The sequence below is a fragment of the Chrysemys picta genome, chromosome 3 (genome assembly GCF_011386835.1).
Source record: "Chrysemys picta bellii isolate R12L10 chromosome 3, ASM1138683v2, whole genome shotgun sequence".
Lineage (NCBI taxonomy): Eukaryota > Metazoa > Chordata > Testudines > Emydidae > Chrysemys > Chrysemys picta.
Window position 1 is genome coordinate 71,896,594 of NC_088793.1, and position 72,089 is coordinate 71,968,682.

At 40.6% G+C, this 72,089-nt stretch overlaps 1 long non-coding RNA gene across 2 annotated transcripts; it reads right to left on the reverse strand.

Annotated features, from left to right (window-relative positions):
- Positions 1 to 9,585: 9,585 nt before the first annotated feature.
- LOC122174419 (uncharacterized) lies at positions 9,586 to 36,747 on the reverse strand. 2 transcript variants are annotated; one of them, XR_010599538.1, is made up of 6 exons: positions 36,550 to 36,747; positions 20,993 to 21,173; positions 20,839 to 20,906; positions 17,533 to 17,792; positions 12,965 to 13,162; positions 9,586 to 12,280 (listed from the first exon to the last, which is right to left on the reverse strand). It is a non-coding gene; the product is annotated as an uncharacterized LOC122174419 (long non-coding RNA). The 2 variants fall into 2 exon arrangements; XR_006176186.2 differs by lacking the exons at positions 17,533 to 17,792; positions 20,839 to 20,906.
- Between the last annotated feature and the right edge of the window lie 35,342 nt (positions 36,748 to 72,089).

Genomic DNA, 72,089 nt, shown 5'->3' on the forward strand with positions numbered 1-72,089 from the left:
GTTACCCTGAGATATCTGTTAATTGGCACTCCTGTTTTGTTCCATGTAAGATTGTGTTGGACTGGATCTTTTACTCTAGCCAGTGGCATCCAAGTTATATTAGCAGTGGTCAGGGGAATGGGTGTGAAGGGGAGTTCCTGTTTTGCATTTACTGGAAATTGAGTACATACCCAGCAATTACTTCTATTTTCTAAAATACGAGTTTTAACCTTATGGGAATATCTAATAAAACCATTATTTTTATAAGCAGAAAATAAACTAAAAAGGCATAATAAAAAGCATACAGTTGTCAGAATAAAAGGTCCTCTCATTTTTTCCGAGTCAATTTAAGTCTGATGTCTGAAAGAGGTAAGCTGGTTCACTGGTCGGAGGCAGTGTCCTCAGTGGTGGCAAGAGCTGCTGGTCCGTCACTGTGGTCCACTACGGCTGGCTTGACGTGGGAGTGGTGGATCCAGGATTTGCGTCCTTTCAGGAACACTGCAGTCTGGGTTGTTAAAAGAACCTGGTGGGGTCCAGTAAACCTCGGCTGGAGGGTGTCGCCACGAACGAACTTTTTGGCCCAGACGAAGTCCCCTGGTTGGAACGGGTGGATCTGTTCTTCCAGCGGCACGGTCTGGGAAAACTGCGAGGCTTTCCAAAGGGTACGGAGGCGAGCCTGTAGGGAGAGAAACTGGCACGCGGTTATATGATCCCCTCCCAATAGTGAAACATCAGCACGTGGTAGCGCCCCGCCTTTGAAAGGGGGGTGTCCATAGAGCAGTTCAAAGGGGGATAATTCCAATACACGGGTTGGGCGAGTACGAAGGTGAAACAGGACCAAGGGAAGTACCTGAGGCCACTTTAATCCTGTTTCCTGACAGTATTTAGCCAATGTAAACTTAAGCTCCCTATTCATACGCTTAACTTTTTCGCTAGACTGAGGGTGGTAGGGTGTATGAAAGGAGTGTGAAATGCCCAGTTTTTGTTCTAAACGGCCAAGGACATGACCAGTAAAGTGAGGTCCGCGATCTGAGTCAAGCACGAGAGGGATGCCAAAACGGGGTACAATGTCTTTAAGGAGAATTTTCGCCACTGTGGCAGCAGTACAATTAGCAGTAGGAAAAGCTTTGACCCAGGAAGTCAGAGGGCAAACCAAAACAAGGAGGTGCTTTTTCCCAAAAGCCTTTGGCATATTTGCAAAGTTAATTTGAAGATGTTGAAATGGAGCAGCAGGCGGAGGTCTTCCACCCTTAATTTTTTTAAGAGGCGGAGCAGGTCCATTACGCTGACATGTGCTGCATGCTTTTACTATTGACAGGCAGTAGGGTTGAATGCCTGGAGCATACCAAAAGCGAGCGATGGTGTCCACAAGGGCGTGCGTGCCGTAGTGACCCCCCTTATCATGGTGCCAGCGAACTGCCACAGGGTATGTGGAGCGAGGGAGGCAGGCTCGGCCATCCGGCATAAGCCAGGTCCCTTTGACCAGAGTGGCTCCGAGGCTCTCCCACGACTGTAGTTCAGCAGCGGGTACTGGTACGGGGTACGGTGGAGTAAAGGAGGAGGCTGCAATAGCCAACATGGGCATGGCTAAGGGTAAGACGGCAGCCGTCTTGGCGGAGGTGTCAGCCAGGGCATTCCCACGGGTGACGGGGCTATCATCTTTAGTATGGGCCCGGCAGTGAACTACAGCCAGGACCGAGGGTTCTTGGAGGGCGTCCAAAAGCTTGTGGATGAGGGGGAGGTGCTGAATGGGTTTACCGGCAGCTGTCTGGAAACCTCGAAACTTTCAGAGGTGGATGTGACAATGCACAACTCCAAAAGCATACTTGCTATCAGTAAAAATGGTAACGGTCTTACCAGCGGCCAACTGGCAAGCTCGGGCCAGGGCATAGAGTTCGGCGGCTTGGGCTTCCCAGTTGCCTGGCAGTGAGGCGGCCTCTTGAATGTCCCATTCAGAGGTGACTGCATAACCGGTGAAACGCTTGCCATTAACATAGAAGGAGCTTCCGTCCGAGAAGAGGATGCAATCAGGGTTGTCCAGTGGCACGTCAAACAGGTTGTCCCTTATCTGTAAGATGCTATAAACTACTTCCACACAGTCGTGCTGATCCTGGAGGACTGGCAGGTCAGGAAGCAAGGTAGCTGGATTAAGGGGCCCACACCTTTTAAAAATTAGGTTAGTGTCTTTCAAGAGTTCGGCCTCTAGCTGTTGCTGGCGATGGGCCGAAAAGACTTGGTTGTGCCCCTACGCAGAAGGGCTGACAAGGCATGAGAGGTCCAAACTGTGGTAAAATGACCCAGGGTCAGGCTCTTTGCCTTTGTGATCAGCAGGGCAGCTGCTGCCAGAGTCCGGGTGCAGGATGGGGTTCCCTGAGCGACAGGGTCGATCTGCTGAGAGTAAAAAGCAAGCGGGAAATGGTGGGGCCCGCTCAGCTGGGTAAGGACGCCACTAGCAATTCCGCCCCTCTCGTGGACAAAAAGGTGAAAGGGTTTGCTGTAATTGGGGGGGCGGAGAGACATGGAGGAGGCCACACTGTCCTTGAGTAACTGAAAGGCTTGGATTGTGTCCGGGGACCACTGCAAAGGGTCAGGAGCAAGGTTAGCAGTGAGTCGGTGGAGCGGCTTGCTTAACTCCCCGCAGGACGGTAACCAGGGGCGACAGAAGCCAATTAATCCTAAGAAACCTCGAAGTTGTTTCTTGGTGTTTGGCAGAGGGCAGTTTTGGATAGTCTTTATGCGGACTGGGTCCATTTGTCTTCCCTCTGGGGTTAATAGGAAGCCCAGATATCGGACCTTCTGTGAGACCCACTGAATCTTGTTAGGGTCTACCTTGTGGCCTCTGGTGTGTAGGTATAATAAAAGTGCCTTACCATCGATGCGGAGGGCAGCTTCTTCGCGATTACCTAATAGGATGTTATCTACGTATAGGACTAACGTGGATCCCTGCGGACTGGTGAAGCCTTCCAAGTCGTGGCGGAGGCATTGGCTGAAAATCGTGGGGCTGTCTCTGTAGCCTTGAGGAAGTCGTTGCCAGACATAACTTTATCCCTTCCAGGTGAAACCAAAGAGATACTGAGAGTCTGGGTGCACAGGAATGCTGAAAAAAGCTGATTTTAAGTCAATAACAGTGAACCACTCAGCATCCCAGGGGATTTGACTGATGATAGTAGCTGGATCAGGAACTACTGCATGAAGAGGGACCACATACTGATTAACAACCCGTAGATCCTGTACAAAGCGCCAACGAATAGGGTCTCCGTCCTTTTTAGGAGGCTTTTTGACAGGCAGTATAGGGGTGTTACAGGGAGTGCGCTGAGGGCGGACTAGCTTTTGTGCAATGAATCCCTCGATAATGGGGCGGATGCCCTCCCGGGCTTCCAACGACAGGGGGTATTGAGGGACTGACGGGGGGGTTAAGGAGGGCTTCACTTGAATCCTTACTGGCTCTGCTGAAAGGAGCAGGCCAACATCAGTGTCAGAAATTCCCCAGAGGGTTAAAGGCAAGTCAGTGAGGTCAGGGGAGAGAGAGGGGGGGGTTTCCCAATTACCCTGAGTTGGGGCCGAATCTCCTAACACTGTCATCAATAATCCTACCCCTTCAGGAGTGCAGGTTAAAGTAGCCTCAAGCTTACAGAGTAAATCCCGGCCCATCAAAGGGATCGGACAAGCTGGGGAAAAAAGAAAACGGTGAGAAAAACATTTATCAGCATAAATAACATTTAGAGGCAAAGTGAGTCCCAGAGACTGTGGGTTGCCCTCCACCCCAGTTGCAGTTTTAACCTCAGAGGATAGCCAGGGAGAGGGGGCATGATTTAAAAGAGAGAAAGTAGCTCCAGTATCAATGAGGAAGGAGACAGGCAGTCCCTGGACTGAAAGGGTTAGACGAGGCTCTTTGCTGGGAGGGGAGAAAGTGAGGAAGGAGCCAGCTAAAGACATTAAGGAAATAAGACCATCACATTGTTTGCCTTCGCCCCCGGGGTACCGTCATTGAGGAGGCTGAGTTTGCTGCAGCTGCTGCTGTTGCCCGTAGTTGATCCAGGCCTGGGGAACGGGCTGAGCTGGTGGTGCAGGGGTGTATTCGTCCCTGGTGTAAGTATCTGCGGATGCAACCAGACCCTCTGGGCGTCCCCAGGGGCATTCACGTTTAAAGTGACCGGGCTGTCCGCACTGAAAACAATTTCCTGGTGGCTGGGGTTGCCAGGACCCTCTTCCCCGAGCACCCTGAAATCCCCTGCCACGGCCACGGCCTCTGCCTTGAACACCGCCGTGAAAAGCTAAAGCCATCAACTTATAGTCTTCCTTTTTCTCTTTCTTTTTACTACTTTCCCTTTCTTTTTTCCATGCAAAATCAGCTACGTCCAACACTGAAGTGACTGACTTACCTCCCCAACCAGGGCGAAACTTTAAGAAATAATCCCTTACAGGGGGCACTGACTGATTCACAAAAAACGAAATAAGAGTAGGGTGGTCTGCTTCTCTTTCAGGATCCATCTGAGTGAACATTCGGGCCCCCTCCAATAGCCTCGACCAGAACTTTCTGGGTGGCTCATCAGATTCCTGCCGAATCTGCATGAACTTAGCCTGATTAGGCGAGCGGCGAGCCATTTCTTTGAGTCTCTTTAACAATCGCTCTCGATCTATTCGCAGCTGAGTCAGCCTTGGCTGACTCCAGTCTAGGGGATTCCAGACAGCAGCCCATCCAAGTAATATTAACCGCATTGCTATCCCCCCATGTCCTTTTTGCCATCCACAATCTACTACGTTCCTCTCCGGTTAAAACTCTACTTAACAACTGATCTACATCCATATAAGTAGGATTATGACTTGAAAACAATCTTTCTAAAAGTTCTGTGATCTTTCGGGGATTTTCCCCAAAGGACCCTGACAACCATCCCCATTCTTTCAAGTCCCATTCTAGCCATCCTTTATATTCCACAATATTAGTATGTTGTAACTGGCCATTATTGCCCACAAAAGGTTGGTCGTGCACCTGTAAAGGCAGTACTTTACTTTCACCTTTATCACTCACAAAAGGTTTGGCAGAGGCAGCCTCTGGGCTATTCTCAGGGGAGGGGTATGCAACCTGCTGCATCTGCTTGATCATTTGCCTAGTAATTATTCCTCCCGAGGTGTGCCCTTTCATTTCCCCCTTATCCCTCTGCAGAGATTCCGACCTGGAGTCCTGCAGATTCCCCTCTGCGCCCTGGAGAGAGTCCCCCTGCGGAGGAATAGGGGCAGGGGCAGTGGGGACCAACTGACGAGTCAAAACACGCCGTGGTTTACACCCTTCATCGAAATAACATGGAGGGGGTTCACTCTCGGGAGAATACCTGACTGCCATAATTTTTAAAGATTTCCACAGCTCTGCTGCTGTGTCCCAACAAAACCAGTAACATAACTGTCCCGGATGGTCTTTTTCGATCTGGCTCCTTACTCCTCTTAAGGCAGCCTGTTCGAAAGAGCCATACGAAGGCCACCTCATCTCCGGGTCGGCCAATACCGCGGTATACCCAGTCCAATTCCTTACACACAGTGTGTACAACTTTCTTCTAGACATTCCTGTCTGTACTGGGAGTTTCCCTTCGTTCCATAACTTATTTACAATCCCCAACGGACTCTCAAGAGGCACGCTAGTCCCTTGACCCATGGTGTCTGACAGGAGCCCTCCAACTGGCGTTTACCCTGCTGTCCAGTACACGACCCCTCAATATTGAATTGGCTGGGAGAAATCTCCCGTGGCGCCTGCCAATTCGTATATGAGTGGTCTGACCACTGGACAGAGGCACCGCACCAGAAGGATATCCCGGACGAGCCCCCAAATTGTTAGGTAAAAAAGCAAGTCCTTACTCACCTCTCCAGCACCCGAGTTCGTGCGGAGTTGGTATGGGCTCACAATCTGTCAGAGACCAGACACCAATTCGTTGATCAACGGGCTCACACTATCCTTAGCTTGAAAGGCTTCAGAGTAAGTGTGGCAAGTTTATTAGGGGTGAGCAGCAATATTTATACACAGAAGTAAACAAAGTGATTAACAGATCATAATGGTCATGCATAATCAAACAAGATTTTACAGGATAAAACGGGTTAAAATGTACATTTAGAAAGAGATAAGGGGAGATGGCTACTTAAGGGGAGGGGGGGTGTCATGAGTAGTTCGCAGGTCAGAGCTTTGATTAAAAGTTCAGACAGAGACATCAAGTCTGGGTTAAGTTTAAGCTCATCAAAAGTTCAGACTCAACAGAGTCAATAGCTGGACAAGTCCTAGTCACACGCTCGCCTGGAAAAATAATGCTTGAGTGCAGCTGTATAAATATGTACCAAATCTGCTTATCAGATTTCGGATAGCAGGGCATTTTACAAAGTGGATGTAGTAGAGGAGATATTCTAGCAGCCATGAAATTTCAGTGTAATGTCCTGTTTCAGCAAAGCACTTAAATAGGTGCTTAGCTTTAAATATGTGCCCAAGTCCCACTGATAGTGCTTAAAGTTAAACATATACTTAAGTGATGTGCTGAATACACACCACAATGAGGAAATAGCTAGCAAGAACTCTTTATCAGGATATCTCAAGACACGTTTATGTGTGTGAGAAGGGAAGGTACATGAGAAAGGAGAGCATGTCTCTGTGTTGCTGATTTTTTAAGCTTAGAAAAGAAAACAAACTCTCTAGTAATCATTTGTATTTTAAAGAAACCCTACCCATCCAGACAAAATAGTTGATTTTAAATTTTTATGAATTGTCGTAAAGTAATTATTAATTCTTTAGAGGTGATCTAAATTAGAATTTCTTCCCACAGAAAATTCTGATATTTTGACATGTGTATTCATCCCAAATCATGATAAAAATTAAAAATATCATATTTTGTGCTGAACAAAATTTTGAAAGATTTCAATTCAGAACTGTCAGAATGTTTAAATTGGGCTCCATTTAATTTTGAACTGTCACTAAGCTGCCATGGTGCCTTATGGGAGTTGTAGTTTGTGTGCATCATGATGTATGGGCCAGGTTCTCTATTTGGACTACATCTCCCATAATGCTCTCTCGTTATGGATTTTCATGGCACACTGTCACCGTTCAATCAGAGGAGACACTATCGTGCACCATGGGAGATATAATCTGGCAAGAGCTCCTGGGCAATAGGAGAGAATAGGGGCATGCAGCACCTGAACTACAAATTCTATTTGGCTTTAGGACATTTAGGCAGATACAGATTAATTTTGAACTGACCTAAAATGAAAAGCCAACCAACATGTTTTGATGTGGAATGATGCAATTTGAAACTATTTTTTTCTGTTAAACACATTCTGATGGAAAATTCCTGACCAGTGCTATGATCCATACATATAAAATGCAAGGGTCAGTTTTCATCTCATGGATTTGTACATGCATGTCCATGTACTCACACGTACAAACATGCAATATACAATCAAATACAAATGCAGAGGTGAAAGTAAGCTGGTCTGGTCCGGCGTACCGGCAAGAAAGTGCAAACCGTACTGGCAGGGCCATTGATGAGGGCGGGGGGCAAAAGGGGCAGCTGCCCCGGGGCCCAGCAATTTAAAAGGGCCCTGGATTCCTGGCAGCAGCTGGAGCCCCAGGGCTCCTGGCCCATGCTGCCACTACCCCAGGGCTCTGGTGCTGATTTAAAGGGCCCGGGACTCCCGGCCGCCGCTGCCTCTACCACACCAGTGGCTGGAGCCCTGGGCCCTTTAAATTTCTGCTGGATTCCCCACGGTTCCCAGCTGATGCCGCTGCTATCCTGGGGCTACAGCGGCCATTTAAAGGGCCTATGGTTCTGGCTGCCATTGCTGCTAACGCACCTGTGCTGCTATATTGCTATATCCTATATTGCTGCTAACGCACCTGTGGCCGGAGCCCCAGTGCCTTTAAATCACTTCCAAAGCCCCGGGCGGCACAGGCTGGGCAGCGCTGAAGAGCTGACTGTGGGACTTTGTCCCCACCCCCGCCCCTTCCAGGAGCCTAGAACTCCCCTCCCCTCCCCCCCGCCTTGCCTAGGACCCCTGCTGCCCTGTGTACCGGTAAGTCATTTAAGTTACTTTCACTCCTGTACAAATGTAATTATAACTGAGTGCAGAATAAAAAGTCTGCAACGGTCTCTGACTGCGAATCACACTGAATGTGCATTAATCCATTAGAAAACCCATAACTTTTTAAGTTGACATTTTTCCGTTAAAAAAAAGAGGCAGAGGAATTATGCTCTACTAATGCTAATGATCTGAAACATGTTTTTCAAATCCAAGTCTTTGTTTCCTGAATCCCCTTTTCTCAGAGGCCCTGCTTCATTCAGGCACACAAGTCTGCATGTAACTGCATTTTGCATCTGAAGAAGTGGGTTTTTTACCCACGAAAGCTTATGCCCAAATAAATCTGTTAGTCTTTAAGGTGCCACCGGATTCCTTGCTATTTTTGTGAATACAGACTAACACGGCTACCCCTCTGATACTTTGTAACTAGTTTAAACATTTGACTAGCTCCGTAGACTTCAATGGCCAAACTCATCACATGCTTAAAGTTACCTATTTGCTTAAGTACTGTGCTGAATCAGGGCCATGTTCCATTCTTCTCTGTTCATTTGCACTTTTTGCATTCTCCTTGCCTCTCTTCTGCCTTCTGTCTTTGTTTTCTTTATTTCTCACCTTGTTCTCTTTTCTGTTTGATCTTTCCTCTCCTCTCCCTTCCTCAATTCCATGGCTTATTTTAAACATGTCTGACGGCCAGACCATTCCTCCTTCTCTGCCCCCAAATTAATATCTGCTTTGTGGTAGCAGGAAAGAGCATTTTACTGAGGGGACTAATCCAAAACCCACTGAAGTCAATGGGTTGTCTACACTGCAATAAAAGATCTGCAGCATGTCCCTGGCTGGCTCAGGCTCACGGGCTCAGGCAGTGGGGTTATAAAATTGCAGTGTAGGTGTTTGGGCTTGGCCTGGAGCCTGGGCTTGGAGAGGTTGTCTACACTGCATTTTTATAACCCCACTGCCTGAGCCCGTGAGCCTGAGCCAGCCACGGACATGCTGCAGATCTTTTACTGCAGTGTAGACAACCCATTGGCTTCAGTGGGTTTTGGATTAGTCCCCTCAGTAAAATGCTTTTTCCTTTTTTTATAGCTCCACAGCCTGAGCCTCATGAACCCACGTCAACTGACCTGTGCTCTGAGACTCAGTGCCACAGGCTTTCAGTGTAGACATACTCAGTGAGAGTCTTCCCACTGACTTCAGTGGGTTTTGAATCGGGCCCTAGATGGAGAGTTTTCTGACATGCCTGCTTAGTCTGGGAAAAGAGTGCTGTTGTTCCCGGTGTGCATTCTAACAGTGACACTCCAACTGCATAGAAAAAATGGGAAAGAACAAAAATATTGCAATCTACAAGTTTACAGAGCCCATAATTTTGCACTAGCTGTTATCATACAGCTTCCAAGGCAGAGAGATTACTCATACCTACCTTCCTTCCTTCAGACATCTGGTTTTTCCTCAATTAGCTATACAATTTAATGGACATTTTTTTAAAATCATGATACAATGCTGAGTAAACAGTTCCATGAAAGCCATGCTTTGTTTCTAGTTGCAAAAACATTCTAACACCTTTCCATCACCTTTATTCAAAAATTTTAGTAACCACCGGTAGATGTTAATATATCATATTGACCCTTCATAGAAAGTTAATCTCTGTGTGTTTATTTTGATCTATCTGGTTACTTTTACTGCTGTATTCTGCACACAAGTATATACCAGGTCAGCCTAGGGCGCCATTGATAATGCTTGCCAACTACTTTATACTTGAGAACTTTGACCCTTTTATAATATGTGTCTTCAAAGGAATACACCACAAAGTGCTGTTAGTTACAATCAATGGAAAATTGGCAAATCTGTGGTGTTTTTCATAAGCAAGTGTTTTGGGGGATTCTTTGTTAAGATCCACTTTCAACACAAGTAAAAAATAAATCGATCACATTTTAAATTTGATTCCATGAGGATTTTTTTGTGTTATGTAAATGAAATGATTGGGATTCAGGGGAAATACTAAAACATCCCAGAATGTAAAGCTTAACAGTTTTTCATAATTTTTACCAACTTCTTCATTGACCCTTGAACAACACACATTTGTTCTTTTTCTTAGATACAATATTTTCAAAGTATTGCCATTGTCGAAAACATCATTTTTTGCTAAAAACACAGCTTCAAGGATCTGAGTAAGATCATGTGCAAATAATAGACTTTTCAGCCATTATAATAATCAATGCAATATAAGCAAATCAACAGATGTTAGCATCTTACATTTGAGCTATCAATATACATGGTTCAGAGAGGGAAAAACAACTCTAAAGGTGAATACAAAGCAGACAGCATAAATCACGGCAAAAACTTAATCTAGCATGCTTTAAAGCCAATTATATTTTTAATACACTTTATCCTCAGTAGGCCCTCAAGAGGCATACACATAATGTTGGAACTTTCATTAGGATTCAAAAAATGACTTTAAATCTTTCAGTGGCAAATATTTCTAATCATTTGTAAATTTAATTAGTGAGCACCCATGTTTGATTAGCATATTTCTGAATATGATCATACACTAAAACCAGCACCTCAACACTTTGTCAGATGAACTCTAACCTCTCTTTGGTTCTCAACATGGCATGCCTGTAAATGAAAATTCATATATGGAACATCACAGTATATTTCTCTCTATATTACTGGAAATGCATATGCTTTAGATTTTCTTTGTTTTATTTCCTGCCTGTTCACATTCTGACACGCTTCTGCATATAAAAGATGTGACTAGTCACAAATCATATCATTTAATCATATAATCACGTATCTGAAAAAACACTGATTTAGTAAATGGTGCTCCATACTTATTTCATGGTGTCCATCTAATTGTACAGCAGCTTTATCTCATTAATTACAAGCTCGTCAAAACACTTATTGATTGCTGTTGAAGTAAATATCAAGATTTATTGATTCAAAGGGTAAAAAGACTGACCAAGGTGATGAGACAATAGGCACAATAACAAGTGTGACATCAGTATATGTATAAATTCAGAATGCTTTTATCTAAGCTATTTGGAAATCTCTTCATCTAAAGTCATTTAACGTATTCAGTTTCCATCAATTCTCCCTTTAAATTAACATTCTAAAGAGATGAAGATGAAGATCCAGAAAAAGCTGATATTCACCTCTAGTGAGTCTGTCAAGAAGCAAAAATGTGTATAAGCTATCTGATTGGCTCATCAGAATTAAATAGTAGTTTTCAAGGAGTGCAGAGACAGGTAATCAGGATAAACTCATTTGCCTATATTGTTCAGTTCCTTGGGAAGAAGTGAAGGATAAAAACATGATTACACATCAGATGACTGTTTTTGGCCCATCATGAGCCTAGATTTTTTTCTCCTGCATGTAATAATTTTCAATGGTACTTTTTGATATATCAATCTTGTGTATTGTTCATAACAAAATGTGAACACAACCAAGATAGATATTCTTTAAAATAAATGCATAAGTAGTGAAGTAGGATTTATTAGTGACAGCTAATAATTAAAAAACATAAACCTAGATTATTTTAATTTTAATAGATTATAACTATTATATCACTAAATGTCTTGTACTATCCACTTAATTTTGTTCTAGTCTCATCCAGGATACACTTGGATATCATAAACAAATTGTTGACATTGAAGACCATGACATCTCACAACTGCTTCAGGTTGTATCACATAAATATAAGCAAAAGGGAAAACAGGGTATATCCTTTTGGGACTTTTGAGATGCAAGATGTTGGCAGATGTCACATGTTGGCACATGTTGTTAGAGCTGATTTGTCCGCTATTTTCTCAATGGCTTTGCCTTTGGATGGGAAACTGGAGACAAGGCAGTAGCTGGAGAGATTTTTTGCACTACATGTTGGATTTCTGAGGATTGCCTGGACTATTACACTCTTCAGTGAGGATAGCAGGTTCATTTCTCTGAATTAGACCTTCATCATTGGCTTTCAGCCAGTTAAAGGATCATGGATCTGTTTCAAAATTAGTGCCTTAAATATTCCTCAGTTTCAGCCTTCAGTTTATGTGATAGGGCCAAACTAAGTCAGGATGGCAGGGAAATTAGTGCCATGTGATCTGGCTTAGAGTATTCTGCATAGAGTTCAACTCATGTTCAGTTGATCTTTTGTGCCAAGCAGATGAGAGCTCTTTGAGCATAAAGAACATAAGAATGGCCATTCTGGGTCAGGTCAGGGGTCCATCTAGTCCTGCATCTTGTCTTCTGAAGTGGCTGGTGCCAGATGCTTTAGAGGGAATGAACAGAACAGGGCAATTACTGAATGATCCACCTCCTGTCTTCTAGTCCCAGCTTCTGGCATTCAGAGATTTAGGGACAGCCAGACATCCAGACATCTTGGCTAATAGACATCAATGGGCCTACTATGACAGGTTGGATCACAGAAACCCCTTTGGGGCTGCCAACTGATGTGCCAAGACTACTTTTGCCCCTGCTTTCCCTGCCTGCTTGGGACTCTAGCACCCTGTCTTGTTGAGCCGGACATGCCAGTCTGCTCCAACACAGACCCAGGGTCTGAACCATGTGCCCCCAAAGCTACAGACTTAACTGAAAGCAACTTAAGAAGTGTTCCTGTCTTTAACACTCAGATGCTCAACTCCCAATGGGGTCCAAACCTCAAATAAATCTGTTTTACCCTGTATAAAGTTTATACAGGGTAAACTCATAAATTGTTCGCCCTCTATAACACTGATAGAGAGATATGCACGGCTGTTTGCCCCCTCTCCAGGTATTAATACATACTCTGGGTTAATTAATAAGTAAAAAGTGATTTTATTAAATACAGAAAGTAAGATTTAACTGGTTCCAAGTAATAGCAGACAAAACAAAGTGAATTACCAAGCAAAATAAAATAAAACATGCAACTCTAAACCTCATACAGTAAGAAAACTGAATACAGATAAAATCTCACCTTCAGAGATGTTTCAATAAGCTTCTATCACAGACTGGACACCTTCCTACTCTGGGCACAATCCTTTCCCCTGGTACAGTCCTTGTTCCAGCTCAGGTGGTAGCTCATGATTGCAGCCTCTTTTGTTCCGTTCCACCCACTTATATATCTTTTGCATAAGGCGGGAGTCCTTTGTCCCTCTCTGGGTTCCCGTCCCTCCTTCTCAATGGAAAAGCACCAGGTTAAAGATGGATTCCAGTTCAGGTGACATGATCACATGTCACTGTAAGACTTCATTACCCACTTGCCATCACACACGTATACAGGAAGACTTACAAGTAAAACAGAGCCATCTATAGTCAATTGTCCTGGTTAATGGGAGCCATCAAGATTCCAAACCACCATTAATAGCCCACACTTTGCATAATTATAATAGGCCCTCAGAGTTATATTTCATATTTCTAGTTTCAGCTACAAGAGTGACCACACTCAGTAGATTATAAGCTTTGTAACGATACCTTACAAGAGACCTTTTGCATGATGCATATTTTAGTTATATTATGTTAACACTCATCAGCATACTTTCATAAAATCATATAGAGTGCAACGTCACACCTACCCTCCATGAATTTACCTAATTCTTTTTTGTACCCGGTTATACTTTTGGCTTTCACAACATCCCCTGGCAATGAGCTCCACAGATTGAGTGTGCATTATGTGACGATGTACTTCCCTATGTTGGTTTTAAACCTACTGCCTATTAACTTAATTGGGTTAACCCAGGTTCTTATGTTATAGGAAGAGGCAAATAACACTTCCCTATTTACTCTCTTCACACCTTCATGATTGTATAGACCCCCTTAGTCAGCTCTTTTCTAAGATGAACAGTCCCCCTCTTTTTAATCTCTCCACACATGGAACCTGTTCCACAACCCTAATATTTTTATTGCCCTTCTCTGTACTTTTACCAATTCTAATATATTTTTTTGAGATGAGGCAACCAGAAATTCTTGTAGAACTCAAGGGGTGGGAATACCATGGATTTAGATAGAAGCACTAGTATATTTTCTGTCTTATTATCTATCCCTTATCTAATGGTTCCTAACATTCTATTAGCTTTTTTGAAGGCTGCTATACATTGAGTGGATATTTTCAGAAAATTATCCAAAATGACTCCAGAATAATTGGAATTATGTTTTCCAATGTGCATTATTTTACATTTATCAACATTGAATTTCATCTGCCATTTTCCTTGTCCAGTCACACAGTTTTGTGAGATCCTTTTGTAACTCTTCACAGTCAGCTTTGGACTTGACTACCTTGAATAATTTTGTATCATCTGCAGATTTTGCCCCATCATCGTTTACCCCCTTTTCCAGATCATTTATGAACGTGTTGAACAGCACTGGTCCCAGTACAGGTCTTTGGGGGACCCCAGTATTTACTTCTCTCCATTGTGAAAACTGAACATTTATTCCTTCCATTTGTCTCCTATTTTTTAAACAGTTACTGAACCATGAGAGGATCTTCCCTCTTATCCCATGACAGCTTACTTTGCTTGAGAGCCTTTTGTGAGAGACCGTGTAGTTTGAGGCTCTACAATAGTGTTTTTAAAACGTTTCCATGCAGCTTTCAGGCATTTCACTCTTGTGACTGTTCCTTTTAATTTCTATTTAACTAACCTCCTAATTTTTCTGTAGTTCTCCTTTCTGAAGTTAAATGCTAATGTGGTGGGTTTCTTTGGTATTCCTCTCCCCCCCCCAAGGCTGTTAATTTAATTACATCATGGTCACCGTTACAAAATGGTTCAGCTACATTCATCACTTAGACCAGATCCTGTGCTCTCCCCTTGTGAGTTCTTGGACTTGCTGCTCCAAGAAACAGTCATTAATGGTGTATAGAAAAGCAGCTGATGCTTTAATTTGATGTCATCTTCAAATTTATTACCTGATTGCTCTTAGCTTTATTAAAATTTTAATTAGGATGAGTAACCATACGTGCAGTGGTACTACTAAGAAGCCTTCTCTCTCAATGAGTTGACAGTTTTTTGGACGTTCTTACACAGTGAAGTTATTAGTTTTATTCTAAAGATTCTTTAAAACTTCTGTTTTCTCTCATTTTGCTTGACATTTGAAGATGGCTACAAGATTATGTGACTTTAACAAGGACGGTGAGATCTCTGGCACATATGGATTGCACTGTACTTTCTTTTTTCACATAGTAATTGTCATAAAAATGGGTTCATATTGTGGTATTTCATAGACTTGTTAAAATTATCTGAACAAAAATGAGGAAGCACAAGAAGTAATACTGCTTCAAATATTCTTGGGAAGGTCATAGTAAATTCTATGTCTTTGACCTATTCAATGTTTTATAATCTGGTATGCTAGCCATTTTCATTCTCCTTTATTTTTAGCCTCAGTACCCTAGGAGGGGAATGTAAAATGGCCAGTCCATGAATACACATAATAATGAGAAGGTGAACATTTTCAGGAAACAGGGAGAATATTTTGTGGAAAAGATGCTCGTCTTAACATGTGCTTCTGCTCTGAAAAGTGTCTCTGTAAATGGACCTTTACACTTATTGTCTCTCAGTGGCTTCCAATGATTCAATAGTACTGTTCATGTGCCTAAAATTAAACATGTATGTTTTCAGGATTATGCCTTAGTTCACAATTCCATTAAGGATGCACAAACCACAGTAGACTCCAGCTGACTTGTGTTGGCTCTGAAGTAGGAATAAAAGATTAGTAGAATAAATAAATTTTACTAAAGTTAGCAAATAGAACTACTCGAAAGACCCACAGAGTACATCTAATGAGTAAAACAGTACCGTGTTTATTTAGTCATTTTCAGAGAAGAAATGTGCTTTAATCACTCATTGTTTTTATTTATCTGCAAGCACTCCAGTCCCAATAGTGAATACTTCTGAGCATCACATTAAAGCCTTGAAAGATCTTATTCACTGCTTCTATGACATCATTCCCAGAAGTACTTTGCCTTCCTTTTCACAGACTACAATGAACTAATTGAACTGTGATGCCTCATCCTCATGGAAAGGACAGTAGTGAGAACAAAAACATGACTCCACATGAATCCATTCTCATGACAATCATTCTCGTGAGATTGGGAAAACGTGATCTTGTTACAGTCCTACAACTCTGACCTCATAGTCCCCTCTGCATGCTTTATTCCAGATTGTTGTTCTGCCATACTGATTTTCTTAAACTAGGCTCCTGACAAAGGCTACAGAGTATTCCATTACAAACATGTTGTGAAAATGCAATGACAGGGCAGACCCTGAAATGCCATTGAAGGAACTGTACTGATATGTTTTCATAGATGCTAAAATTCTGAGATGGAAATGAAACTTTTTCTTTTATGTCAGAGAGCCAGAGAATAAACATCATTCTGCAGAAGAATCTTTAACATGCTGAATATCAAGGGATTAAGATGAATAAAGGCATTCAACACAGTTGTTGATTTTATTTGTTTCATCCTGTGTAGCAGTTCTCTCAATGCTAAATATTAAAGATACATAACAGTATCTATTCCTATTGATATTTGCCATGATATAAAGACCATAATCTTTTAAATATCTCTTCATATGGAAGTTTTTCTCCACTCCTAAGTATTTCCATCTCTGTCCCCTATTTCTGTTATCAGGTGACCCAAAATGAACAAGATATTCCAAGTGAGAGTGGTCCAGTGAGTTATATAATGGCATTATAATATTTTCAGCATTAGCTCCATCCTATCCTTATGTATTCCAACATTATGTTTGGATCTCTACTTTTGGCAATCTCAACTGATGACACTATGTCAAATCTATTACCTGGAAATAACTAGTCCAGGTTAGGTATCTCCCTAATATCTTTTGTAGTGAAGACTCATGAAAAAAAAATTAGACTCCTTCATTTCTCCCATTATTCCTTTGTAGACCAGTGGACCTACCCATTCTTCTGCAGGCTTCCTGCCTACAATATACATAAAGACTTTCTTATTTTATTTTATATCTTTGGCTATTTGCTCTTCAAATTCTGTTGTAAGCCTCCTAATTCCTATTTTACATATTATCTGCTATTGTTTATGCTCCTTTATATTGGCTTCACTAGGGTTGGATTTTCACTTTCCGTTTGGCTCTCATAACTCCAGGGCCCTTGCTGTTCAGCTGTTGAGGTTTATTTCTTGCCTTTCTGTTTCATTTTATGGGTAGAGGTATGCTTGCCTTCTGTGACTCTGTTAAGGTATATTTACGAAACCTCCATGTTGTGTCTAAGAATTTTTATTTCCTTACTTTTGACTCCAGGTCTCACTTTGACTAGCCTCCTCATTTTTTAAAAGTCCTTTTTTCTAACGTTTATTGTCACCATGCATTTTTTGGATACCTTTCCTTCCTCAGAGATGTTGAACTTAATTACACTGTGATCACTGTAACATAGTGGCTCAACTATAGTTTCTTCTTGAACCTAATCACGTGTTACTCAGGACTAGGTTGCAAATTTTAAGTAAATCCTGCATGCTGTAAAAATTCAGTCTCAGTCATGGTTTGAATGCAAACTACCTGGGGTTCAGGATAATATAATTACCTCTGCATACCTGCCTCTGAAGCAGGCTGTGAGACAGAAGCAGCAGGAAGGAGACTGCTGGAATGGTGTGGAGAAGGAAGCAGATTCCAAGCCTTTCACTCAAAACTCTTACACTTGTCAGACATTTGACTTCCTTATTCCTCTTTTAATCTTATTCTGTTTTAATCTTGCCTTTGCTATCTTATATCTTATGAATCTTTAATATTTATATCTTCTTGCTTTTGCTCTCTTATATCTTCAGAAATGTCATCTAACAGTTCCTGGAAAGGAAGATGACAAACAAGAAGGAAAAAAAAGCACTTCCCTGGAAAATCAGTCTATAAGCATTCCACAGGAAATAACCAATATTAGTAATCAGTGCTAAGAGGTCGCTGGTGGCAGCCATGTTGATTTGTGCTACTAGTGGTATAGGGGACTTAAGACTGTGAATAACACTGCCACATGATTTGATATATAGCATTAAATCTTTCCAGGATTTGGTACTTTCTAAAAGATGTCCAAACATCCAGAGAAAGAGGGCCTTTTCTGGGGGGGGACAAATACTTTGATGGAATTAAGCAGAGGAAACTCCATAACATGGAGGCTCCCAGACTCATCCTATGTAGCTTTTTCCATGGAAGGGCAGGATTGGGCCCATAATACTTAAATTATGCAAATGTTCTAATAAGTCAGCATTATTTAAAATTTAAAATACAGCTGTAGCTGCACATCCAATGCCCTGGTGCCTCTCCCATAAATTAAAAATTGCACCATAAATAAATGGCTGCCCACAAAAAATGTCTAGCACAGCTCACACGCTCCTCAACAGCCTTCGCAAAGAATGAAAAAAGCTGGCCTTTTCAGCATGCCCATAAGATTACCTAATCAGGGCTCTGGAGAACCAAGATGGCATTAGGCCATCACATGGGTCTCTGTTGGCCTGGGTTTAATTTTCCCATGAACTGCTGTCTTTAAGGTCACTGAGTTACAAGTAGCTTCTATGACTGTCCCGCCATTTCCACATGGAAAAATTCTTAGTTATTTCTTTCACTTTCAAATTTTAGTAATAGTTTTAACTGTGTCAGCCCTGCTTCTACAAACCTATGGTTAACAACTGGGTAATTGCTAAGGTCAAGGGGCTAAGCAGGGAGTATTCATTTCAGTAGACTACTACTTTGAAGAATATAGTAATGACTCCCTAAGTCCTTCCACAGCTCCATCCCAGTTCTGTACAGTTTGTGTATTCACACTTCCATGTTAAGGCACGTCACTTCCTTGGCAAGGTACAGCAGTTTGGGAGGAAGTATAGCAAGATGGGCAAAGTTGCACACTGGCATCTAGAGTCTGTCCTAGTCAAGCTGTGGGATGGTGCCAGAGTAAAACTAGTTTTGTGCCACCTTTGCAGACCTCTGATCCTGGCAGCAGCTAAGGCCTTCATTAAGCTGCCCACATCCTGCAGAAGCTATTCCAGCAGAGAGGAGGGGGTATCATTAGAGCACAATGACCCTCTCGGCACAACCTTTCCCTCCCAGGAATGCCCTCTGCATCATGGACTTGCAGAGAGGTTGCTATACTGGCTTTCTGCCACCTAGGGATTTCCCCTCAAGATTCTCCCACTGTAGAGACCTGTATCTGTTGAGTTTCTTGATGCTTTATGCCAGCAGTATGTTGCAATGCAGCCAGAGAAAACATGAGAGTCAGGCCCACCATCTCAGGCCTTGCCACAGAGGGAGGTCAATTGAGTGTGTCTTCATAGGGTGCCCAGACATGTTTGCATTGGCCCTGATTATTACAACGCCTCTCGGTTCCAAACTGCAATATCTCTTTCTTCCCATCTTACCTCCACTGCTATTCCAGTTTGGGGCTGCCCTTGAAGAGATCCTGACAATTGTGCTGAAGTGTGAGACAATTTTGACATATTTACTATTGGGAACTCTGAAAAGAATACCCAACTCATTTCCACTTGCAACCTAAGACAGGGTGTACATGCGTTTCAGGTGTTGGGTTTCATGTGCAGGCACTGGATAGTATTGGCGGCTTTGCTGTAAGAAGGTCAGATGATCTAGTTGTCTCTTCTGGCTTTAAACTTTATGACTCTATATAATTCAAATAGAGAATAGCCTACAAAGAACACTCTAGGACTAGCAAGTATTTCTGAAGTAATAGCTTGGGTAAAAGCTCATCTAGAAGTTTTTAAAATGAACTGCTGAGTGATTATAAATCTCTTATCTTAGAAGATGTTAAGAAGCGGGAGTCTTGTAATTCAGTTTTTTAGATGGTACCATTTTAAGATAGCATGAGAAAAGGGCCACAACTAAATTAGAAATAGAAAATATAACAAAGAGTCAAATACAAGATATTTCTCTGACCAAGCCTTGAGAAATATGCTAATTAAGATGAATGGAGAAAGCAAAAAAGACAGAGTGATCTTGTCTATGCCACACAGCTTTCTTTGGTGGATGAAGAACATTACAGACAAAAGAAATGGTTTGAAATCTTTACTTTAGCTTCAGGAGACAATGGCAAACAGTACGTTTTAGATCTTTTAAGGCCATGTAAGGTAGACAAAAGAGAACCACTCTCAATAAAGGGATAAATCTTCACAATGTGTATGTACTACACAGATGAAAGATACACCTCAAATTTCCAGCTGAGCCCTGGCTCTTTCAAGTCATGAACTTCATCTCAGGCGGTCTCTAGGAAGAAATGATAGGCTGGACCATCACACAGAGATGTATCATCCATGTCACTAATTGTAACAATTTTCTAGGTATGTTCACTCATGCAGATGCCCCAAAGAGTAAGCAGCTTTGAGAAGTCTGGGTTTGATTAAGATGGAATTATGGCAAGGTAGGTAGGTCTTTTTGTCCATTATAAAATGGCACAAACATTAGTCACTAAAATGGATGGACATGTCAAGCAGTTTACATGTTAACTATAGAACAATTGCCTCTCTGTTTAACATCGTCAGTGAAAACTTGCAGAATTAATAGATCTCTCAGAATTACAGCTCATTGGGGATTATCAGTGTGACCGGGCATCTGGGATGGACCACACTGAGAATGCCACATCTAGGGCAGACTGCGAGGAATAGGGCAGACAATCCCCCTAAATTGGTCATTTATTCTATAATTAGATTCACCAAGCCAGTAAGAAAAGAGCCTCTGTAGTACCACACTGGTTAACAAGAAGCCAAACACAGTCTCTTTTAGACATTCCAACCCTTGGCTCCCATCCAGACAAATTGGTCTAATATAGTGAGAAGTTATTGAAAACCCTATTTGCCATATTTAAAATTCTACTAATCCCAAAGGATCAGACACTTACCTTCTGGTCAATATATGTCTCAGATCTTACCCAAATATCACACTGTCAGCCAATCCTTAGTAAACCAACTAAAAATGTATTAAGAAAAGAGGAGAGTTATTGAGTGGTTAAAAGATTATATACTGTACATTACAAATGCTTGCAAGGTCCTTACATCAGATTTGTTGCAGCGATGGATGAGTCTGCTGGCTTGCAAAAGTCTCTCTGGAATCATCCTAAAAGGTCAGACTCCAAATGCAGCTTAGATGTAAAGTCTGTTAATGTCTTTCCAGGCATTTTCCTGGATATTCCAAACAGCTACTTGGAAGATTTCAGTCCCATGGCTTAAACTTTTCCTGTTTAAAGTTCAACAGACGAGAGATGCTGGATCAGGGCCAAGGTTTCACTTTTATAGCTGAAGCGGGCTATTAAGTGTTTTGAGGATTTTTTCCTCTTTGTTGAGCACACACTGCCCACCACTTTGAAGCTAACATTCAATTTCCTATGCATAAACAGGTAATCTAGTTACACTTATTTGCATAAATCAATTAGCTGGTTCTTCATTATAACAGAGATAGATAAGCTGAAGACAATGTAGACAATATTATTAGTTTCTGGCAGTATCTCACATTTTGATCTTCAAGTTAACTGATCACAGTCACATACATAATGTAAGGCAATTAAAAAATGAAAAGGATTTAGCAGCTAAAATCTAATCTGGTTAGGTAAACTTCTAACAGGATACAGGTACACAGACAAACAAATTTAGCATCTATCCTTGATTTCTATTACTATAAATGAATGGGTTAATGATTGCTGGACTAGTACATCTCTTTGATATTCATATACAATTATCCTGATACAATTGTAATGCCTCTTGTTAAATTGTTATGGGTCAGACACAGGTTGGCTGTCTGCCAGTGTCACAGTTATTATTCAGATTGGTAAAACAAAGGTATCTGAAGGGATTCTGACGTACTTCAGAATTATATATGCAAATTTCAGCTGAAGTGCAACCTTAAGTTTGTACCAGTAAAGGATAGTGAGACACTGCTGAAAAAACAGAGGAAATGAGCCTATCTAGCACAACTTGATTTTGAAACTTAAAACTGTAGGTTTCTGATGGTGTTAAAGTGTGTGTGTGTGTGTGTGTTAAAAAAGGGCTAACCAAGAATTACAAACATGGCAAATACATGTAAAACCTGAGCATTAAACATAATGTTAGGGGAAAGACAAGTTTCCCTTGCAGTATAGGAATGATGTATTGCTCTTATGGCAATATATTATTACACTATCGTTTTGATTATTGTAAGCCAGACTTCTTTCTTAACTGCCAGTGCCTATGAGGCTTGTAACTCAGGCTGAACCAAACATTACATGCATTCTCTATGGACCAAATGTAACCCCAAACCAACACAGGTATGTTTCTGTATTTACGGAGTTACAGCTCAGTTTCTGTTTCATATTATATTTAAAGATTTGTAACTTGGATTTTGTTTTTAGTTTGTGTTTTATTTTCAGTTTTCAATACTTAAAATATTTACTGCACCAAAGTCTTATGTGTATATAAAAATAAAAGGTATGCCAAAGATCAATCTGTAATACAAATTTAAAGGATAAGATTTTCCACTGCCCGGAAAACAATACCTCCTCCCATGGGTAACAGTCCAAAGAAAACAAGCAGCTGGTCCCCAAAAGGGCTACTGGGAAAGGCTTAACATTATCAGCACTCCAGTGAGGTAATAATGTTGTGGAGGGTGTAAAAGGAAATAAATACAAAACATTTTAGCCTGAGTTATGGATAAAGTAAATCTAAAGTAAGAGAATTCAGAATCACAGTATATCTTACACATCGCATCAGAAATTTATCAGTCAGCTAAGTAATAAACTCTACTGTGTACAGATTATTCCCTGTAAACCAATCCACTCCCTTTCTTGTGCCAATGTGTGTTAACCTTGAGACAGATGTAGTGACAAAAACTGGTGCATGACCAGCAATGCAGATGACAGAAGGCAGCATCGTATTACCAAAGTTTGAAATATAGTGAGCTATGTAGTCTCCCAAATAAAAGAATGTTCTAGCAGTCATCCATCCCCCAACAACCATTACAAAAGTATTGAATATCAGATTTTGAAGGAGCCTTAAGCCAATGGAAACCATTCAGTAACTTGTGTCTGAATTAGGACTGACTGCATGTGTTCAGATAAAATTAAAAATCATCATAAACCCAACCGAAACTTTTTTTGAGGTTAAAGAGAGTTTGGAAACTTTTCTTTAACCCTTTCATTCATTTTAGTGGTTCCAGAGGAGACAAGCAGTAACAGGAGAGATCACACTTCCCATGAAGTTTCCAGACCACTTTTAATGACTCAGATGCATAAGATTTGGAAAAGCTTCCAAATTTGAATAATAAAGCAAATATTTCAATGGGTAAAATCTTTGTCTCTTGGATTCTCGCTCATAATTAACCTGATATTAGGAATTTTGTAATATAAGGACAGAGTTCCCTTCATTTTTCACTGTAAGTCACCAATTGGCTGTACAAGTTGCTACTATATATTGGAGACATTTGCATTTACAGGAGAGTTTTGCCTTGCTTGTGAGATTTTTGATCTTGTTTCAAGTCAAGCCAGATATTTTGTTAAATTATTTTTTTAAATTTATAATAGTAAAATTACACCTATCCCATTGTCTTTGGATGGATATGTATTTTATGCATAAATTAATAATAAAATTAAATCACATTAACTGCACCATTGTCAACCAATATTAATATGATCAAAACTCCTTCCTGCTATCAGCTCTCAACAAAGACGCATCCCACCATGTTGATCAGCTAAAAGCCCGAGCTTTACAAAGTGCACTAAAGGTCAAAGAGCCAGTCCTCACCCAGTGTGAATTGTCATCACTCCATGGACCTCAACGGAGTGAGGACAATTCACTCCAGCTGAGGCTCTACCCAAAAGAACTCAAGCTCTGTCAAACCAAGTATGCAAGTTCCAGAGTCTAGAGCCGCCCACTAAAAAAAACCTACTCTGCCACCAAATGATCAAATCTAGGGACTGAGGCCTGGTCTCCACTTAAAATCAGATTGCCTAGCTACATTGCATAGGGCTGTGCAAAATTTTGCACCCTGTGTGATGTTGTTAGGTCGATCTAACCCCCAGTGTAGATGCAGCTAGGTTGATAGAAATTTTTTTCCATTGACCTAGCTACCACCTCTTAGGTAGGTGGATTAACTACATAAATGGAAATAAACCCTTTCATTGATGTGGGAAGCATCTGCACTATGGCACTAGAGTGGCATAGCTGCCGTGCCATAGTTGTGCCACTATCAGGGCCGGCTCCAGCTTTTTTGCCGCCTCAAGCTCAATCGTGCAGCTTCATTCTTCGGCGGCATTTCAGCGGCGGGTCCTTCGCTTCCTCACTTCCTCTTCGGCGGCAGCTCAAAGAGTAAGTGAGGGACTTGCCGCCGAATTGCTGCCAAAGACCTGGACATGCTGTCCCTTTCCATTGGCCCTTTCCATTGGCCGGCTCCTGCTTCTTGCGATGGTGCCTGGAGCCGTCCCTGGCCACTATAACTGCTGTAGTGTAGACATACTCTGGGTGAGAGCACATTAGCTACTCTCAACAGTTATTGCTGTAATGTGAAATATTTTTACTGACTTCCGTGGGCTTTAGATCAGGCCTATATTAGTGATGAAGAATTGTTACTGAATCACTGCAATTTTGATTGTCACACTGTGGCTACATATGCAGTGATAGACCACAAGCATTTTTATGTCTCCAATACAAATTATAATTTTGGCCTGAGCCACTTGAATAGTTTTTAAGCCCTTAATTTTAAGCAGGAAGGGACCCAATGTGAATATTGCCCCCCTACTGCTCTTTTCCCCTGAGTTAGATGAGGGAAAGGAACCAAAGCCAATTCCAATGTAGCTTTGTGCTTTAGAATGAAATGTACTGGTGGTCCAACATGTAAAATAGGAATTTATCATTAAAAAAAAAAAAAAACTCCACGTAGCAGAAGAATAATGTTTAGGGGGGGTACAGAGGCAGGAAATTGCTTGTGACAAATGTAAAACATTGATTATTTCTTTTAAAAACGTGTGATGCCAATTTAGTGTTTAAAGCTGCTCAATAGCTGGGATAGAAACTTCTTGTGAAATATATTAGGTGTTTAGAGTCACTTAGTGGCTAGTAAAAACCCTTCTAATGAAACAATCTATTAATTGCTCAGGGCAACTCAAAGCAAAAGTATAAAGTATTTAAATGGCTAGAGATGCTCAGAGGCTTGGTAATCAACTTTTAATAAAGTATATTCTGTATTTAGAGTTGATCAGTGGCTAGGAAAACAACCCTTGCTCAGCAACAGTCATGCAGGCTAATAAAATGCAGCACTGTTCAGTGGCTGTTATGAGGTTTTTAAAGCGATACTAAAATTAGAGATGTTTCAGAGTAGCAGCCATGTTAGTCTGTATGCGCAAAAAGAACAGGAGTACTTGTGGCACAATTTGTTAGTCTCTAAGGTGCCACAAGTACTCCTGTTCTTTTTAAAATTAGAGAGACTGTATTAAGCAATGACAGTCAAGGCATAGGGTATTTCTGTAGGATTAAGGACGGGTTGAGAGGAGTTGATGGCCCATGGCTACACTTCAGGCCATTAACCCCAGCTAATCATTAGTTCCCAGGAAATGCCATACACTGAGGTCATTATTGTTATTGTAAACAGCTAAAAACAAACAAACAAAATCCCTACACAAAGGTGTATGGATTTTTTTTAAAGGTAGAGGCAGTTTTATATTTGTATTTATATTGGTTTTCTATAGAATTATTGCAATACCCTGTAGTTAATAAGATTCCAGGAATGTCTACTTCCCAATCCATTCAGGACACAGATTAGAATCAAAGATACAGTGCAGTGGACATCCCAGTTGGTGCTTGCTTGCCACCTTTAAAGGAGAGAAGAGTGTTAGGACACTTAATATAATCTGGCGTAATTTAATTGAGCCCTGGAACAGCTGCAAGCACAGGTACAGGGTTGAAATGTTACTCCTGTCTAACTTACCCACCTTCCCCTTTTCTGCCCCTCACCCTTTTATGTATAACAGAGCGGCAGCTTCACTATTACATTTTACGTCTAAAGAAATCTTTACCCAGAGTGATGTGTAAGTACTTTACATCATGTATATTGAGATTGCTGTATTCACTGTTGAAATACAGCCACCTCTGGAATGATAGCAGACATTCTGGGCAAACCACATGACACATTCTGGGCAAGCCACAGTGTTTTAGTAGGGAGAAGTAAAGAATAAAAGTTAATTGAAACAACAGGGGAAATTTAGGTAGATAGAATGTAAACACCTGGGTTGGAATTTGGCCAGGATTAGCATCTGAGCTAATTCTGAGTAATTCTGCAGTATGTTCTGACACATAGTCCAGTAACTGAATCAGTCTATAATGTCATGGTGTCATGGATTTAGCACTTACCTTAGTTTTCCTCTGTTTACTTACTTAGGAAGCAGAAGGTGGTCATCACACTAACTATTACCATATTGCAAAACAAACTTAGTGGCTGATTTTATCCAATATGTATAGAAGGTTATAAAAATCTTTGTTTCTTTTAGGACCAGAGATAGAAACTGCAGAGGGCCTTTAGCAAATAGCTGGCTGAAACAAAATGGGGCAAGACAGAAGTGACGATGATTGGTGGGAAGAGGGAAGCACAATGGAGTACTCATCCCTATGGTAATGTCACCATCCATAAAGGGCATCTGCCTTCAGATCCTTAAGATGGTGTGCAGTTTAGGGGTGAAACTGGACTTTCCACTGCTATTGGGTATACAAATATAGCTCTAGCTGTGAAAAATGCTCTCTTTTTCCTTTAGCTCACCAGCAGACTCAGCCCTATCTCTTTGGATTCAGATCTGGCCCTGGTAATCCACACATATGACCTCCAAACTTGATTGCCTAGAGTTAGGCACCCACCTCTGTAGTGAAGCATCCCAAAATCCACTTTAGCTGCCAAAGTGCTGGTTTTGATGTCTAAAATGGGTACCTGAATTTGGATTTAGTTTCTTAACTTTTGACCCCCAAGTTGGTGTAAATGCCACTGCTGGTCTTACCAGATATTTTAGGTCACCTTTTTGAAAGGTAGAACTGAGAAATTCAGCCCAGTTTTGCAGCTCTGTGAGGCAACAGCACAGCTGATTATGTCATTGCATGTAGGATGAGCAATGCTTTCAATGCTACTAATGTCAAATGAATTTGTCATGTGACATTTCAAAAGCCTTCCTCCAGGAGAATGATCTCATGCAAAATTATGTGCCTCTGCTCTAAACCATAGCTATGGGGACACGGGTTGTTTATGAAGCAGCCTACCAAAAGAAAATCCCTACCATAATCTTAACAATATGTTAAAAGATTTTATTGAAAGAAGGGCAGCTAAAGTGATATAAGGACTTGAGAGGCTGATGTGCAGTAGAAAGAAGTGCATTAGTTTCGCCTGACAGTGTCAGGGTTTCACTTTACAACGTCTGAATGAAGAAGGCAGGTATTTATATTCAGCTACGTTTGTCCTGAACTTTGTCCTTATTTAATATGCAATCCTTGCCAAACTCAGCTGGACAATTAGGGCTAGAGTATAGCATTTTAGCCCCCCCCTCTCTTTTCCCCTCCCACATTGACACATGGATGCAAGAACTAGATATAATTAGGCTTTTAGCAGGGGACATTCACAAACCCTTCAGATCTCAGCAGTACAGAAACCATTCTACTTTGGTGTCTGGAAAATCAGGTAACCCTAGTCATTGACCTTCAGCCTGTTCAAACTGAGAGGCTGAGTAGTTTCTCTTAAACTGCACACAGGATCACAACGATACAAGCCATTAAAGTTAACTGCTGATGAACCTAATCCATTACTTTTAATAACATTATATCTGTGTTTATCTGCTTAGTGTAATGATAACTTAGTGAAGGAGAATTAATTCTACATATTATCCACATAAATGATGTTGAGTGAAATCAGTTTCCTCTACACATGCAGTGAAAAGTTTAATTAAATTTGGGCATGAGCCAATTGACTTCAAAATGGTCACTAGCTTTCTGGCTGACACTGGAAAAAGACTTGTGAATAACCAAGTAAATCTGCAAGCAAAATACTACCAATTGAAGCAAATCCTTAAAACGGTGAGGAGTAAGGCAGAAAGGAAGGTAAGAGCTGCACAACATGCTTATTTGTAAGCCTGTCCTTATTAACCTTGTGCTCTGTGCTGGCTTTAACCAGCTATGAAGATGTGCTTAATATTAGCCAGCGCAGCAGGAACAATATTGCTCAGTCTGGACCTTCAAATGCTGGTGGCATTGCTGCATATTACATCAATGGGGAAGTTGCCTACAGATCAGGACTCTGTATACAACCTTTCAGACTATTTAGGAGATAAGGCAAGATGACTTTGTCAGCCAGGTGGTATGTACTCATAGTAAAGCTACTGGCACCTGAAAGGTCCTGTATATGCTGCCAGTGAAGTCAATGATAAAACTTTCATTGACTTCAATGAAAGCAGATTTGAATCCACAGTTTGACTAGAACAGATATTCATGAACATCACAATAAACTTTGTTAAGCTAAATAGATTGAGCTCCTTGAGCCTATCACTATAACGCATGTTTTCTAATCCTGTGATCATTCTTGTGGCTCTTCTCTGAACCCGGTCCAATTTATCAACATCCTTCTTTAACTGTGGGCACCAGAACTGGACACAGTATTACAGCAGCTGCTGCACCAAGGCAAAAAACAGAGGTAAAATAACCTCTCTACTCCTGCTTTTTCCTTGATGTATATATTTACATTTAGTGATATTAAAACATTATTTTCTTGTGCCCATTTACCAAGTGACCCAGATCTCTTTGAATTATTATTTAACACTCCCCCAATTTTTGTGTCATCTGCAAACTTTTATCACTGATGATTTTATGTTTTCTTTCAGGTCACTGATAAAAATATTAAATAGCTTAGTGCAAACAACTGATCTCTGTAGGACCTCGCTGAAAGCACACTCCTTCAGTATGATTCCCCATCTATAGTTACATTTTGAGACTGGTCAGCTAGTTTTTAATCCATTTAATGTGTGTTATATTAATTTTATATTGTTCTAGTTTTTTAATCAAAATGTGTGGTACCGAGTAAAATGCCTTAGAGAAGTCTAAGTATATTAAGTCAACACAGTTACTTTTTATCAATCAAACTGGTAATCTGATAAAAAAATATCAGATTAGTTTGACAGAATCTATAATCTTGACTGAAACTGATGTCAGGATGGTAGGCCTATAATTACGCAGCTCATCCTGTTTATCCTTTATAAAAATTGGGACAACATTAGCTTTCTTCCAGTGTTCTGAAACTTCCCCAGTGCTCCAAGACTCAATGAAAATCAACATTAATGGTCCAGACAGCTCCTCAGCCAGCTCTTTAAAAAATATTGGATGCAAGTTATCTGGACCTGCTGATTTTAAAATCTAACTTCAGTAGCTTCTGTTTAACACCCTCCAGAGACACTAGTAGAATGGAAAGAGTACTAACACAGTATGATGAGATTACATAATCTGTTTTTCCCCAACTACAGTACAGAAATATTTATTCAACACTTATGTCTTGACTAGATGATCATAATGGTCCCTTCTGACCTTAAAGTCTATGAGTCTATGAGTCTTTTCCACATTACTATTAATAATTCTACCATTTCCATCTAGTAAAGGTCAAGTACCATTGTTAGGATTCTTTTTGTTCCTCATATCTTAAAAAAAACCCTCTTTATTATTGTCCTTAATTCTGATGGCCATAGTTTTCACCTTGAGTCCCTTGGCTTCCCTTATCAATTTTCTGCAACTTCTATCTTCTGATTTATATTCATTTGATATATATAAATTATTTTTACATCTGCAGTCACTCCCCCTCTAAACCAGGCTGTTTTTTTTAACCAGTACATTTTTTTTCTTGATTGTGGCTTTTTGGCATCTATTAAGGTATTCCTAATTGATTGCCAATGATCATTCACAATTTTTTTCTGATTAAAATTCTTCCTTCCAGCAGATTTGGCTCATAATTGTTTTCAGCTTTATGAAACTGGCCTGATTAAAGCACCAAGTGTGTGTGTGTGTCACACTCAGTATGACTAGTCTAGACTTTAGACTTTATTCTGCTTGAACATTATAAATGAGATCAAGTCATGATCATTTGTACCTAAACTACCATTAATTTTTAGTTCTGTGATCATCCCCTTGCTCCAAGTGGAGATGTGGCTAAGAAGTCAAGCTTCATGATTTGGCTTATTATTTTCAAATAATTTTTGTGACCATTAAGTTAAAAAAATGGAGTGGTTATTTGTTTATTTTAGATCATATTGATTTGTCATTTGGTAGGACTCAGGATTTTGAAGAAAAAAAAAGATGTACTATATTCCCATTATGAAATATGAAGGAACCAAATTTCAAATGATATGACAATGCTAATGTGGACTAATCCAAAACTCATTGAAATCAAGGGGGTAGGCTCTAGGGATTTCAATGGACTTTGGATCAAGGTACCAGATAGAAGCAGACTTGTATGAAGAACTAGTTACATTGAATTATGAACTCACAATGAGGCTTCTAAGAAAAGAAACAGAAGAGTGGAGAAATGTGTGTGAGTGGCAATATAATAAAAAAGCAGGCATAGTTTTGCTCCCACTTTAATCTATAGGAATTTTGCCATTGATTTAAGTGGGAGCAGGATCAAGTTGTGAATCATCTATGTGTGCTGAACTTTGTCAGGATTTGCTTCCTAATTCTTTTCTTGAAAGAGTAAACCCAGAATTAGTCTGAGGGCTTTAGTGCTTTTCTTTGACAAAAGCAAGCTTGCAGCCCTAATGCTGGATTATTAGTGGGCTGCGGAGTTGCAGGATGCAGGAGACTGGGTAAAAGGAATGAGTGGAAGAGTGAATTAATTTGTTAAAGTGGCATTAAGTAATTGCTGTTTATAAAAAACAACAACCATTTGTCACCAAGATATTATCAATTGCTCTATCGGTTGTTTGTAAGTATAGCCACACTATATGGGAAAGGTTTCAGAGTAGCAGCCGTGTTAGTCTGTATCCGCAAAAAGAACAGGAATACTTGTGGCACCTTAGAGATTAACAAGTGACCAGGGAGATTGAAATGTTCTCCAACTGGTTTTTGAATGTTATAATTCTTGACGTCTGATTTGTGTCCATTTATCGTTTTACGTAGAGACTGTCCAGTTTGGCGAATGTACACTCGATTACAGACCTAAAAGTCGCAATAAAAAAAACAGACTCCAATGAGAGACTGCTGAATTGGAATTAATTTGTAAACTTGACACTATTAAATTAGGCTTGAATAAAGACTGGGAATGGATGGGTTATTACACAAAATAAAACTATTTCCCCATGTTTATTTTTACCCCCTACAGTTCCTCACACCTTCTTGTCAACTGCTGGAAATGGGCCATTTTGATTACCACTACAAAAAGTTTTTTTTCTCTCCTGCTGGTAATAGCTCACCTTAACTGATCACTCTCGTTACAGTGTGTATGGTAACACCCATTGTTTCATGTTCTCTGTGTATATATATATATCTTCCTACTGTATTTTCCACTACGTGCATCTGATGAAGTGGGTTTTAGCCCAACAAAGCTTATGCTCAAATAAATTTGTTAGTCTCTAAGGTGCCACAAGTATTCCTGTTCTTTATATGGGAAAGGGAATTAGATGTATTTAACCTCCAACTATAACAGAAGATATGTCATCCTACATAGCTGGTTTGACACATTCACCAATGTATAAGTTCACGCAACCTACTAGACCAGTGTAGTCCTGTCCCACCCAGCACATTCTATGCACCAGGATAAGAGAGTGCTTGGAATACAGCCTATATCTGTCCAATCTCCTCAGATGTACAGGATTGGAACAGGGTTGCAAATCTCAACCAATATAACTATTATATCCAAAAACCTATCTTAAAAGAATGTTAAAATTGCAAAATCAAGAACTAAAAAGGGAATTCCAGAAAAGCTAACTATGCAAATTTAATTTGGCCCTCTTATGCATATAGATTATCATATAGTAATTACATGATTACATACAATTTCCACTGCTTAGCCCCTGCGGCCCTAGGATGGTGCATATTCAGTTCTGGTCAGTCCCTGTAGTTCCAGGGTGGAGTATGCAGTCATTCCGTGGGAATGGTGCATGCACATTGCAGACTGTACACAGGAGCTGTGAAGAACTGGAGCATGCTTGGTGCAGTCAGAAGCTTCAGAGAATTAGCTGCCAAACTCTAACAAATTGCTATTAAGCACACGTGGAATGAGATTTTTCAAGACTCAGAATTTGAATTTTGGCAAAGTTATAATCTACTGAAAAAGGGACATGTCTGGCAAACTTACCAATATAGTATGGGGTTTTTGTATGGACACGACTGACTTCTAAAGTGTGTAATTGCTTATGTATATTGCTTATACAAAAAAACTAACACAAAGGGCCTATATTTAAAAAGGAAAAAATATAAACATTGCATATTAGAGAGAGGCCTGTCCATACCTCTGTGATTTTTATACCATGAAAATTTGGAGAGGTTTGACATTTGAACCTGGATCCACATTATCATAGAATCATAGAACTGGAAGAGACCTCGAGAGGTCATCTAGTCCAGTCCCCTGCACTCGTGGCAGGACTAATTATCTAGACCATTCCTGACAGCTGTTTGTTTAACCTGCTCTTAGGATAGTAAGAAAACAGTGCTTCAGAGATACAATTTTATTCAAAAAATTAACATTTCAAATACCGTATTGCCATCAACTTTCAGGATTCCCGAGTGGTTCAACTCCCACCCCTAAAACATTCTTTTTCTGATTACCCTAGTGTGTTGTTTAATCTATAGAGCTACAAAGCCTGCTATCTCTCATTCTATGGTTATCTTTCATTGTACAGTACATGATGCTGCTAGTTGTGCTGATAACAAAGAGCACACACTGAGAATGTGGCACTGCATTGTTTGTTATCTCTTTCCCAACTAAACATACTTCTTTCTCTCTTGGCTCCTATCAATGCAAAAATTCTGAAAAAAAGTTACTTTTAGTGTTAACACTTCATATGCCACTCAGATGTGGCTGTGACATTTTGTGCCTCTCTGTTACATCAAAGATTTTCAGAGGCTTTAAAAGGGCATAGCAGCCTTGTATCTAAAGTAGCAATCAGCCACCCTATATGGCTAACCATGCGTTGGTCATTCAGAAAGTGTAAGGCAGTCAGATTGACCCTAAAGCTGTTCTTGGTTGACCTCAGACCTGAAAAAAGAAAGTAATCCAGTTCTATCCTTTTTCATTTCCTACAATACATGAAAGCTGATAAGCTTTGGTCTCTCTTGCAGCAATACAAAACCAGTTAAACTGAACCTTCACTTCAGTTAGAGAACAATCTAGTGGTTTCCGTTCTCACAGATCTGCCACTCACAGAGAATGAAAGCTCCTTCCTCAGTAAAAGACTGTCTTTTGTGTCTTCTCTGAGATACCTTGATGGATGTTTGTCCAGCTGATTTGCTCTCCAGAATTTTGGGCATTTTCCAGATGTATGAGGGATTCCTATATTTTACAGACAAACAGTATAAAGGAAAATTCTTTTTGCAATTTTTCTTGGTTATTTCAAATGTTATACTCTGGTTGATCATTTAAAAAATCCTAAACATGATTACTAGAAATATGAGAAATGTCTCAATAATCAGTTTTGTTTGATTTCAATGGGACACTTACAGAACCTAGTAAAATCAAACTGCATAAGCTATGTTTCTTAACCAGGTTCTTTCTATCTCTGCATTTGGACCTCAATTCTTAAAAAAATATTTGATTCAGAAAAAATTGCTTAAAATATATATATATATATATACAAAATTTTATACTTCTGCTAAAACAGTTATATTGTATTATGCACATTATACAATATAACTGTTTTACCAGAAGTATAAAATTTTGCAAATATAACATTTTTTAAAACTATCATTCTAGTACATATATTGTCTTTGATAAGATTCAGTAACCAATGAAGTACCTTACTCCCTGGGTTGGAGCAATTTCAGAATTTGTCATTCGTTGGCAGTTACTTTGCTGTTGTGAAATTTTAGATAAGAGAGATCCTTACAGTTGTAGCTTATGTCCTGCCTGATAACATAGCCAGTGACAATAATATATCTTACCAAAGGAGTCCAAAATCTTTGCATAGTATTTATGATGTGTTGATAACCAGTGCTTAATTTGTAATGAAAGAGGTGCCAGGGCTCAAGCAGTTTATTTAATTTCATAACTGACACGGCAAGCCTAGAGGTGCCGGGACTCAGCCCTGGCAAGCCCTTGCACAAATTAAGCACTGTTGATAACCGTGTTGTTTACCTCTACGTTGGGAAATATTACGTATCTTCCTTTAAACACGTTTGCTTCAAGTGTGTTGATACCATGCTTGAGTTTTCTTTCTGCAAATATCCACCAAATGAGGTTAACTAGTGTGAAAATTTGCGATAAGCAAATTTACTCCCAAATGCTCCAATATGCACTAAAAGCAGATGTTGGATTTTATATTCGACTGTCAAATTTGAAATTCTTCTTGCTACTATGCTGATAATTTATATAAATCATCCAATCAAAGAACATAAATAATATCACTTGACTTACATAGCTAATCACCCCAAAATAGAATCCAAATGTTCACAACTAACTGAACAAGCTGACTACAAATTATTCATTTTATAAATATGTGAATAATTTTGTTAAATGAATAAATGAGAAAACTGCAATTTGGACAAAATGCAATTGAAAAAAATAGGCAAATTGCATTTAATGTGTTGTATTGCATATTATCCCTCAGCAATATTTACATCTGTGGAGAGGGATTAATGCAACTTTCTGCAAGGATCCAGAGGACTAGCATGCAGGTCTGTGGAACTGATGCTACTTGCAACTATGGCAGAGCTATAACTCATGCACTATACACTTTAGGGGACTAAGCACCACAGGAACTGCCACTAATAGAATACCCAATTGGCAGCCCTCACCCATGACCTCTGATTGGTCCAGGCACACTATTTAAGCAGCGAGGGAGTTCCAGGAAGCTGCAACTCAGCAGTCCTGGTCTGATGCTCCAACAGACCCCACTCTCATTCCCTGCGTCAGACTCTGGCTCTGATTCCTAGCTTGACCCTTGACTTGATTCTTGATCCCTGATTCTGGTTCCAGTTTTAGGCCTGCTTCCTGGTTTCTGACTCTTGTCTCTGACCCCTGGCTTGACTCCCAGCTCCAGCTCCTACTTTAACCACCGGGCTCTACTCCTGCGCTGACCACTGGGCATGACTCCTGCTCCTATCCACTAGACCAGGCCATCAATGTCCTGCTCATGACACTCTCCTTATGAAAGGGCTGAAATAAAGTTGCACAGGCAACCTTAATACTTATATTTCCTAACATTTGAGTGCACGACTTTGCAACCTTAAAGTTTTTTTAACATAGTATTTTTATGCGCAGTAATTTAAAGTGCAGGAAGTACTCCTGATCAAAGTAAATGAATAAAGTGTCCAAACCCTGGTAAACAGGACTCTCACCTCATGGTATAAGAACAAAACAGTTCATTCTATCAAAGTTTCCCACTGAAGAATGTTTTTTTACATATGTACAGTATATGTATGGATTTGATATGTATCTATTGGGATACATAACAAAAAATAAAGAATGGTGTTGTGCAAATTTTTTGGGCCAGATCCTTAGTTGGTGTAAATATGCATAGATCTATATATTTCAAAAGAGCTATGATGATTTACACTAGCTGAGGATCTATCTGGCCCCGTATTGGCACAAGTTGCTTATATATTACCCATGAGTGGTGTAGCCAAAAGTGTGTTATACAGATCATTCCAAACCTTTATACTACATGTTATGTATTTCATTCACGCCACAAATTTTATAGAAAAAATATTTTAGAAATGGTTTAGGGAGGTCTAAGATTTCTTATTGATGCTATTTTTTGCACTTCTTTCTACATGTGAAGACAGAGTGACAGAGTACCATAAGTGCAACTGTACAGGCTCAAAATAAGAGAAATATTAGAACCAAAACAATTTTGAACCCTCTAAAATGATCTTAAGTGTCTTGTCTCTAAATCACAATATCACACTTTTAAGATCTGGAATATGACTACATAACTGGACTAGACACATGCTATGTCCCATTGGAAAATGCCGATTACTACTGCAACAAAGCAGGTGTCACTAATCTCCCATACCCTAAGAAGAGCTCTGTGTAAGCTCAAAAGCTTCTCTCTTTCACCAAGACAAGTTGTTCCAATAAAAGATATTACCTCACTCACCTTGTCTCTCTAATATCCTGGCACCAACACAACTACAACAACACTGCAAACATCAATAGAAGATATTGAATTTTGCCATATGAAATGTAAAGTCTACAACATGAAGAAAAGAGAAAGTCAAACTTAACAGTGACGTCTACTTCCTGAGCAAATGCAAGAAACAAACCATCATCCTCTGAGGACTCACCATCTACAGCCTCTGGATGCTATTTACAACTCTGACGTACTCCTTATGCTACAGTATCTGTTTCACCTTGTGGTTAGTTGTGAGTGTGACACTTTATTTTTCCCATTCCAGAAGAAGAGCTCGGTGTAAGCTCAAAAGCTTACCTTTTTCACAAACAGAAGTCAGTCCAATAAAAGATATTATTTCACCCGTGTTGTCTCTCTCATCCTGATGACATGCAAGAAGATATTGAACCTTCAGGCTCTTATTGGTCCAGAACAGAATACTGTCCATCCTGCATTTCTGAGTGGTGTAATTTGGAGAAGAAATTCCATATGGGGAGAGTGGAGGGAGGAAGGAAAAATATTTTTGTAGCAAAGTGATTGTTTTTTTTTAAAGCAGCTAGTTAAAAGCTGTTCAAAGGTTTGGAATGTTGGAATGAATCTTGGCAGAGATGGATTACTAGGTAGAGTGCAAGTGAGGCAGTCAAAAGTGCATAATAAATGCAATTTATCACATAGCTCTGCAATTTATCACATAGCTATTAACCCCAGCAGTGTTTGTATAACTAATCTAATGTAGCTAGGCTGCCCTCTATATTTTTAATATGATTAGTTAAATAGTCGTGATATCTTCCTCTGAAACAGCCACCAGCGGAGAAAGGAGCATTTATTAAGGGAAATAGACAGCAATAGATCTGACGATGTCTAATGTGGTTTCCAGCAAATGGATGTCCTGTCAGCCACCATTACGCAATGGCATTTTTGTTTAGAGATTCACAGATTCTGAAGGCACCCACCTACTTATTTCATGGCTATGTAACTTATGCCCCATGACTCCGTGCTCAAGGTGTCAGCCTCAGTAGCTGCAGTACCCGCTTCTTTTTGTCTTAATCATTTGGAATTATGGTGTAGAGACCCCAGCTGAGATCAGGGCCCTACTGTTGTAGACACTGTACAGAACCACAGTCAGAGATGGTCACTGCCCCAAAGATCTTAAAGTCTAAATAGACAGAGCAGAAGAAGGGTGGCAAAAAGAAAGTATGAACATCCCTATAAAGTGTCTTGCTCAACATCACACAAGAAGTCTGGAATTCAGTGCACCTTATATATGAATCAATCCTTCTTCTTAAGCCGGTGATGGTAAGAAGCTGGTGCCAGCTTAGAAAATAGGATTCGCATTTTCTTCTGCTCTGCCAACATGAAGATGTTGTGGAAGCAGGCACTATATATCTGTTAATAACACTCATGTCAGGAAGATGGAGGTGAGTCCAATGAGAATGGGACAAGGAGGCAAGAAAAGAGAAATGAGAGGATCTGAAGAGAAGTAGTGGAAACAAAGAAGGGGCTGGTATGGCAAGGCATCAGAGAAAGAAGGGTTTGTGGAGATAGATGGGAAGAAAGAAAAGCGTCTGAAAAGGGGGATGCTAAAAAAATCAAGCAAGGTAATAAAGGGAGCAGAGAGGAACAAGTGGGGGGCAGGGTCTTGGTGGGAAGAGGCAGTGTGGGGGCAGGGCCTTGGGGAGAAGGGACAGTGTGAGGACCACAGTTCGGGCGCTAGTGCCCCCCCACACTTTTAGGGAGCTTCTGTCAGTCCTGATCACATTAATAATATGTTGTACTCCCATAGCTCTTTCCATCTAAGTAGGGTGACCAGATAGCAAGTGTGAAAAATTGGAATGCGGGGTGGGAGGTAATAGGAGCCCATATTAAAAAAAGCCCCAAATATTGGACTGTCCCTATAAAATCGGGACATCTGGTCATCCTACATCTAAGTGTCTCATAACACCTTACAAACTGCGATCAGGTGTCTTTCCCTATCTACTCTAAAGCATAAGTGGTACAGTCAAAAATGCACCCTGTTCCAGGGATCTGCCTTTATCAACAAACACATTAAGAATAGAATGAGCTAACCTTATACTCAAGTTTGCTCCTCAGGCTTGGTTGTTCTCAGGATTGCTCAGTGTACATCCTAGATTAGACATATTCTCTTTCTCTCATGAGATACCCAACCACCATGTTAGAGTAGTGAGCCAACTACCTCAATGAGTTCTCACAACCCATTAAAATTCAGTATCTCACAATAAGGTGAGGGGTTCCAAGAAAACAAGAACAGCCAATCACGTATATATTATGAATGTATATGAAAATTACCATACAGGGAAGTTCATTTGGGAGTGGTATGTGCTCATTCACTCTGATGATCAGACTACTTGTATTTATGTGCCTAAATATGGTTTTAAGTACCCAACTTGAAGCACTCACAGTTGAAAATTTTGGCCAACATTTCTTGCTCAAGGTCCAGTGGTGCTGGAACAATTTGTATAGTATGGGTGCTGAGAGCCATTGAATCAAACTCTAAACCCTATATATGATGGAAACCACTTCAAGCGAGGGGGTGCGGCAGGACCCCCAGCATCCCTAGTTCCAGCATCTATGTCAAGGTCACACAGGAAGTTTGTGACACAGTGATTCATTCAAATCCAATACCCTGATGTCGAGTCCTGTCCTTTAGCCACAAGGCTATCTTTCCCCTCAGAGAATTGCTCAGCATGGCAATCATTTTTCTCTCTTACCATTTTCTGTAATTTATTATTATTTATTTTTATTATTTTGGTTAGTTTGGCTAAGAAAATGTTTTATTCTTGATAACCTAAAAAATATAATAATAAAAAAGGCTTAGAACAGTGAAATTTGCAGGCCCTTAGGCCCTGATCCTGAAAACACTTTTCCACATGCTTATATTTATGCATATGAGAAGTCCCATATAAGTCAATGCAATGATTCTCACACATAACATTAAGCATATGCATAAGGGTTTGCAGGTTGAGGGACTCAATTTGGATATTGCCTCCCTCCTCCCCCTAAAAATCAGTGGTCATCAAAAATGCTGATATTTAGCATTAATCCAGCGTTACCAGTGTTCCCTATATATAATACAGCACAGTATTACAGGTTTTCCTATATGATATGATGTAAACACCTTTAATGCGGCAAAAATGTAGGTTAGGAAATACCTGCAATATTGTGACGATGGTAATTAATGGTAATTATTTTCATCTGGGAAATATTAACATTTTAATGATGACCACTCTATAGTAAATATAAAATGATTGAACTGTTGAAGTCCAAATAGGCTTTTATTAAACATTATTCTATAGGTAGTCAGTATAGGTCATCAGTAGTGTACAATGACAATATTTGGTGAATCATCTGTTTGAAATGTTCTTATTTCTTTCTCTGCAGAATTCTACATTGTAAGAGGATTTATATATTAGCAATTAATGGAAACATTTATTTCCGACATCACCTAATCAACTGAAATTTCATTATGAAACTCTCCTTGAAACAGGTCATCTAATTATAGCACATTTTTCGTTAACTGGCCATACACAGTAGGGGATGTAACATTAATATAGCGCAGCTTTAACTGTGTGTTGGCTCAAAAATGTAGGCTCAACAGTGATGTTCGGCATATACTCATATGTATTGCAAAGATATTTTATCAAGGGCCTCTGAACTGTGAGACAGGATAAAGCAAACCAAAGACTAATGTTTAGACCTTGAAGTGCTTATGCATATGTTTAACTTTATGTATGTGACTGAGTTGGTCAAAGCTTTTCCATCTATTTTTTACTGAAAAAATATCTTTTTTTTTAATGAAAATGTATGTGGAAAGTTTTCATTTAATTCAAAATGTATGCAAAAAAATTACTGAAAAATGAAAATTAGTTGGTTCTTTTAAAATGTTTTGCTCTGAGGACTTACTGCTTTCTGACCAGCTTTAATGTGAGTACTTCCATAGGCTTGAATAAGACTACTCATGTGAGCAGTTGCAAGCTTTCAGATTCACGGATTTGGGGCCTAATCTGACAAATATCAATGCCCTGATTCTGAAAAGACTTACATATGTACTTAACTTTATGGAGTAGTTCCATTGATTTCAATAGAACTATTCACAGTGTGTAATGTTTAGTAAGTGCTTAAGTCTTTATAAGATATGGGTCTAAATCACAGATTTACTTTAATCACATGAGTAAAGTAACTCATATGTTTAAATGTTTGCTGGATTGGGCCCTTATTACATTATAGTGGGTGTATATACGTTTTTTATAAGAGATGGGTTTAAGTTACAAAATTCAGATCCAGAGTTTTATTTTCTAATTCTATCTTGTTTTGATAATATATAGTGAAACTTGCCCGACTGTACCCTTTTGGCAGTGTTGAAACTTGTTTGGAGGAAAAGAGAAGAACCGATTTTCTATGCCTTTCTTCAGGAACACAGGACTTTGAGATGTCCAATATTTTTTTCATTAAGTCAAGGAGAACTGTTTTTTACAACATTGTTTAAACTCAGATTTTTACTCTGAAGGCATAATTTTCCTAAAAATAAAGATTCAAAATAAAAATAAATAGCTAAATAATTAAAACCAGGTACCCTAACTATAATATATGGAAAAATCAAAAGGTTAAGTGATTGCTACTTCACACATCTTTTCAACAGAGCAGCAAGCAGCATACCTCAATTCATTAATACACCAGACAACTGTATACTGCCTAAAATTATTATCAAATAAGGTTGGCTAAAGGGGAAAGAAAAAAACAACAAAAATACACCAAAGGCATCTCAATCAAGCCTGGTTCTGATGACTTGTATGATGTTTTGTGTTTGTGAGGGGATGATACAAAGGGAAAGAAGAAACAGAAAAACAGCCCCAGGATAATGAGCTTTGTGTGAAGCAGAAAATCATACTCTTTGAGGGTCATTTTCCTTGAGTTACTGACTCAAGGAGATAGGAGTCATAGATTGTATCTGTGAGGGACAGTCTCTATTCAGTTGCATGACATAACTCCACCTTAAAAGACTATGAAAGCAGACATTTTAAGACAGAGTTTTTTCTGATAAGCATTCTTGTTATAAGCATGCAGATGGAAGCATATATATTCTGTATCTAAATTTGTCATGTTTTTAAACCTTACTATTTGATGCATCAAGGAAACAGTTTTACATAATTATAACAGTTGTGATTCAAGAAGAAGCAGGAATCAGTGAGCACACTGGGTAAGTGATCATGGCTTGTTTATGAGGAATTCAGCAGATACAATTCTAAAATAAGTCTGTAGTTTTGCTTGTTCAGTGTGTTTGTGATGTCTAGCCAGGTATTGAAACATTCTCTTTTCGAAATTTGTTTTTTAAAGGAATAGTAATGTTTGCCCACTAGGTGGAGCCTGAATTCTTTGGTCTTTCCAGGTTTAATCATTTCCCCTGTATTATAGCAGAGCTCGGGTTCTGCTAAAGTTGACAACCCTTTTCTGTTTAAAGATCAACTCTTCAAAGGGGTCTAAAATCCACATGGTTACTTGGAGTTTCTTGAAATTTGCTGTGCATTGTAGGGGAGCAGGATAGGGCTAGTGATCCATATTTAGTATGATTTGAGCAAGAGGTTCTTGAGATACAACCCCCGAAAGCATTTCATAAAGTCCACAGATTTTACTAACTTTTTTTGTGCACAGATGGGGGTCAAACCACAGCTCAGATCATTCCCCAGCTGATTGCAGTTGCTCGACATTTAACTCAGCAGGTGCCTGGCATCCACTGTCCTTTGGGAAAGCAATTTTGAAATCGTTATTAAAAGAAAAGTTAGGCTCTCTGGATTAGTGCCTACAAAACACTCATGCACCAAATTGAAGGCCATGGTGTATGTGCAGAAAGACTGAGCCCTGGTCTACAATACAGACCTGTGTCAGTACAACTACATCGCTCAGGGGTCTGAAAAATCCACACACCCACGTGGCGTAGTTATACCAACCTAGCCCTCCATGTAGACAGCACTATGTCGACTTGAGAGCTTCTCCTGCCAACATAGCTATCACCTCTTGGGGAGCGGATTAACTACACCGGTGGCAGAAACTCTCCTGTCGGCATAGTAGTGTCTTCACTAAAGAGCTACAGCGGCCCAGCTGCATCAGTGCAGCTGCACCACTGTAGTGCTGTATATGAAAACGAGCCCTTGGTAAGGGGCTTTCCAGACTTTCTGGCTTCACATGAGCTTGGAAGCCTAAGGGGACCCACTGTGGCCATTGAACCTGAGCTATAGCCATGCGCTAGAAGTTCACAACCAACCCTTAGAAGAACTCTGAGAATGATCTTTAGCTATGCTGCTGCTGTCCAACTCTGTCAAGGGGATTGCTTACTTTTGCAAAATGCTTGGTGTACAGCTTGGCCTTCATAACCAAGGAAGTGTGACACTCTCTAGTAAGCTGAAGCCTGTGATATGTGTGTGCAAGACCAGAGTATGCCGCACTACGAGAAGCATGTATTTATGTACTAACAGTTTCTAAAGTGCTAATGGGATAATAGGATGGGAAGGGTGAGCTGGAAATGTACCAGGGGGTACATATTGTGGAGGAAGGTGGTGGAAGGGGATGAAAAAGGAGAGAGACACACCAGTCTTCTCGCATTTGTATAAAGTTACTGTAAAAAACATGGAATAAAGCTGTCAAGATTTTAGGACACAATGTCTTTAATTTCTCTCCCTGCCCTGTCAGTAGCGCCACACTCCAAACATTTCAAAACATGATCATAATCCCCATTTCACTATAATAAAGTGTATGGGATAGACTAGGGATCAAATAGCATCCTTCACTATTAGTGGCCTCAATGGTCCTCCAAAAAAACTCTTTCTATATAAAACAAAAATAAAAAATACATGAACACCTGAAGTAATTACCTGACCCAAAAATACTTATTAACACAGAACTAAGATTGCTCGGCAATGTCTCATGGCCTACCAGGATGTTGTGTTCAGCAAAAATCAAACCTCTGAAAACCAGGAAATAAAGAGCTAAGGTAATTAAAATTTAAACTTCTGAAAATCAGAAAATGCAGAGTTAAAATATATACCAATGCGGCCTTCATTCTGCCCTCACTGGGGGGGGGACAGGGGGACAAACTTCCCAAAATTAGTTCGCATCATTCTTACCCTAATATTTCAGTTCCCATGCAGTTTGCATTTGCAATCCAAAGTTACTGGAAATTGTATCCAGTGTTTAGCAACGATTATACTAGTTGCTTGTTATTTTCACAAACCTCAGCAGAATACCATCTTGTCCTTGACTATCTTTGAATGTACCAAGAACAAAAGCTGACACACCATTTTAAATGTATTTCAGTGTAGAAGATGATAGGAAGCTTATATTATCATAAGTATAGCTCCTCCTAGAAATACATAATATTGGCTAAATATTTTTGGGTAACAATAGTAACTGCAAAAGGGTATTACAGGCCTGATTTTCAAGCTGCACCTCTCTTTTAGGGATAGAATTTTGCCTCCCCAATGTACAGTAGCATAGATACAATTCACTGCTGAGTGCAAAATTATGCCTGCAAAGATAGAGGCGGCTTTGAAAATCTGGATACATATATACCACTGCTCCTAAATGTCCTTCATTTCGTAGATGAAACCTGTAATTTCAGCTGACAACAGACTAGCCTGAAGTGGTTCAAAACCTGTACACTATCATGTATCGAAGAGGTGGCATCTTCTTTCTCAACCTAATAGTTGTGCTCCTTTTGTGTGTCCGGAATTATAAAAGGTAGAGCAGGCCAGAGAACCAGAATTTAGTTTCATGACAACTTTTCTTTCATTCCACACTGGAACAAAAGCAAAACCTTTCAAGTGTTTTTGGGAAAAGGAATGGTGTCAAAATGTCTGTTTTCAGTCTGAAAAAGTCAGGCTTTTGATTCAGGTCTCTCTCTCTCTCTCTCTCTCTCTCTCTCAGGGAGTGACTGCAGAGTCCACCCTGAACCTCAGAGACCTTCCTGTGGAAAATCTTTGTCAAAATAGTTTCCACCAAATGTTTTTGATGAAACAGCATCTTTCTGGAGAAAAATGTTTAACGAAAAATGTGCTGACCAGCTTTAATAAGCAGTCCTGCTCACTATTTTGTGGATAACTTGCAAAAGCAGCAGATCTGTTTATCATAGGTACTTTTGGGGCTCCCGCCACTGCAATATTGGAGGTCCTTGTGAACTTTAATGTTTTGAGCCTCACAATATCCCAGGGAAGTAATATCATCCCCATTTTGTAGATTGGCAACTGAGGAGAGAGACTAAGGGATTTGTGTAAGGTCACAAAACAAGTCTGGGGTAAGAAATTGAACCCAGGTCTCCCAAATCCTACACTGGTGTCTTAATTACTGGACTATCCTGGCTCTCTCCTTCAACCTAGATCAACTGGGTCTAATGCTGGAAAGCAAGGGGAGTGACTTAACATGCTCCCCACATGTGAGAAATCCAGGGGTGCAAGTGGAGTGTGGGAGGGCTGAGTCCACCGGGTACACCATCTGTTGTCCAGCTGCACAAAAAGACAGCATCTATTTCCCCACTTCCCGTATTGAATGTTTTTATTACTTTAAAGACATTCAGTAAGAAACCTGATTGTTGTGTTCTTGTATTATCATTCCCTATTGCCCCTCTTTATTTCTTGCTCTTTCTTGTTGTGTCATGTTTGCTGCAAGCTCCTTAGGGCAGGGAATGAGTCTCCTTTATTTACCTGTGAGGCACTTAGCATACTGGGGGCATGATATGAGTAATAACCTAAGGATGAAAGAGAGAGAGAGAGAAAATGAGACAGAAAGACCATATTTGGAGGAATGGAGAAAAGACCACAATTTCTCTCCCCTCAGGATGGGAGAGTAATGTCATTGTATAGCAAAGGATCCCTGATTATACATATCAAGAAACGAAAATAATATCTTCTCAAACTGTTTGTATGGCTTGAGCCTTTTATATGCTACCCTGTCCAGAGCTGTCAGTCCACATAGTTACTTGCACCAGCCTCTTACATGTAGGGATGTTGATACTTTCCAGCAGTCCAGGGTTCCAGGTAGAGACTGGGTATAAAAGGGAGAGAGCAAACAGAATTTGGGGGCCAGGAACAGAGATTAAAATAGGCACCACACCAGGGAACACTAACACTGCATGGAAAGAGTTCCAACGGAGCAAATAGGATTCTTTAGACGTGGTTCTACTCTAAAAAGTGACTCTGTAAAAATGGCATTGTGGGGATCTTGTCTACCTACCTTGCCTCTAGCCCCATCATCTTAGGACCTGAGCACCTCCCAAACTTTTGTAAATAGAGAAACAAACAACCTCTTTGTCTTTTACTTCCTTTCCAGCCTGTGGGAGAAACAGCTTAATTAGTTTACAAGCTTTCTGATTGTTTACATCTTCTGTATTTGTATTTGTATTTGAGGCTGAGTGGGTGTGATTTGTGCGTTTGTGAAGAACTTACTGAGGGAAAGTTAAGTCTCAAATGTGATTTTGCTCTGAACTGGTGAGATTAGCCATCATTCTTGTCTGTGAAGGAAGTGAATCATATAGTCTAGGTCCAGCTCTCATGAAGGTTGTGTTTCTTGAATATATAATTTCACTATTCCAGTGAAACATAATTGTTGTAGAAAGTCATGATCCTGGAGGCAGTGGTAAGCTATCAGGTAGCTATGATCAGTCCCAGGGATTGAAGATCAGGACCGAGACCTTGAACTGGACTCTACATTCAGTGGAGAGTCAGTGAAGAGAGTGGAACACCAGAGTGATGGATTCCTGGTGGCCTGTGTTGCTAAGCTGCTGGTGTATTGCATTTTGTACTAGTTGGAATTTGTTAGAGTCTTTGGCGTCATTGAGAAATATAGCAACTTGCAATAGCCTAGCCAGGAGATCACAAAGATGTAAATTACTGTGGCCAGGTCTGAGTCTAATAGGTTCAGGTGCTATCTACCAGCCAGGCATATATGGAAACAGGTGATTTTGTGACCAACAGTATTGAGTGTTCAAAAGGACCCCAAGGCTATGGACATTTTAATGGCACAAGGGCAGATGCTTTAATAGTGGGGGATGTTATAGAGGATGCAAGTTTGTTAAAGTACTTCCCTCCTCCTAAGGCCCAGCTGATTTGGTTAGGCCATGGGAAAGTTGAAAAGTCACTGTTCATGTAAAGAAGATGTACAGCTGAAGGTTGTCCATGTATTGCTGGCACTTCAGTTCCTGTTTTCTCACCAGTTCTACCAATGGCTTCCTGTGAAAGCTGAATGTTTAGGGGGGAGAGGACTGAGCCTTGTGGTACTTTATCGTGAGGACTTTGAAAATGGAGAGGTTCACATAACAATGCCCTAGATTTGGTCTGGGAAGAAGGATCTGACCCATGCCAGGGCATTTCTGTTTACATCTGCAGGGAACTTTTCACCTCTTAAGGGTTAGCAATATGCCTCTGGGAGACTATGTGCTTACAGATATACATGCCAGATTGGAAGTGTCAGATCATACAAGGGGTAAGTTTTAAATGAAAATGGAATTCTAATATCTATTTTTACTACAGGATGCCTTAATAATTTTAGTTTTGCTACTGTTTGGGAATAATTTTTAAATTAATCTATGTGATGTTGTTGGGAAAACTGAAGTTAATTCACACTCCAAGAACATCCTTCATCACTTCTTGCTTCTTGTCAGAAAAATAATTCTCCTTCTCTGGAAACATATGCCAGACATTTCCCTGCTGGCCTCGCTTTCCATTGCCTTGGAACATCAAAATGCTGAACTTGCAGTCTGTAGACAGAAGTTTCTTCCCAGAAAACATGAAAGTCATCTTGAGGTTTTTTTTTTAAAAAAAATCTGCACTTGTAATATAATATGCACCTTTCTCCTTTCCTTCCCTTTCTTGATATAATCGTCTCTAAAAAGATTTGGATACACTTTCTTGGCATCAGATTTGCAGCTGTGATGTGTTCATGGTTCAGCTGGGCCACTTCAGCAAAAAAAAAAAAAAAAAAAGTGCAAATATGCTTTTAAAAAAACCCTCCTGATACTTTTCTCTTTGGCATTATCTTTGTGCATCTGTGCAAGTTCAGGTGAATGTTCACCAGAAAGTCTGGAAGCAAATGCTTCCGAAAAATATTACAAATAAATACTTCCAAAAATATTCATATAAAAAGTTCTCTCAAGGTCATTTTTTGCAAAGCACTTTTTATATTGTTGGCTTAATATATCTATCCAAACAGTGATGAATGTTTACAGATAATCTGAGAATAGGAATAAGACTCAAGGAACAGAAACTATCTGCTGTGATTTAGGTGGCCAATCATACGGTGCAGAGTGACAACTAATGAATACTCATTCAAGTTTGTGAATAAACCCTACGGTGAGATTTGGTCATACACACCATTTTGTTGAGCAACAGCGAGGAAAAAAAAAAGTGATTAATAAGAACAAGTCTGAGACAGGGAGCCCTAGTAAGTGGCAAAGGAAGTAAGGGGTGGTGTTAGTGTTGGAGTGGGAGCAAGTAGGAAATTCTGGAATAAAATAATAAGTGAGACAATTCTTGATAAAGTTTGTGATTCTGTCAAAGCTTCCTAGGCCTGATTTTTCACTACAATACACCAGTTTTATGCTGATGTAAATTCCATTGAAGCCAGTGATGCTATAGCAGATTAAAATTGATGTAACATATAATTTCTGCCAAATGTTCCAATATGAAACAGCTGCAGCCCTAGTTATGATGTCTTGAAAATTCTCAAGATATGTTGCACATGCCATTCAAAACAAGGAATGATGAAGTGGCATCTTATTATGTCTTCTGACACGAAATCACTCAGAAGTTTTCATAAATAAATAATAATTATAATACCTATGTTTTATATAGCACTTGTCATCAGTAGATCTCAAAGTGCATTACAAAACAGGTCAATATCATTATGCAAAAAGAACAGGAGTACTTGTGGCACCTTAGAGACTAATGCATCCGAGGAAGTGGGCTGTAGCCCACGAAAACTTATGCTCTAATAAATTTGTTAGTCTCTAAGGTGCCACAAGTACTCCTGTTCTTTTTGCGGATACAGACTAACACGGCTGCTACTCTGAAAAATATCATTATGCTCACTTTACAGATAGAAAAACTGAGGAACAGGGTAGTGAAGCAACTTGCTCTAGCTCATGCTGCAGGCTAGTAGCAAAGCCAGAAATAGAACTAAGGTCTCCAAGTCTACAGCATAAGCCACTAACTTACGCTGCTCTGAACTGAAACTAGCCTACCTGGGATGTGATCTTGTATGTCTCTCAGCTACTGTTAGGTATACAAAATTGTCTTCTACATGCATATCCAAAAGGAAAAGAAGAGAATGGACCACACTGGCAAGGTTTATATAGAAACTTAGCTGGCAGAATCATTGGATTAAGAAAGTTTATCCTCTCCAGATATTTCTGTTTATTATATTTAACTGGCATCCCATTCAGGCTCCTTAGACATCAACTTGACTCCTCAGTATCATAGAACCCCACAAGACCACTTGATGCACTATAATGGCATCTCTTGAACTGGAGAGAGGAATGCAAAACTGACAGTTTCTGACTTTAGGCTCTATTAATGATACAACAGGCTGGCTCATATTGGACCTTGAGACAAAATATTTTCATTTGCTAAGGGTAATTTTGTTAGCTTTGGGAACATATTGCCTCTCAGCTAAAAGTAAGGAGCTTCAGTGATAAGGTAACAGAACTTTCACCTCTCGGTTGCTGGTTCAAATTCAGCCAAATTTAGCAGCGGGCTAACGGGTGTTTAGTAAGCAATGTAAAATGAGTTAGTGAGATCAGTGCTGTTCCCAGTGGGCAGATATCCACATCACAAACAACTGGCACCCTTGTTGGCAAACTCAGCAGATGGGCCAAATAGGCATAGAAAAGGAACTGCTCTTCCCACCTGTAGCATTGTTCCATATTACAGGGAAGTTTACCCTGTGGCTACTTGTGCTGTAGAATACTTTAGTTCTAGTACTAGGTCCATCAGTCTGGCCTCTTCTTCTACCTAGATACATCATCATACTGTCTGAGTATCTTCCCAGTAGTTTTGAATAGAGCCTCATAACTCCTGTGTGAGGTAGACAAATGTGTCCATTTGACTGATAGAGAAATAAAGATTAAGGGCGAGATTTTCAAAAGCACTCAGAGCTGGCCTATTTCTGCTCTCATTAAAGTCAATGATAAAACTCCCATTGACTTAAATGGGAATGGAGTTAAACTGACAGTCAGCACTTGAGGAAATCCCATCTTAAGTCCATAGACAGGATCACAAAGGAAGTCAGTGGCAGAGCTAGAAAGTGACCATTTTCTTAACCACAAGACCATTTGTCCCCTCTTCTAGATAATTAAATACTCACATTTTTACCCCCAAAAGCAGTTCAAAGTGCTTCATTTACCTCAGTCATTTGAACATTTGCCCATTTCCCAGACAAGTTTTCAATAAACTTAGTTGTCACAAAGAGCTTTTGTGGGGGAAGGACAGAACAGTTGAATGAAGTTCAATTTTAGTACATTCCATTTTCAATCCTTATCTTTGCCTGGCCCCTGCCTCCCCGCCTTCTATAATGTGGACCATTATCACCCTTAATCCTTTAACTCTCCTTTGAAACAGAGTTGCTTTACTATCTAGAGTCTGTGCAAAGTTCTCATCAAATCTGGTTTGTAAACATTCTTGGGGCACTTAGAGGGCAAAGGGCTCTATATCTGGAAATACATTACAAAACAGTTCCTGGAGCTTAATAGAAACTTAGGTCAATGTCCTATAAAGAATTTATTTGTCACTGTCATGTTGATAAATAATTTTCACCACACTGTAGACCTAATCCTATGTGAGGTGCTAACCCACCCCTCAACTCCCTCTGACTTTTCTTGCCTGGGAATCTAAGTGTTCTGCACCTCACAGGATTGGGTCCTGTTAGAGTTGATGTAAAACAAAAGGATCCTTCATGCATATGTATTGGACATATCCATTGGTGTAAAAGCTGTGGTCGGATGTGACTTTGCTTATATAGAATATTTCAGGTAGTGTGTTGAATAATGAATGGTTTAATCATTCATTGATGGCAGCCAAGAGTGTAATTGCTTGGTTCCGGAAAAGAGCGAGGATCCTATTTCAGCAGAGTGGTTCTAGAAAGTGTAGAAAATTGGCTCTAGGGAGAAATTTGAAGATGAATAATAATTAATGCAGGTTCTCTTAAAAAAGGAAAAAATCTTGTCCCAATGATTGCATGATTCTGCGTGTCTTTGCATTTTTACCTCACACATATTGAAATCTTTTTTAAGAACATGTGGTTGGGCTGTCACTCAAAGTCAAGCATACAGGGCCCTGGACATTTTGCAAAATAAAAGTAATTCAGCTATCAATAACCCTTCCATTTATACATAAGAGCTTAAGTGGCTTATGTTATCGGCTTATTAAGTTGAAAGGCATCTATTGTCCTCACTAATTAATCCAAATTGGTGTTGAGCTAGATGAACCTGCAAAGACAGTTAACTCTTCTGAAGGGTTCTCTTGCAAATTTCAAATATATCTTATAAAAATAAACATAGGATTCATATCTTTTCCCACCTTTTCTACCATATTAATAACACAATTTAGATGGGACCGTTTTCAATAGACACAGTAATTTACCCTACCCTGCTGCACTAACTCCTATCATTGTATTTTACCAATGCTCACATTTGGGTTGTACTGGGAGTTTGGGCCACTTTGAAAAAAATGTATGTGTGATAATAGTGAGTGATGAGAGACACCATAGCTCCTGTCAGGCTAGTGGCCTGGTTGAGAGGACACTAGCCTGGTCTTTTGAAGACTTGGGATCTATTCCTGCGGTTGACCTGCTGTGTAGTCTTGAATAAGTCTCTTTGGCTTTCACTCATATAGTTGTCTGTCTTCTGAACTTTGACAGCAAGTTCTTAGGAGAAGGGACTTTCCTTATTATGTGTTTCTACAGTGCCTACCACACTGTAGGAGCCCAAGTCTTGGTTGGGGCCTACAGATACTACAGTAATTCAATAATGATTAACATAAGAACGGCCATACTGGATCAGACCAAAGGACCATCTAGCCCAGTATCCCGTCTTCTGACAGTGGCCAATGCCAGGTGCCCCAGAGGGAATGAACAGAACATCATCAAGCGATCCATCTCTTGTTGCCCATTCCCAGCTTCTGGCAAACAGAGGATAGGTACACCATCCCTGTCCATCCTGGCTAATAGCCATTGACAGAACTATCCTCCATGAACTTATCTAGTTCTTTTTTGAACCCTGTTATAGTCCTGACCTTCACAATATCCTCTGGCAAGGAGTTCCACAGGTTGACTGTGATTTATGTGAAAAAATACTTTTTTGTTTGTTTTAAATCTGCTGCCTATTAATTTAATTTGGTGACCCCTAGTTTTTGTATTATGAGGAGGAGTAAATAATACTTCCTTATTTACTTTCTCTACACCCAATCATAGGTCTTCAGAAGGCAGCAGGTGCATTTCTTTTCTTAGTAGCTGTCAACTCTATAGTTTTCTTGGATGCTTATGAATTTACTAGAGCTGGTTGAAAAATTGGGGAAGATTTTTGCATAGTCCTTCCCCTTCCCCAGAAAATTTCTGAATTTGAAGGTTTTTGCCCAGTTCTAAAGCTTATTTTCTGTTTTGGTTATTATTTGTTATGCAATACATACTACTGTGAGTTATTCTTTATTGTTTTGCTACAAAATTCATATAAAGAAAAAACATTTTGAATTGCTTGACTTATTCTCCATTCTTAGGTGTTTTGATTAATGAGTCTTATTTCAAAATGAGTGATGTTTAATTAAATATAACCTCCCTGGTGGCTCCTAGGACAATGGCAGTATGAAGAGAGATTAAACTAGTGCCTTATGGACACAAACTGGAATATTATGGAGACATTACTGTATTTAGGGAGATGCAGTGTCTAGTGAGAAAGAGTGCAATGTGTGCAATATACAAATCAGTATAACTGTGCAAGAAATATAGGATAGTACAGCAGACAGGAGATTGAATAGACAACTTGATTCTGCTCTCCAGGTAGAGGGATTTCTTTGTACATGATATCAAAGGGACAGATTCTGACACCATTATTCATGCTGAATAGGCAGTGTCCTACTCTGATTAGTTCCATTTTCTTCACTGGCACTGCTTGCAGAGCATGGTGGCTAAATGAGTGTGTGGCGGGTTGATCACAGAACCCCCCTTGAGTGCTGCCACCCGATGTGCCAAAACTACCTCTGCTCCTGTTTTCCCTGCCAGCTCGGGACCCCAGCACCCTGTCTTGCTGAGCCAGACACACCCTTATGCTCCAACAAAGACACAGGGTCTGAATTACTTGCCCCAAAGCTGCAGGCTTCACTGAAAACAGCTCACAGAAGTGTTCCTGTCTTTAACACTCAGATGCCCAACTCCCAATGGGGTCTAAAACAAAATAAATCCGTTTTATCCTGTATAAAGCTTATGCAGGGTAAACTCATAAATTGTTCACCCTCTAGAACACTGATAGAGAAATATGCATGACTGTTTGCTCCCCCAGGTATTAATACATACTCTGGGTCAATTAATAAGTAAAAAGTGATTTCATTAAATACAGAAAGTAGGATTTAAGTGGTTCCAAGTAGTCAGAGACAGAACAAAGTAAGTCATCAAGCAAAATAAAATAAAATGCGCAAATCTATGTCTAATCAAACTGAATACAGATAAGATCCTCACCAGTTCCAGAATGCTCCCTTTTACAGACTAATCTCCTTTTAACCTGGGTCCAGCAATCACTCACATCCCTTGCGGTCACCGCCCTTTGTTCCAGTTTCTTCCAAGTATCCTGGGGGGTGGAGAGGCTCTCTTTAGCCAGCTGAAGACAAAATGAAGGGGTCTCTCACGGACTTAAATAGAGTTTCTCCTGTGGGTGGATACCCCCTCCTCTCTCCTATGCAAAGTCCAGCTCCAAGATGGAATCTGGAGTCACCTGGGCAAGTCACACGTCCATGCATGACTCACAGTTTCTTTCCAGGTAGCAGCCATGGGTCACATGCTACCTTGAACGTCCTCAAGTAGACTTCTTATGTGGATTGGAGCATTCCAGGATTCATTGTCCTTTAAGTGTTTCTTGATTAGGTACTTAATTTCAACATTCCTTTCTCCGGGAACTGACCAAATACTCTACTAAGGTTATTTAGCAATCTAGCCAGTACACAGCCAATATTCATAACTTCGAATACAAAAATGATACATGCATGCAGATAGGATTAATAGATTCAGTAGATCATAACCTTTATATAGATATGTTACATAGCATATGCAGCATAGATAGATTCAGTAGATCGTATTCCAGTTATGTCATATTCCCATAAAGCATTATGGGGTACAGCGTCACAGAGTGCTTGAGAGAATTCCCTGAGAAAGTCATCTTCAATGGGAGCTATTGCAGTTAAGGTGCCTGATTCACCATTTGTATAGCTTAGCTTTTTCTCATGACCCATGTCCTGTCTGCCATTCCACCATTCACCTGCTGTGACAGTTGTATTTGACTCTCACATTTGGCTGAATATTGCCTACTGCTGAGTTGTGGGCCCCTAGATTTCCAGTGGTTATTAGCATATCCTAATATATCCAATTGGGGCATATCCTGACAGCCAGGATATTTGTTCGGGTGTTTTTAAACATTCCACTGAGTATGGGACAGTCAGGTCTTTGTTCCCCACTGCTATTCCTCTTTGGTGACCAAGACTGTGTCTGTGCCCTGTACTCAGGTCATTCATTGGCCAGCCCAACTTATATCAAAGAATAACAAAAGCAGCACCGCAGTTTTACTTTGCTTACTATGTTTTACCTAATCTGCCTGCCTCTTTACTATGGGATCAGGAGGGTTGACGGCGCCTTACCTCACTGCTGCTGAGATCCTCAGATATTGGGAGGGTGGTTTTTATGACCATGAATGGAGGGTATACTTTGGGAATATAGCAGACATTCAGTTTCTCTGGGTCTGCAGGTCTGCTATTTAGAATAGTTGGCATGTAGCTGCTGGGAAAGCAGGCCTCAGGCTATGTCTACACGACAGGTTATGGCAGTATAACTTATTTCGCTCAGGGGTGTGAATAAGCCCTCCCCCAACCAGTGACATAAGTTACCTAATGTAACGATGCTGATTCTGGCGGGACCCAACTGAGGGTGCCAATTCAGGACAAATTGCTTAAAGCAGGGCAGTTATAGCCCAAGGCTGGGGTTTTTCCACCTCTAAGGCAAACCAAACCAGCCAGACAAAGAGGACTTTGGTTTCATGCCACTGGCTAACCACAAGTCACACAAGCAATTCCCTTAGACACTCCAGTTTCCCAGTATCACCACCAGTGCCACTCGTTATGGGCACAAATGGTTATGAAAACCAATACCCCATTAATAGAAAAAAAGTTCTCTCGATCCCAAAGGACCAAGCACCAGACCCAGGTCAATATACAAATCAGATCTTACCCACAAATCACGCTGTTGCCAATCCTTTAGAATCTAAAATCTAAAGGTGTATTCATAAAAGGAAAAAGATATGGATGAGAGCCAGAATTGGTTAAATGGAATTAATTACATATAGTAATGGCAAAGTTTTTGGTTCAGGTTTGTAGCAGTGATAGAATAAACTGCAAGTTTAAATCAAGTCTCTGGAGTACATCCCCAGCTGGGATGGGTCATTCAGTCCTTTGTTCAAAGCTTCAGTTTGTAGCAAAGTCCTTCCAGAGGTAAGAAGCAGGATTGAAGACAAGATGGAGATGAGGCATCTGCCTTTTATTGTCTTTTCCAGGTATAAGAACACTTCTTTGTTCTTACGGTGGAAAATTACAGCAAAATGGAGTCTGGAGTCACATGGGCAAGTTCCTGCATACTTTGCTGAGTTACAAGGCATATCTGCCTTCTCTCAATGGGTCAATTGTATAGCTGATGGTCCTTAATGGGCCATCAAACAGACTAGGCAGAGCTAACACCAACTTGTTTGGGATGTCTCTCAGAAGCATAGCATAAGTTTGAAATACAGACAGTATACAGCCAATATTCATAACTTCAACTACAAAATTGATACACACATATAGACAGCATAATCATAACCAGCAAATCATAACCTTGTCTTAGATACCTTATTTGACCCCCTTTATACAAGATTTGGTGCCACTACAGGACTTTGGTTGCAACCATGTTCTGTATGGTCCCAGTTCAAATCAATAATGTGACACCTAAGCACCAGGATGAACAGTGCTACATCTGTGGGAGAGCTTCTCCCACCGACATAGCTACTGCTGCTCATTGAGGGTGGATTAATTAAGCCACTGTAAGCTCTCTGTTTGCACCAATAGGTGCATGGAAGAATGTGTAACGTAGGCTTTTCTTTTTCCTCTGCCTCCCACTCCAATCTGGGTCTGGACACAGAATTCAATCCCCATCGCAGGCTCCTCAGTGAAACACAGATAGGAGAGGTTTTGGAAAGTACAAAGAAGTGTAAATATTTATTTGTGCATCTAGAGTCTGTGAGCAATATCAGCATTCCATCCTGGGTGCTGCCTAGCGACAGGTGCTGGGAAAGGGAATGATGTGCTGGCATTGGGGGAGAGGACACAGTCACATTTAGCCTCTCAAAGTTTGTTTATTCTTGCTGTAATCTTGGCTCAATCATATTAGATGAGATAAACAAATTTTTCCTATGGCCAGACAGTCGAGTAGGTGAGCTGGCAAAGCCACACAACCTCCATGTCACAGTAAGTTGCTGCAGAGAGCCATTGTGGGTGTGGGGGGCATGCTTTTGAATGATCCAACAAATGTTGATAACTCTTCCCATGTGCTGTACTGGGAATTTTGTGAGCTTTCAGAAGGGTTGTATAGGGATGTCCTCTAAGGCTGATGGGATACTCACCCTTCTGTGTAACAAGAGAATGTATCCATCCAAACCTTTCCCACTAAGCAAGCAGTTACAAATTTAACTAAACAGCCCTTACCATACAGGGACAGGCTGCTGGTCCCAACACACTCCAGTGAATGTCCCTTTAATGAGTAGATGACAAAGGATGATTCATGGCATTTATAGAGGTTTTATTTGTTTTTTATCCATCTGGGTTATAGTAAAAAGAAACTGCCCCCATCTCCTCCCCATTCCTCTTTCACAACATCACTGTAGAAACTGTCAAAAGCATCTCCTATATCTATGCTAAAATACAGATGCAAAAGTGGTCCCCCATACTCTGATTCTCATATAGGTCAGGTCTTTGTGCTGTTCATTAACGTACACGCCTCTCATTTGTTTTTTTACAGGAGTGTCTTGAGTGACATTGGATATTGGTCCTCACCAATATTTGCAGCACCCCCCAATTTAGCATCAGCTCTGAATTTTATTAACATGTTGTTTGTCTTCTTCCAGATCATTAATGAAGATGTTAAATAGGATTCATGTTTTGTCCAATCTATAACTTTGGATTCAGAATGAACAGGTTCCTCTCTGTAATTTCTTTTTTATTAGAGATTACTTAAAAGACAGCATCAGAAATGGATGTTTAACAAAAACAGAGAAGGAAAAATGTGTTGGGTAAGAGCAACTGTGCATTTGTTTATTGGTTAAAAAGTATAAAGAAATAGGAAAAACATATGGTTTTCCTCTTTGTATTTCTGTGAGCACAAAACCAAGACAAAAATAGATAGGCAACCATGCATAACAGGACAATTATTCTACCAAAGGGTTCTCTGATAGAGTATGTGATGTTACCAGAACCTGGAGAACGATAAGACAGCATTGTTATACATGGGCGCTTAGTTGTATTATTATTATTTTTTTACAATATATGCATGTGAATAAGAAAAATGTCCTTCCCTGGTGTTATGGATTTCTGGCTGTGGCACTACCGTGATTTGCAAAAGTATTCCCAATAATATGTGGAATTATACCTTAGAATTCTTCTTTTTTCTTATGAAAGACAAAGTTTATAACCGATGTAGATTATGTAAAAAACATAAGCTAGTACAATAGTGAATCTATCCATATACCTTCCTTTCCACCTGATTATAATCTAGGTACTTATCTTGTCCCCATCAAGTGCTATGACAAATGTGGCCAGCCATTTCACATGAGCACTTACCACACATTTACTCCTCAGTTGATGTAAATCAGCATAGTTCAGTAGAACTAACAATTGAAGATCTGGCCCTATTTTTAATATAATGTTACCCACTGATCTGACATCAGTGTATGTTATAGAAATTTCTTGATAGTCAAGTTTTGTTAATATAGGAATCTAAGACTACCCAAAGTGCTCATCATTGACCTTACTCTCTTTCCATTGAAGTCAATGGGAACTTTACCAGTGACTTCATTGAAAGCAAAGTTAGATCAATGCTGCTTTTGAAAATCCCTCCCCTGATTTTTTTCCATCTACAGCACATGTTTAAATTATATGTATTGATCCTTTCATGCATGCAGTGCTTCACAAAGACACTGAAAAGGAGTATCAACCAGAAAAAGACCACACCCAACCCATAAGCTTATTTAGGGCTAGATTCTGCCTATGCCTTAGACTAGTGGTTCTAAAACCAGGGCTGCCGCTTGTTCCAGGAAAGCCCCTGGTGGGCGGGGACAGTTTGTTTACCTGCCACATCCGCAGGTTTAGCCGAACGCGGCTCCAGGCCAACGGGGTCTGCAGGAAGTGGCATGGGCCGAGGGATATGCTGGCCGCCCTTCCCGCAGCCCCCATTGGCCTGGAGCAGTGAACCACGGCCAGTGGGAGCTGCAATTGGCCGAACCTGTGGACGCGGCCGGTAAACAAACCAGCCTGGCCCACCAGGGGCTTCCCGGAACAAGCAGCGGCCCTAGTTTGAGAACCACTGCCTTAGACAGTTGTGCAGCCATAGAGTGAGGGAACAAGAGGCCCCTTCTTTCTTTGTGTAGCCTGCAGAATTGTTCAGGAGCACAAAAACTGCTCCCTTGGGAATGGAGAGTGCTAGGATGTAGGCAGAACTCTGGCTCTACCACTTAGAATCATATAAATTAAACATGAAAAAGCCGTTAGGTAATTTAAACCCATCTCCCTCCCTGTGCAAGATTGTTCCTTATAATACTTTTCATAGGGCTTTTTTTTAGTTTAGAGTGGACAAAATAGAATTATAGCTGTTATAAATTAGCAGAATCTCTTTTGTTAATCTATGAGAAACTACTCCCTGTAAGCAGATTGTCCATATTGTTTTATCTCCTAGTATTTTGTATGTGCTTGCATAAGACAACAATGAGGATGAGAAGAAAAGAATGACAATTTAACTAGAATTATGGATTTTGGTGAGCAGCCTCATTCCTTTTTATAACAACTAACTTGTGATCCTTGAAATTCTGCTTTTTTGTTCCATTTCTGGTGTGATACTTGATTGTAAACCTCTCTCTCCCTAGGGATAATCTATGAGAACCCCCATCTAACTGAAGCCTGATAAACCTGAAAGTTCAAGATAGGTTGATCAGTGTCAGCGGTTCTTTCCTCTTTAACAGCGGAACTGGTTCTTGTAAGAAACTTCCTGTGTCATGAGCTTCTTCAATGATTCCAGAGCAATGTCATTTGACAGGCCTCACTCATGTTCCTTTTCTTACCCTAAAGGTCCCACTGACCTCACTTAAGTCACTTAGACATTTTTCCGATTCCACTAAGTAGTCCTCAACATTTTGGAAGCTATAGCATTTTTGTATTGAATATCCCACTTGAATCCCGGACCTACTCAGAGGTACTGGAACAATTTTTATAGTGAGGGTTCTGAGAGCCATTGAATCAAACTGTAAACCATATATATAATGGAAACCACTTCAAACCAGGGGATATGGCAGAACCCCCAACATTCCTGGTTCCAGCACCTATGCCGCCCTTGCTAGTGCCTCGATATGAAAATGCTGCTGCTATGACAATGCATTGCTGATTAGACAAGTCACTGTCTTCACTGACGGTTTCTCAGTTGCCCAGTTACAATTAATTTTCATCTGTAAAAATGAGATTTCTCTGTCTAGATTCCCATTAACAGGGGAAATTAGCACTCTTTGCTACTATTTAATACTTTTTAGCAACAGAATAAGATGATCGTATCTTCTGTTTTATTTTCAGTGGATTATTTTTATTTTTTTTTCATTTTTTGGCTGTTATGGTTTTCACTTTGCTGAAGTTTGTTACTGAAGGGCTGCCTTCTGTGTGCTAGCCTCCAAGAAAGTTTTGCAAAACTGCTCTGCTTCCCTCCAGAGTCTGATGCAAAGTCTTCAAAGTAAAAGTAGAGGTTGGTTGTTTATTTATTTAGATTTATACAGAACCTTACACAATTTTTTTTTGAGAGACCCCCACAGGGAACATTTGATATTTAGGACAAGAATCAGGAAAGCAATGATAAGTTGATATTTTCCATTGCTGTTCCTGTTAATCTTTTGCTACATTTCATGCTTACTGAATGTGGCAACAAGGAATATGGAATGGCAGGTTAATAGGAATAGTGAGGCTTCTCAGTGGCTTGCTATTTATCATCACAATTGTTGGACTAATTAGAATGTGGAGCATTCTGGATCAAAGCATGCAAACGTATCTTGGGATCACTTTTCACTTATTAAGTTTTGCCATTCATCTTTTCTTTATTTTCAAATTTCAGGAAACAGATCTTGTGATAAACTTTAAAGGCTTGGTCCTGAGCCCACTGAAGTCAAGGGCAAAGCTACCATTTACTTCAATGGAGCAGGATCAAGCATTAAGTGAGATGTGCCAAAGCCAGAATATTTTATCTAAAGTTACCCTCCTGTGGTTAGATGTTAATAGATGTTTGGCTGTGTGTGTGTGTGTTTCCCCTGTGTGCCGCCCCAGCCCTGTGCAGACAGTTGGCATGGCACACTTTGAACAAACCTCCCAATGACCACAAGACCCGTTAAGGGATGAAGGCACCGAGCCAAGTTTATTGTTGACGAAGCACGGTACTATAGTATTCTGCAGACTCTACTGGACCACTAATATATGTATGCCTATAACAGTGTTTCCCAAACTTCCCTTAGCCCATGCCGCTTCCAGCAGCTCCCATTGGCCAGGAGCAGCGAACCGCAGCCAGTGGGAGCCGCGATCGGCCGGACCTGCAGATGCGGCAGGTAAACAAACTGGCCCGGCCGGCCAGGGGCTTTCCCTACACAAGCGGCATCCCTTGGGAAACACTGGCCTATAACAATGGACCAGTTCAGTGAATGGCAGGACTTTCCATTCCTACCTATGCTAGACAAAGATACTCCCTCTGAGATACATCTTTATACCCCAATACAAACAAGTCAGTACTGCCCCCTGACGTGGCCAGTTATTACCCATTACCTTGTACATGCTGGTTCAATTAAAACATTTCTATTACGAACTGTTATTCTGACCTTACCTTTTAGGAGGGATCAGTGTATTCCTCTTATTATTGGGGAATGTTTTTGTACCATTTTTGATTTTGTGATGTTTTGGGCCCACTTGGTATCGGGATGTGTTTGCGTGAGTTCTCTGTGACTAGCACTTCTTAGGAATGTGTATTTTTGCAATATCAGCCCTGTTGTAGCCAGATTTTGTGAGCAGGTCTTGACTCATACCAGGCCTCTCATACAAGAGCTTATGTCTTAGGCTCTCTTCCCACTATATTCCCCTGCTTTTTTTCTTTTTATAGGGATGATGTTTATCCATCTCCTGGAAAAGCATAATGCATGGACTGAAGCTGGCCCAGTGGGCTAAACACTGTTATATGGCTGCTAGAGCTGTTTGACAATTCTTTGATTAAACTTTTTTTTCTTGGAAAATGTGATTTGTCAAAACTGAAACTTTTTGCAAGAAAGGGTCTGGTTTTGACACGTTTTTTTACTCAAAAACATTACGTACAAAAGTTTCAAAATTGTCAATGTTTTCTTTTAACATTTTTTCAAAAGAAAAAAATTCTGGTTTTCCGGTTTGAAATGACTTTGTTTTGAAATTTAAACTAATTATAATATTTTTTTTAAAACAGTCAGAAAGAAATGTTTCAAAAACTTTTTCAGATCTTCAGGTCATGAAAAGTTGAGATTTTGACTTTTTGTCCTATTTGGGACAACAAAATTTTGTGATATCTTGAAAAGTTTCACAGATTGAGAAAATCATTACCCACCCGTCTTAGAAACACTTTTTTATTGCTTGTGTATATGTTAATTTATATTGTGCTGACCGCAGCTTTCAAAATGAAGCATTTAGTTTAGAATGTTTCAGAGTAGCAGCCGTGTTAGTCTGTATCCGCAAAAAGAAGAACAGGAGTACTTGTGGCACCTTAGAGATTAACAAATTTATTAGAGCATAAGCTTTCGTGGACTACAGCCCACTTCTTCGGATGCATATTTAGTTTAGAATGTGTCATTCACCAAACAGAATGATGAAATCAGTAGTAGAGTAGATAAAACACTTGCACAGAGCCACTTGGTTTACAATAATTTACTTGTTTTTGAGCTTGAAATGAAATAATGTCATCCTTATTTATCAGAATGTTTGGGACAAAATGAAAGATTTGATAATTACTCTCACCACCATGCTTACTTTAAATAGATTGCAGACATTTTGTGCCAAATAAAATAGATGAAACTAGTATAAGTTAGTTGCAATTCTCTCTGTAGATTCCGCTAGAAGTTGGAATCTCCACGTCATTAGCTGGCATTAATTAATTCATGGCACACAAGGTGCAGTTAAGGGAAACAGTGAAGAAATAACTGCACAAACTAAAACACTGATGAAATAATCTTCTGAAGAAAAAAGTTCATGTTTCACCATATCATTAAAGAGACAGGAATAATTAGTTATATGGACCATAGCTCCTGCTGTGAAAGATCAGAATATCAAGCACATGCACACACATCTCTGCAGTGAGCAGGACTGGGAAAATTTCCAGCACCTGATTAAATAGTAGGGTGACAAAATGCTTTGGAATATCCAGAACAGGTAAATTAGAAGAGACTATATGCAAAACAATGTGAGAATATGTGCAAAATTTTGAAGGCAAATATATTCTCTTTCTTCTTTCACCACCCACTGAACTATTAGACTAGTGTGAAGCTGGGAATGATGCCACCCTAAATTTCATAGGCTAGGTGGGTGAGGGAACATCTTGCATGGAGCTCAAAAGTTTCTCTCTCTCATCAACAGAAGTTGGTCCAGTAAAAGCTATCACCTCACCCACCTTGTCTCACTAATATCCTGACACAACATGGCTACAACAACACTGCCTACCCTAAATTTCAGTCATGCTCAGTGAATAATATGCACTAGAATCATTAGGAGTATGGGTTTTTATTTTATAGGCATTTGCAATGCAGTTGGCCCCATTAAGGCTTCATTAGTCTCGTGTGGTTTCAACAGTTTGTTTAAAATATTTCTTTGCAATTTCCTCTCACAAATATCTGACATTGTTAGACACTGGATCCGAAAGGAAGATGGCATATCCAGCCGAACACAAAAGAAATTCCAGCCTAAGTTTAGGAGAGAGGGTTGATTTTAACTAAACGTCTCATCAAGGATGCTATTACATTTCACAGAAAACAATCAGCTTTCCTTTGTAAGCAAGTGAGAAAGTAAATGGATCACATTTTTACAATAGCCATATAATCGTTGCAGCAGAAAGTAGCCATTTCATTAGCACACATGAGCCTTTTGAAAAACCAGTAAATGGCTCATTATCAAGTTATGTAGCACTTATGTGGGTTTGCATGAGACTAGAAAAATGCTTCAAACATTAGCAGAGGCCATACTTTTTTTATTCATTAAATTCCTCTTCACCTATGCTCTAATGGTGAGCCCTCATCTGTGTGCATAGACCAAAAAGATGGATCTGCCAAATAAGATTTAATTTTAACCCCTTTCCTTCCGGGCTCCATCCATGTCCATTATTTTCATGGTATAGGAAATAGACAAGAGTAAACATTTGTTCAGAGGGTGGTGGAAGGACTGCTTAAGAGTTATAAATTATGCATTCACAGACCCTCAAGTGGCTAAACAACATTTGCATATATTTATTTTGTATTTGATCAAACAAAGGGTGTGTGCTTGTGGGGGAAGGGGGGTATGGTGGAGGGTGTTGTGAAATGTTTCAGAATAAGGCAACCTTAGTATGTACTTGCTTTATTTTGTATACAGGATTGCAATCCAGCTACTTTACTTCAGCTAAAAGATAATGAAGGTTGGCTACAGAATGCTTACACCGTAGTAGTCGTATTTTTGACTGGTAATTTTCCCAACAAGTGTTTGTTTTCATAATAGCCCATGATGAACTGTGGAGCAATGAGGAAAGGTCAGTAGGAAAGAAAGTTCATGATGAAGCAGAGAATTAATCAGGTTTATCAAAACTCTATGCAGTATATTTCCCTTGTGTTGCTGCTTCTTCCTTTCTGGTTTGGAATAACAGTGTGGCAACATTTCGTATTTAAAAGAAAACACACAAAGAACCCAGAATTTATGATACATTCATATTCTTGAATTTGATGCACCTTGCAGGGGAAATTCACCCCTTCATTTCCACATGAGCCATATTCTCATAGCTCTGTATCACTTATTTTATACAGTGGTCACCATCAGAAAGTTACCTTTTGCCCACAGCTAGCACTCCATGGCATTGGAGAGATCACAGTATTCCTCTGTACTTAAAATGTGGGAAATTAGCAGCTCAGATACAACAGAGTGGTTTCTTTGGGTAAATGGTAGTGACTACTCTGGCCTGATTTAATTCTAGAGCTCCTTGTATATTTTTCTTTCTAATTTATTTTCAGCTCTTGTACACACTTTGTTTAGAAGCACTACATAATTTAGTGTAGGTAAGAAGACACCAGACTGGGTTTATATAGGCTAAAGCTCTCACTGGTGCGTGGCTTTTTTTACAGGAGAAAAGAAAGAGTAGGGATGATAAGATGGGTAGATAGTTAGGTACTTTCAGCCATTCATTTCATCTCTCTCATCGTAAATATGTTGTTTTCCTCATGACATCTACAAACTGGCATTACCATTTGATGGCAAGTGAGCCGACATCTCTAAAAATATAACACTTTTACAAATTGTTTAGCAATGACTGCGTGCAGCCATCAGGCAAAGGCAATGACGAGGATGACAGGATTTCAATATGGAATGTGCGAGTCTTAAAATAATCTGTGGATTGACTAGAAAGAAAAGCTTGATTACATTTTCTTGATAGCCTCTGAGGCAAAAAAGGAACCAGAAGCCTGTATATCTATATTTATTAGTGGAAGCCTCTGTTCATTTTCTCTGGCTACTGTAATAGAGGGGGAATGTTGTCTCCTCTTGGGACCTGAAAGCCTCAGCCTGGAATATACTGTCATTGTTCTGCTCTTCAGTGTGAATCTCTGTTTTTAAGGGAGAATGGGTAAAATGAGCTCAACCTTTGCTCAACTGTAAAAATGAGACTTACAAACTATTTTTCTCTTCCTTTGCTGGAATGAGAAGTGCTGAAATATTGCAAGAGAGGCAATTCTCATAATACTTCTGAAGTACTGACCCAGCAATCCCATGAGAGCCTCTGTTCATGAGGTGTTGTGTCTGATTCCAGAACAAAGAGAACTGAGTACATTCAGGTAAGTGTCTACATTTTAGCATTCATATCTAAATTAAAACAAACTCGTTGAGGTTCACCCATCACTAATTCTCAGCACTCCTCATGTAACAGGGTAGCACATGCTGTGCTCTGTAATGTCTGATAGTAGTGTGTATAGTGCATTTTGTTATTTCATTTCCATGTCCAAAGCCCAGCAACTTGATTCCAAAGATGGACAAAAAATGGAGCCTCAAATCTGAACCTATTTAAAATTTTGGCTGGGGATGGGATGACTGACACTTCCTGGGGGTACCCAGGACTGTGAGGCATCTCCCTACTGTCTGCCTTTAGCGTGAGGAAGTGCCTGCCAGAGGTCAGTTCCGCAACTCCACCAGCCTGTGGCAACACAAGCACTCCCCTCTAGCTTCACGGGCCCCACTCTCTCTTTACAGGTTAATGATAGGCACACACCAATCCTGGAGTCCTCAGAGTCAGGGGCGGCTCTAGGCACCAGCAAAGCAAGCAGGTGCTTGGGACAGCCCATTTGCAGGGGTGGCAGCCGGCAGGGCTCCAGCCTGGGAGCTGAGAACCAACAGGGGGCCCTGGGAGCTGTAGTTCCTTGGTTAGCTCCCTGCCTATAGAGCCAGCCCTGGAGCAGGGAAAGAACTACATTTCCCAGCATTCCCTTGGCCGCTATCAACAGGAAAGGGAGGGGGAGGGAGTATGGTAGCTGAAACCTCATGCTGCAGCTTGCTGTGAATGGAGAGCTCACTGCTAGAGCGGGGTGGCACTATGAACGGGAAACAAGTATGCCAAAGGAGTAGAAGGCTTTGGTCCAGATATCCCCTTCAGAAGACATCCCCAGACAGGATTAGGGATACTGATGTGACTTCATCTTACAGCCCCCAAAGAAAGAATTGGGTGGACTAAATGGACAGTGCCCCTCTTTATCAGAAGCCTAGCAAGTGGATCCCACTAGAATTTAAAATGAAAAGTAAGGGAGGGGAGGCTCTACTGGACCTGGGCAGCTTTAGATACAGTACCAGGCACGTAGGAGGATTTACACTTCTCAGCCATGGAAGCAGAAATTGACTTTTCCTTTCCAGATTTAGCTAATATTCAGAAAGGGAATCTAGCATCTGCCTTCCAGATTTGAACATCTCAAAATTCAGGAGTGCTCAAGCTCAATGCGGGCAGCTGTTACTTCATTTCTCCCAAATCAAATATACTGATCCACTGTAACTTGCTGTAGAAAAAGTAGGATAAATTGAGTAAGAAATGCTTCCCAGTGGTTATTAGGACTGGAATTGCTATTTTCAACAGTCATTGACTTTTTTTTTTTTTAGTTTTATTTGTTTAAAAAGAAGACAGTGATATTGCATTGGCAAATTCCCCATAGAAACAAAGAGTGGAACAAAAGAATAATAAAGGCACCTCAACTTTTCCTCATTTATGGAGGACAGTCTTATAATATGCATCCAGATATCCTCCAATCACACAAGCTGAAAATTGTCCCACTTTACTGCAGTTCTGTAACCATATGGGAACCAATCCTGTCTGTGTTCTGTGCACATCCAAAATTCCTGCTGAATGACCAGCCCTGGGAGCAAGTTACCAGTGACTCAGGGCTGGGGCGGAAGGAGGGTGCAGGTGTGGGGGGGGAGAGCCCAGGGCTGGGGCAGCATGGGGTGTGTGTGGGGGGAGAGCCCAGGGCTGGGGTGGTAACCTGGTTGAAAGCCAGATTTCATTTTTTTGGTTACAAATTTGGATGAAAAGACAACATTTTGAATTTTGTTAAATGAAATTCTGAATATGTTTCACTACAGTTGAAATGTTTCATTTTGAATTTGATCATTCACAAAACTAACTAATTAAATAAAATGTAAATCTTGGGGGGGAAAAACAAACAAACAAACAAAAACAAAACAGGTGGGCTGAAGTGGAGCCACAAGCCTGAAAGCCCTGGCTGAGCTGGGCGCCTCAGAGCTTGAGAAGTGGCACTCGTAGGGCTTTCAGGCTCCTGGCTCCCCATCAGCCTTCCAGACAGGCTGTTAAGGACCCAGAGCTTCCTGGGCTTTCAGGCTAGCCAGCAGCCTATCCAGTAGGCTGCCTTAAAACTGGGGAGACCATGGAATCTGCTTACTAAAATTAACATCATTCTTGTTAGTTTCACTGCTGCCCAGGACTGAATAGCATCAGGGTCCAGAAACTGATCAGACTTGTAAATTTGACAAGAGTCTGGTCAGTTTCACTGCTGCTATTCAATTGTGGGCAGCAGTGAAACTAACAAGAATGATGTTAATTTTAGTAAGCAGATTCCAGGGCTTCCAGATCCCTCCCTTCTTGGTCAGCCAGGAATCCAGGGAACATGTGTGGTAGTTCCATTCTGTGAAAAATTGAGGTTTTGACTTTTCATCCTTATTTGGGATGTTAGTTTTAGTCAATTTTAGAAAATTCTATTTTCTGCCCAGCTCTAAAATCCACAAAAACCTTGATGAAATGGTGAGTGGGGCAAACTCTAGTCTTTCTGAAGCTTTATGGTGCTCATGTGTTGCTTCACAGAGTAACTACACAAACAGTGGTTCTTTCTATCTTTTTATATGAAGCTAGCTGCAACTTCCCAATGTCCTTTACAAATTAAATATATAGACAGCTCACTTTATCCACCATTGAAATGTAGTCACCTCTAAGAAGAAACACAGCGACTGTTTAGCATCGAAGAGCAAAACCACACAATAGAAGTGAGCAGTGCTTTATCTAATTGAAAGTTCAGGGAAAAATGTAGAAGCAGATGTCTTTTCCTATTTAGAAATTGGCCAGGACACTGGAGTGGTGATCCTACTTTTGTATAAAATGTCACGGAATTGTCAGGTTTCAGAGTAGCAGCCGAGTTAGTCTGTATCCGCAAAAAGAACAGGAGTACTTGTGGCATCTTAGAGACTAACAAATTTATTTGAGCATAAGCTTTTGTAGGCCACGAAAGCTTCTACTCAAATAAATTTGTTAGTCTCTAAGGTGCCACAAGTATTCCTGTTCTTTTTACGGAATTGTCAATGACCAAAGTGGTCAGGATCTCAGGTTTACATCTCCGTCATCAACACACAGCAGCACTACCAGAAACACAAAGCCCATTATCATCATGCTGGGGCTTTGTTTCAGTACTGAGCCAGAAGGAAGATTGCCACCTACTGGCTCAGCAACAACACTTCCTGCAATGCTGAGTTTTCCTTGGAGGCCTGCCAGCCAGTTACTCACCCTGCCCACCTGACCCTAGTCTGCTGATAAGCTTACAGTTTTGAAGGGCATGGCTGATTAGCTTATTTCCCCTTTTTCCTTCTGTTCAGTTTCTCCTCCTTGATTTATGGAGGTCTCCAACACCCTTTTACAGGCCCTTCTCTAACTTTACTGATGAGGGATTTCTCCATGTCCAATTAGCGTGGTTAATGTAGCAGGCTGGAACCAGATAATTAAGAGAATGAAAACAGACAGAATGACCTTGGTTCAGAGGCCTCCATGGGTAATTTATAAAACTTTTAAGACGCCAAGAAAAATGTGTTTTGTGCTATTTTATCCCTTGTTCACCAGAAAAAAGGTGATCTTATAACTTCAAGGCCTTTCTAAAATCAAGAGGCAGGTGAATCTCTTTTTGAAAATGTCCCCCTTAAAGATTGTACATTTCTAGAACAAAATGCATTTTAAAGTTCCAAAATGAGTGGTTACTTTCACTGTATTTTATTTTAGAGCATATTTGTCATTATCACTAGATAACAATCTATCATGTCTTGTCTGTTAGCCAAAAATACTGTGAGAATCACGGTATATCCAGGATAATAGAAATCACAAAGAGATTTGAAGCTTCATTCTATTGCATGTGCGTGCAGGTTTTCATTCTGAAAGGGGAAAACTAAAGTGGGAGGGCTGATGTAACAATGTTGCAGTTTTGGTAGCCTTTGGCTGGCTGGTTCAAGCAGCTTATGTAATGGAATTTTTATGAGAGTAGCACAGAAGAAAAGCTTAGTCTAGAGAGAGGTGCTGCTGAACATCCGCTGAGCAGATGCAACTCTGTCTTCACTGGAAGTTACGGCTGCTCTGCACTTTTCAGGATCAGCTCATAGTTAGATGGAACTATGTTTTCAGAAACAGAAAAGTATTGAAGTTGAGAGATACCAGAGTCTGAGGAAACTGCTTAGAGTGACATTGACTGGGGTACAGACAAAGGAGTGAAATCATTGAATTTCACTGTAGAAAGGCATTTCTAGACTGGCTGAATTTGTTCAGTTTAAGGGTGAGACAAATAGGATATTCATTCACTGTCTTATCCTACTCGTCCCTAGCCCTGACTTGCGAGGTGCTTGCTTACAAGCTCCAGATTAGACAATGTAATAAATAAAAATAGATTGACCTTGTTTTAGTTGAGTTTTCCCATTAGGGGCATGTGATTGCAGGGCCAGGCAATAGTTCTAGTTTCCTGTGTAAGCTCACTAAGTGTAAACCCACAAAATACAGCTGGTGAAAACATTCTTGGGGGGGTGAGGGAGCAGAGTAAAACTGTGAGGCCCTGCTCTCCAGTGTGTATATCACACTCAAAAGTGAATATGAGATGATGAGGTTAAAGGAGTGAGGGGGCCCTGGAGGGGGTTTCTGGGTCAGCCCTGCGGACTGAAGCAATTGAAGAAGGGAGAGGGGGGCTTGTGCAGCCAGGAGTTAGGGACATTTGGTCTGATTTATATGGTTAATGGACTTGGGTGTTGGGGGCAGCAGAAGGGCTCTGGGTGGTGGGGTAAGGGGTGGTGGAGTGGCAGGGGGTGAGGGAGATTGGGGGATTGGGGATGAGAAGAGTTTTTAAGAGGTGCATTTATTGGGGAATGGAGCTCCTTAGGGGAATAGTGAGCAATAGCAGGGGAAGGTTTGGGGGTGGGGACAGGGCCGGCTCCAGGCACCAGGCACCCAAGCACATGCTTGGGGCGGCGCCTGGTAAGGGGCGGCAGGGGGAGCCCGGCGCGGCGAGGCATTCCACGGGGGGGGGGGGGGCGCTCCGGCGGCGCAGCGCTCGGCGGGGGGGGTGGCGCAGGCGCGGCGCTGTGGGGGGTTTCCTGTGGTGCTCGGTGGAGGGCGGGCTTTGGTGGGGGGGCGGTGCGCGGCTTGGCACTCGGGGGGGCGGTTCCGGCGGCGCTTGGCGGCGGGGGGCGGGCTCCGGCGGAGTGGCGCTGGGCTCGGGGGGCGGCGCTTTTTTTTTTTGCTGCTTGGGGCAGCAAAAAAGTTAGAGCCAGCCCTGGGTGGGGACATGGGGCTTTGGGGATTGGAGGAAGGATTTTGGCAGGGTGATGTTTAAAACTTTTGGGGGGTATTTATTTGGGGGAGCCGTGCGATGGTGATGGGTTTATTTGGCGTGATGGAGTTTGGTGGGGAGGTGGGATGTTTGGGGACTGTGGCAGGAGGAGGTTTTGTGAGGTTTGGGTTTATTTGGGGGCTGCTGGGAGTGGGTTGGTGTGTGTTTATTTGGGGATGAAGTAGCAGGTGGTTGGATAGATTTAAGCAGGGACTAGGTGGAAGGGTTATTTTAGGGTTAGATGAGGGCTGTGGGAGGCAGGTTGAGAAGAGGTTGGTGGGAGCTGTGGGCGGGGCATGTTGGGGGGCTATGGTGGAGGATTCTAGCTCCCTCATTGGTGCCAGCTCTGCTTTCAGGCACTGGGGAGCAACAGTCTCACTCCAGTGACTAGGGACGGGTCTGGCTCTCTGGGTGCTGACCACATTCAGGACAGACTTTGCCTGCAGCACCATGTGAACTCTTTCACTGCCTTCCAGCAGGCCCCAGGGACTCTCTGCTTGTCCTGATACTTGGCAGCCAGGCGGCTCAGCCCCCAACTGGTCCTGGTGCCACTGGAGGCCAGGCAGCAGGGTGGCTCAGAGTCAGATTTGGAAGGGCTGAGCCCCTTCTAGCCCTAGCTACCAGCCACCTATGAGCTCATATTCCATTACTGCCTTCCAGAGGTGAAGAGACCACCTTTGTTTATATGAACAAAATGATGATTTAAGTTTGTCACCCCATCTTTATGTAGAAATTTAAAATATTTTTTAAACTTCTTTAGAGGCCTGATTTTAATTTTTTCTTAACAAGTTAATTTAAAAGACAGATACAAAATAAGTAATAGAAACAGAAATGCCCAGTGTAGATCATTGTGTCCAGATACACAGACCTAATATTTCTGGTTAAAAACAAAACAAAACAAGGAAGGACTATTCTTGCTCAAGGTGCCTCCTTGGTATTTTTGATTTGCATTTTAAGTACCTCCAGTTGCTAGAAAGAGTGGATTATTCTCTCTCTTTCTGTGTGTCCATTTATCTACAGCTGTTGTAATTTTTTGGGTGTTCATCACCAAAATAACTAGGTGCCAAATATAGTAATTAAGATGCACAGAGTTATTAATATTGAACTTCACAGTGAACCCTTCTTTTCACCTAATTTCTTTGCTTGCTGGTTTGTTGTTTCTGTGTATGGATGGTTTCTTTTCCTCGTTCATTTTAGGTAGGTGTGACGGGATCCCCACGGTGCAGCCTGGAACCGTGGGACTGCTGTGCCCCCTTAACTCTCCAGCCTGGGCTGTCTCTCACAATGCTTTGCTAGTGACAAGCTACAAACCCCTCCAGGCACTGTTATCACTCAGCACAACCCCATGTGGCGCCCCACACCCAGCTAGATGCATGAATGCTCCCAGAGCCACTCACGAATCACAAAGAGAAAGGCACCAGTCAAATCCCCTCAGCTCCCAGCCTTGTACCTAAGGAATACACCATCTTGCACTGGTCAAGATGAGCAGTGTAAATTTATTAATTGGTTCATCACTTCAGAAATGGAAAGTGGATATACACCAGCCTTTGTATATCTGAGCAGATTTACCAAACACTTCAGGCAAACTCACTGGTAAAGAGAAACAGTAAAAAAAGTTTATTGACTACAAAAGATAGATTTTAAGTGATTATAAATGATAGGCAAAAAGTCAGAGTTATTTACCAAAAGAAAAGAAGAGATAAGCACACAGTCTAAACTCTCAATCCTATTAGACTGGATAACATCTAGATTAAGCGGTTTTTCTCAGCCCACTGGATATTGCAGTTCATCGTACACAGGTTTCATCCTTGAAACCTGGGCCAGTCTCCTCTGTTGGAGTCTTCAGTATTTTGAAGTTCCTTGTTGCTTGCAGCATAGGTGGGGGGAGGAGAAAAGGCAAATCACGGGGCCCTTGTGTTCTGTTTTAAACCCTTAGTCCATGTGTTTGGAGAACATAAATCCAGACATGTCTGGTGGG